The 72,089-nt window shown below is 35.9% G+C and overlaps 2 protein-coding genes and 1 non-coding gene across 4 annotated transcripts; 1 reads left to right on the top strand and 2 right to left on the bottom strand.

Annotated features, from left to right (window-relative positions):
- Window positions 1–27,621: 27,621 nt before the first annotated feature.
- Window positions 27,622–27,728, bottom strand: LOC141699526 (small nucleolar RNA R71). The gene has a single exon (XR_012565979.1). It is a non-coding gene; the product is annotated as a small nucleolar RNA R71 (small nucleolar RNA).
- A 29,091-nt stretch (window positions 27,729–56,819) lies between these two features.
- Window positions 56,820–61,058, top strand: LOC141697160 (calcium-dependent protein kinase 26). Its single transcript, XM_074501410.1, has 5 exons — window positions 56,820–56,976; window positions 57,439–58,140; window positions 58,360–58,656; window positions 58,988–59,398; window positions 60,536–61,058. The coding sequence occupies exons 2-5, from the start codon at window positions 57,552–57,554 to the stop codon at window positions 60,787–60,789; spliced, it is 1,551 nt and encodes a 516-aa protein (XP_074357511.1). The 5' UTR covers window positions 56,820–56,976; window positions 57,439–57,551; the 3' UTR covers window positions 60,790–61,058.
- Window positions 61,059–61,408: 350 nt separating this feature from the next.
- On the bottom strand, window positions 61,409–66,299 carry LOC141697159 (protein NPGR2-like). Of its 2 annotated transcripts, XM_074501409.1 has the most exons (7): window positions 65,949–66,299; window positions 65,293–65,561; window positions 64,827–65,079; window positions 63,395–64,608; window positions 62,547–62,700; window positions 62,328–62,447; window positions 61,788–61,926 (listed from the first exon to the last, which is right to left on the bottom strand). In XM_074501409.1, the coding sequence occupies exons 2-6, from the start codon at window positions 65,548–65,550 to the stop codon at window positions 62,365–62,367; spliced, it is 1,962 nt and encodes a 653-aa protein (XP_074357510.1). In that variant the 5' UTR covers window positions 65,551–65,561; window positions 65,949–66,299; the 3' UTR covers window positions 61,788–61,926; window positions 62,328–62,364. The 2 variants fall into 2 exon arrangements, with proteins under 2 accessions (XP_074357509.1, XP_074357510.1); XM_074501408.1 differs by lacking the exon at window positions 62,328–62,447 and having other exon boundaries at window positions 61,409–61,926; window positions 65,949–66,291.
- Between the last annotated feature and the right edge of the window lie 5,790 nt (window positions 66,300–72,089).

Genomic DNA, 72,089 nt, shown 5'->3' with positions numbered 1-72,089 from the left:
TCTCTTTCAGCTTATACTTAAGCTGTTTCTTTATCATTAAGCCAATGTTTACAAAAGCTGGTTTATCCTGTTTTAATTTGTTAAAAGTTGACTTTTCTTTGACTTCTGTTTTGGAGACTTTCATCTCTTCAAAATCAGACACAACAGTTTTTACAACAAATTTAACAGGATTTACCTTTGGCTTCTCAGTCTGTTTGATAGCAATTGGCTTAATTGGAAAAGTCCATTTCTCACTTTTACCATCTTTATAACCTAACCCCTTTTTCCAGTTTCCACTACTTAGAATATTCTGAGTTGTTCTGCCTGAGTTAGTCCAAGTCCTGATGATTTCTCTTTTTTTTTCTAATTCAGTTTTTAGATAATCATTCTGTTTAAGCAATTCATTCTTAACATACACAGCATTATATTTCTCTGTCTGAATAGTGTTCATCTTGACTAACTCTTCTTCAAGATAGCTATTTCTATTTTTGTACTTTAGATTTTCAGATTTTAATCTTTAATTCTCTAAAGTATGATCTCTATAGCTAATATAAATGTTTTTCAGAAATAATCTCAACTCATTAATATCTTCTGTATCAAAACCAAGAGTTGATAGAGGTACCTTAAGTTTAGCATCATCAGAACTGCTATCAGCATTTGCCATTAAGGCATAGTTCATCTATTCTTCAGATTCTGAAGTGTCTGCCCAGTTTTTCTTCTTTGTGATAAGTGCCCGGACTTTATCACCTTTTCCTTTCTTGCAATCAGGAGAGATGTGGCCTCTTTCACCATAATTGTAGCATTTGACATTTGACATTTGAGTTGTCTCCTCTGTCAGACTTTCCTCCTTTGCCTTCAGTCTTTCTGAACCCTTTCTTGTCAGAACTTCCACCTATCCTGGAAAACTTCTTACCCTTTCTGAATTTCTTGTAGGCTATCTTTGTGATACCCTTCACCATAAGAGCACACAGTTGCATCATCTCTGCATCAACATCCACTTCAGATAAATTTTCAGGTTCTGAATCATCATCATCAGAATCTCATGACTCTGAATCAGACTGTATGATGAGAGCCTTTCCTTTTGCCTTCCTAGAGACAATTGGCTTTTCTTTAGTCTTTAAAGCAACTTTCTTAGACTTCCCTCCATGCCTCTTCTTTCTTTTCTCCATCTCAAGTTCATGAGTCTTGAGCATCCCATAGATTTCATCAAGAGACATATCAGCAAGTTCATAGTTGGTTCTTATTGTGGTAGCTTTCAAATCCTACTTTTCAGGAAGAGCTAGTAGGAATTTCAGATTTGAATCTTCTGGATCATATTCCTTATCCACTAGTGACAGATCATTCAACAACTTTATGAATCTGTCATATGTATCATTTAGTGACTCATCAGATTTTGAGTCAAAGTGTTCATACTCCTGTGTGAGTATTGTCTTCATGTTCTTTTTGATGGCATTGGTTCCTTGACATCTCACTTCCAATGCATCCCAGATTTCTTTTATAGTCTTGCATCCAATCACCCTGTTTGACATGACATTGTCAAGTGCACTATGAAGCAAGTGTTTTACTTTTGCGTCCTTGCCTAGTGAAGAGAAGTCTTCAGCAGGGATGGCAAAATAATCTGATCTGACGGATATCCGATCAGAAACCCGAAATTTTGGATTTACCGAACCCGATTTTTTGGATATGGATTTAATTTTTAAACCCGAAATTTTTTGGATTTGGATATTAGGTATACCGATCCGAAACCCGATCCGAAATCCGAAATTCTATCCAAACCCGATCCGAACCCGAAATCCGAAAAAAACCCCAATTATTATATATATAATATTAGAATTTTATATATTGCACATTATAATATTATATATATATGTATAGATGTATAAATATTTTATATAATATACACTATACATATTATTATATAATTTTTAGAACATATATTTGTAATATCCGGGAAAATTATGTGAATATTATATGTTAAATAAATAAATATTGTGTGTTTTATAAATTTAAAGTGATTATTGCCATGATAGTAGATGTTATAGTTGTTATATGTGTTTCGTTCGGGCCAGAAAATTTTTCGATTGATTAACATACGTTTAAACTGCAATTATGTGACTTTATCTGTAATCGGGACGTGTATTTATTAGCATCTTTATTAAGATACCTGTTTTATTTGATTTTATGCGCGTTTGAATGTATTTTACGTGTTATCGGGATTTTCTGGTAATTTAAGGCTCGTTTCCGTTTTTAAAAAATCATCGGATCGGGACCCCACCGGGACGTCAAACCCCACAAAATCCGTGTTTTGATTTTTATAAAATTATTCGTAATTCAAATACCCTTTATTTTTGTATTTTTGTATTTTTGTATTTTTGAATTATTCGTAATTTTCGGGGAATTTTGACATTAATTTTATATTTTATCATTTTTAAAATTATTCCCGGTAATTATTATTTTGGGGCTTAATTATTGTAATTTAGGGATAAAAATACCTTTATTTGATTTTGGGGGTATTTATTTTCTGTTAATATAAATACCAGATTTTGTTTATTTTATTTTCAGAATTAACAGAAAAATAGTAAAAATTTCAGAAAATAGGAAAATCAGATTGGGAGTTAGGGTTTGAGTTCTTGAGATTGATTCGATCGTTGATCGCGATAGGAGTGGGTGATTTTGGAGTTCGGGTAACAAAAACGAAGCCTGAATCGTGTTCTTGCCATTTGTGCAATCAATTCCATCAAAGGGTAATCGAATTAAATTTCGATTTTTTTGTTCATAATCTTCCAAATTTGGGGTTTTGAATTCTGGATTGTGCTGGATGCTTTTGATGATTACAGTAGCTTTACCGTGATTAGAGTAATCGATTTATGTAAAAATCATACTCGTTTTATTGCTGGAACGTTCGAACTGTGTTCTTGAGTTTTCGTTTTTTGTTAATTCGATTTTCTGATTGATTCATGTGTTTGTTGTTGATTCTGAGTATATGGATGTTTTTAACGTAGTCCAGGCCTCGTTTTAGCATATGATTCGTTAATTTTGGTGTTGGTTCGACGAAGTTGGAAGTTCGCCGGTGTTCGTCCTTGAATTCATCGGAGTTTATTTCTGATGATTGTTTGGTGGTTATTGAGGTTGTATATGATGGTATAGATTCTGTTGAGTTGATCTGGACTGAGAAACGAGTGAAACCCGGACGATTTTGGCCGGGAAACGACTCACCGGAGTCGGTCAACCCCGCCGAAAACTGGGTAATTTACCAGAATCCGGTGGGTGTTCAACCCGACCCAGATTCGTTCATACCTGACCCGTTTTATTTCTGTCCCGACCCGGTTTTGATCTTTATTCCCCAAAACCCAGCCATAAAAACCTGTTTGTGGGATTTTCTGTTTTATTTATTTTCAAAATTCATTTTCTGTTTTTGAAAATCATTTATTTTAATATCAAAAATCATTTAATTTGTTTTCAAAAAACCATTTAATAATTATTTTAAATATCAAAAATTATTTTCTGAATTATTTTAAATTTCTAAAATGATTTCCTTTAATTATTTTCAAAAATACAATTTGATTTAATTATTTATAATTCATTTTACTTAATTATTTATGAATTTAATTAATTGATTAAAAATTAAATAATCGATTAATTTTATTTATAAATAGTTAAATAAATGTAAATTATTTATAATTAATTCAAATAATTTCTAAAAATTATTTTAAGGTTTTAAAAATCATATTTTGGTATTCAAAAATCAATTAATATTATTATTAATTGATTTAAATCTATTTATTTCTTATTTTATTCATAATAATTAAACCGTTCATCTGTTTAATACGAAACGAACGCGTACAGACTCAGAAAAATATTGCGCTTCCAATAAAAATACTTTTGAGTCCTAATTTCTTTTATATTACAATGTCATTTAATTTGTGTATCAGTTTGAGTCGGTATAGGATCGATAGATATTATTATTGACCTGATTTTCATTCTGAACGCACTGAAATATATCTTTTAATGATCTGACGTATGTATTACATGAAATATGTGATTACGTGTTATACGAATACCATGATTACGTGCTATATGATATACATGCTATCTGTTTACAGTTTAAAATGCCATGATAAATTATAAACGATCGGGTAGATGTCAAGACGTATAGTTACGTCGATTGAGTTTGGTTCTGTCAATTAAGATAGTCCTTTTGTTTATAGAATCGAGTAGCAAGGAGCGCAGTCCAGTGTTAGACGGAGATAGTAGCCAGCAGTTATAAGCAGAGTAATATTAAGAGGTTATCGAGCATACCAGGCAAGTACCCTAACTTCACTTATCTTTCAAGTGACGTTTATTTCGAATCATATTATGCAATTATTTATGTCATCCCTTATCATTCAAGTGATATTGACTATAAATTTATTCTTCCAATTTCTCTATTATTCTAAGTTCAGAATAGTTAAATATTTTTAAATTTCGCTATAAATTACTCTATACAGTGGAACATTGAATTGAGATTAGCGAATAACTAATTGTTCTAGTTATTTGGCCATCGATTGTTGAGATAACTCTGGACCATGAGAAACGGAGAGCTATATGGTTAAGGATGTCCTTTGATTCGGCTCCTTTGATCAAAATGTTTTATGGATTGGATGAATGCGTAAGTGACCGGGATGGAAGGTCCAGCGGATGGCTATTCTATGTGTATATGAAATATTATGACACCATTTTTGCCACAGGCAGGTATATTGCCTTTTTATTTGAGTACTCGTGTTTTGGGGACATGTTTCTATGAATCATGACCTCGTGCTATCACACGGGCTGATCAGCATGTGATAGTACGTCCGTCGGAGTTAGATTCCAATCTAAAAAAAAGTATCGTTTATTATTAATAGCTTGTGAAGCTTTTATTATTGATCAAATATTACTGATTTTATCCTGTTGTTCAATTATTATCAGAATGTGGTTTATCTTTTCAAGCACCTTTTATACTGCTTGCTGAGCATTTCTTTCGCTCATACTTGTTTATAAATCTAATCTTTCAGCTAAGCCAGAACAGGCTTGAGATCCAGGTTTGATCAGAAGTCGAGTGCTTGTAGATAGTTGGTGTGTTTTCCAGGTAAACTGTTTTGGGACGCTTGGGTAGTCTAGAGGTTTGTAATAAAATTTGAATAAATTGTAAAACTAATTAGACTTATGGTTTCTAATAACAGTTGGTTTGTATTAGTTCATGTTCTATACTATAACCTGTGATCGATCCAGTGCATGCAAGGGGTCATATTTATTATATTATTCCGCTGTGATTATTTTATGTTAATTTAGTAGCGAGTGGCCCCCAAATCTAGACCCCGGGTTTGGAGGGCGTCACAGGTTGGTATCAGAGCTACAAGTTATGGTCACTGAAACAGGCTTAGAATTTTCATAGGTAAGTCATAAGAAGATCACATAAGATAGGTGTGTGTAGTTTAGCTCTTATAGGGTTAATTTTAGATTATTGGGCTGAGTTATAGTTAAGTTGTTTAGGTTCCCTGTTTTGCGTTTAGCTTTAGGCCTTGTGTCACTGCCCTGCTATTTTGTTGGTTTAGTTGAGATTTCAGGTAAGGATTTAAAAGATTTGGATAATTCTGAGTAAATTTTCTTTGTGTTATTATTCTCGAGATGATAAGCAGGATATGTGATAATCATGTCGCTTGTGTTAATATGGTAACAAGTTTATGATATTTTGAGAAGGAATAATGCTTGAGAATTTTGATATGCTAAGGAATTGCTACATATTTGACACAATGCTTGACATATTATTATATATGTTGCTTGTTTCTTACCAGAATAATGGCACCAAAGAGAAGGAATAATTCAGGAGAGGATAGTACCGAGAGCCGTACAGATCCAGCGATTGTCCAGATGTTGGGACTAATGCAGCAACAGATGTTACATCTTACGCAGCAGCAACAACAACAATAGCAGCAAGCAGCAGCACCACCTGCAGTGACTTTTAAGCAGTTTCAAACAGTGAAGCCACCTGAGTTCAAGGGAACTGCTGATCCCGTGGAAGCCAATGCATGGCTCAAGGAAATGGAAAAGGCTTTTGAATTAGTCGGAGCAGGGACTCAACAGAAGACCAAGTTTGCAAGCTACTTTCTAAAGGGCGAAGCGAACTATTGGTGGGAATCCACGCGAGCATTGGAAGGAGGTGAGTTTATAACTTGGGAGAGATTCACAGAGCTGTTCCTGGAGAAGTATTTCCCGAGGTATATGAAGAATCAAATGGAGATTAAGTTCTTGAACCTGACCCAGGGTGGTCTTACCGTAGCTGAATACGAGGCTAAGTTTACTGAGTTAGCAAGGTTCGTGCCAGACCAGGTTGATACAGATGAAAAGAAAGCAAGAAGGTTTGAACAGGGATTGAAATTTTGGATTCAGAACAGAGTGGCCATGTTTGAGTTAACTTCATATGTGACAGTGGTTCAGAAAGCAATGGTGATCGAAAGTAAGAGTGACATGTCTCAGAAAGGAAAAGATGAGAAGAACAGGAAGATAGAAACCTCAGAAGGAGGTCAGCAGCAAGGTAATTTTCAGGGCCGTTTCAACAAAAGGCCAGAGTTTCAGGGTAACAAGAATGTGGGATTCAGAAGACCACAATCAGGAAATGGAGGACAAGGCAACCGTTTTCAAAATTCAAATCAGCAGAGGCCCAATCGTCCACCAGTACCAGATTGCTAGTTTTGTGGTAGAAAGCACTTTGGGAATTGTAATGCTAATGTGACGTGTTTCAAGTGTGGTAGGAAGGGACACTTTGCTAATGTGTCTCAGAATCCGAATCAAGGTCAGAATGTGGGAACTGGGTGTTATAAGTGCGGAAATCCAGGACATATCGCCAGGAATTGCCCAACACAAGGTGCGACGAGCAACACCCCAAGGCTTACAGGTGCTCCATCTCAGAATGTGCCAAGGATGGAAGGACCACCAGCAAAAGACCAGCCCAAGGCTAGGACATTCAACATGACTATGAAGGATGCTGTTCAGAGTTCAGACGTGGTTGTAGGTACGCTTCCAGTCAACTCGGTAGATGCTAAAGTTTTATTTGATTCTGGAGCTACAAGATCTTTTATTTCTCAAGATTTTGTCGATAAACTGCATTGCGAAGTTAAATGGTTAGAACAAGCATTAATGATAGAGTTAGCTAATAAGAATCAAGTTTCCGTCGACCGAGTGTGCCCGAGGTGTGATATTGAGATAGGAAGACATCATTTCTATGCCAACTTGATACCTTTTAAGTTGGGAGAATTTGATGTTATTTTAGGAATGGATTGGTTGTCAAAAAATAACGCTCAGATTGATTGTAAGAATAGGAAAGTAAGACTTCAGACTTTGGATAGTAAGAAGAAGGTGATATTCCGGGGGAAAAAGCAAGAGAAAAAGTTCTTAATGATCGCTCAAGTGAAAAAGTTATTGCGTCAGAATTGTGAAGCATATTTGGCCCATATGGTAGACACCAGCAAGGAAGTTCCAGCACTAGAAACGATTCCAGTTGTCAACGAATTTCCAGATGTCTTTCCAGACGATCTACCAGGATTACCTCCTGATAGAGAAATTGAATTTGCGATTGATCTAGCACCCGGAACAGAACCAGTTTCTAAAGCTCCGTACCGGATGGCACCATTGGAGATGAAAGAATTGGCAACTCAGCTGCAAGATCTTTTGGATAAAGGAGTTATAAGACCCAGTGTATCCCCATGGGGCACACCAGTACTGTTTATCAAGAAAAAGGACAGGAGTATGCGACTGTGTATTGACTGTCGAGAACTGAATAAGCTGACCATTAAGAACAAGTACCCGTTGCCGAGGATCGATGATTTATTTGACCAATTGAGAGGCGCTGTATGGTTTTCTAAGATAGATTTAAGGTCTGGATATCATCAACTGAAGATCAAGCCTGAGGACATTCCAAAGACCGCATTCAGAACCAGATATGGGTATTATGAGTTTTTAGTGATGGCATTTGGATTAACCAACACACCAGCAGCTTTCATGGATCTAATGAATCGAGTATTCAAGAAGTATTTGGATAAATTCGTGATCGTGTTCATAGACGACATCTTGATTTATTCTAAAACAGAAGAGGAGCACGCAGAGCATTTGAGAATAGTCCTTGAGATACTGCGACAGGAGAAATTGTACGCAAAGTTTTCCATGTGTGAATTTTGGTTAAAAGAAGTACGATTTCTTGGGCACGTGATTAGTAATAAAGGAGTGGAAGTGGATCCAGCAAAGATTGAAGCTATAATCAATTGGGAGAGGCCAAAGAGACCAACAAAAGTACGAAGTTTCATTGGATTGGCAGGTTACTACAGGAGATTCGTGCAAGATTTCGCAAAGATAGCTACGCCGTTGACAAAGCTCACCCGGAAGAACCAGAAATTTGAATGGGACGAGAAGTGCGAGGAAAGTTTCCAAGAATTAAAAGAATAGATTAGTATCTTCTCCAGTACTAGTCTTTCCAGATGAATAAGGAAATTTTGTGATCTACAGTGACGCGTCGTACAAAAAATTGGGATGTGTTTTGATGCAGCATGACTAGGTGATAACCTATGCTTCAAGACAGTTGAAACCACATGAAGAAAAGTATCCAACTCATGATCTGGAATTGGCAGCTATAGTGTTTGCATTGAAGATATGGAGGCATTATCTATACGGAGAAAAGTGTGAGATCTATACGGACCACAAGAGTTTAAACTATATCTTCACCCATAAGGAATTGAACATGAGACAGAGAAGATGGCTAGAACTAATCAAGGACTACAACTGTACTATCAACTATCATCCAGGCAAAGCAAATGTGGTGGCCAACGCTCTGAGCCGAAAAGAAAGGTTGAATATGATAACTTCATCCGAGCAATTGATCAAGGAATTCAAAAAGCTGGAAATAGAGGTCACTATCCCAAATATGTCTACAGAGGTATTGTGTGCAATGTCTTTTCAACCAGAACTATTAGAGAAAATAAGAAGATGTCAGGAAGAAGTAATGAGCCATGAACGAGACGGTTTGGCAGGAGAAGAGATAGGGAGTCAAAAGGATGATAAAGGAATATTAAGATTTTCTTCCAGAATATGGATACCCAACGTATCTGAGCTGAAAGATGAAATTCTTTGAGACGCTCACAACTCTAGATATTCAATTCATCCCGGGAGTACGAAGATGTACAACAGTATGGGTAAATAAGTGTTACACTTGCCAGCGAGTCAAAGCGGAACATCAAAGACCCAGAGACTGTAACAACCCAAATCCGGGGTCAAGATTTGGTGTCACTAAACAATCTTTACATATAATAAATGAATATTCAATTAACCCCTTGAATCCGGATCGTTTACAGGTTATGGTATGAAATAAGAATCTAATCTTCTACAACTTTCAACAACTAAAATACAAGTGTGAATACCTTTAAACTAATGCTCTTATCACATTCTTCTAACACCTTCGACCTCTCGCAGCGGAAATTTCTCTAACTTCGGCTGTCTATCAAAGCTATCCACTTTTATCCTTATCTGTTTCTGGCAGAAATAAGAATTTACAAAGCAAGAGTGAGCCAAAAATGCCCAGCAAGTATATAATTTGAGTTTCAACATTAATATCAAAGAAAACTTCCGGAAAAAATCTTAAAACAATTTTAAACCATTCTATTTATTTTGAGTGAGTGAGCGAATAAACGTTGGCTGTCACCAGCCTTTAACTAAAATCCAAAAATGATAAGCGATTCCCCGATTCATCTCCTGAATCAGGGTTTTGTCCGGTTTTGGAATCATAAAACCATTCTAGAGAGAATGCCGTTAATGGCGATCAACAACAAATTAGACTGGACACTAGTTCGCATCTATATTCTGCTGATCCGTCAGAATATAATGCAGATCTATATTTCAATATATATATCCAGTCGGGTCCCCAGGCACTACGGCCCCTCTCAAGGCACCAGTCATCCCGGTCCTCAGGATTAAGTAAAACTCAATCCCCAAAATATCACTATCCAGCCCGTAGAGTGTTTTGATGTCAAATCATTTTGAATTCAAAACATCCCAATTCAGGGTTCACAAATAACCCGAAAGAATGGGTATTTGCTCACGAGAGCAATCGAATTATAGGAACAATAATGAAAGGAACGTACATAATCAGAGTAATTGCAGCGAAATGTAAAACAGTTAACTATTCTGAACTTAGAATATGAGCGAATATATATTTGCAGTATTTAAAAGAAAAATCAAGAATACTTGCAGTATTTAAAAGAACGTTCTGGAATACTTGCCTCGATAAGCTTTAATCACTATTATCGGTCGACTTTTGGATTGCCTTGAGCGTTTGGCTTCATCGTCAAACCATTATTCTATTCTGGGTACAATCCCAACACTCAGGCCCTTCGATTTGAAACTTCGCCAATCTCAACATCTAATCGCTAGATCACTCCTAGTCCAATATCGATACTCGGGTTTTCCATCTAGGACCTACAGGGTTGAAATACCCTAGTTCAGATAATCGCTTAAGCTTAACATCAAATCACTATCATACTCTACCCATACGATTTCATAACCGAACTCATATTTATATGTATTATTGAAATACACATAGCAATTATGGTTCACCTCTTCGAAACTCGGTTCAATATTTATTTTCGGAAAATACATATATTCGTCATTTTGAAAAACAGGGCAATCGATTATTTGTAAATTATTTTTTCTCAATTGCACTTAAGTTCATATAATACAACTATATATGGTTATTCGACGTCTCCGATAATTATAGGGTACGTTCCCGTATTTTTCGGAATTAATTTCCCGAAAATCGGGCAGCGTCTCTTAGGGTTGACATTGCTATGGACTCATGTAGTCCGGGCATGTCTCTTGGACTCCAGACAAATACATCTTTGTACTCCCAGAGCAAGGACACTAGTCTTTCTCTGAAGGACTCTTCGAGTCCTGACCCAACTTTCACCTTATTGTTATGACTGCTTTCATCAACCTGGACTTCCTCTATTTCAACTGCAGCTTCGATTTTTGCTTGTTCCTTGGTTGAGATCATTTGATGAATTCGGGCTTCGGAATTCTTCTTCAAGTAGAAGTTTACTTGTTCCGATCCTTTATCTTTGGTTGCTTGCATGATAGGACTAGTTTGGTCTAGGACCTGATTTGTCTTGTCGACCATCATGACTTGGTTGCTTGTCGGTCCCTCTGGACTTGGTATGTTTGCTTCTGGGTCCGTACTTGATTCAATGAGTTGTACTTCTTTTGTTGTTTCTTCCCTTGGTCGGGATCAGTACTTCATTATACTTTGCTATTTACGAAGGACTATGGCCTTCCTTTTATTGTCCTAGTGGGTTTCTGCCATGACTAACCCCTGGCTGTAACATGTTTCAGCAACTCCATAATCTCCCTTTATTTCTTCAACTCCTGTCGGTGTTGGGAACTTGATCTTGAGATGGGAGATTGAAGTTATTTCATGCATCGTAGTTAGAGCTGACCTGCCAATGATTCCATTGTATGATGAATGAGTGTTGATGACATAGAACTTAATGACATTAGTTACTTGGTTAGGAGCAGTTCCAAAAATTACAGGCAGATACAAGGTCCCTTGGATCGGGACTAAGTTCTGTCCGAACCCATAGAGTGGATCCTCCCGGCAATCATTTGAGCGGACGCTCCCTAACTGCATTCGATCCACTGTGTGCTTGAAGAGAATATTTACCTCGAGATTTTTAAATTGCTTTTGTGAATCTTGGGTTACTTCTACCCGTAAATAACTCGTTTAAATATTAAACGCGATGTCAAAATTCAGGAATAACGCGATAAGATTTCCCAAGTTTATCCCCTTTTCTTCTTTTTTTTCCCTGTGTTACTTGGTAACTCGGCCGCCTCTCTCTCTAATCCTCTCTCAACTCTCTCCCTCTCTCATATCAATCTCTCTCCCCTCTGCATCTCTCTCTTTTGATTCTCTCCGTGATTTTTCTTTCTCAATCGGCTTTTCAGTCTTTCCCCATCTGTTCTTGGTAAGCTTGACGCTTCGACGCTTTTATTTTGTTCTCGCCGCCCTGTTGCCGCCGGCTCTCCGGCCAGGCGACGGCGGTGGTGCGTGTCATATGTTTTTGTGTGTATACAATCGTGTGTATACGTGTGGGTCTGTGAAGTTATTATTATTGTTGCTGTTTTCCTTGGCTGCCTGATTTCTGATGATTATCCGGTTGCCGACCGGGCCTTTTTCGGTGAGGTGACCGGAGCTCCGTCCTGCGCATACGCGCGTGTGCTCTGCGATTTGCTTCCTTGACTTAACTTTTCTGTGGAAATGTTATTTTATTAATTCAATTTATTAATTCTCTGCAGAAATTAAATTAACCATTTTGGTGTATTATTGAATATTGATTCGGGTTGTGAAATAAATTATTCAATGATGCGAGATTTAATTAACAATTATTGATGAAATTCGCGAAGGATGTTCGATATAATCGAAAACCCGTGAATTTTATCGCCATCGGCGATGAGCTTCGGCAAGCCGACGGTGGACCGTGATGATTTTAATATGAGTCCTACGTTTATAAATGAAATAAAATTAGTTGTAAAATAAATTTCGAAATGAAAATGAATAATAATAATTAATAAAGTAAATTCGTAAACCCGATCCGAACCCGAAATCCGAAAAAAACCCGAATTATTATATATATAATATTAGAATTTTATATATTACACATTATAATATTATATATATTTATAGATGTATAAATATTTTATATAATATACACTATACATATTATTATATAATTTTTAGAACATATATTTGTAATATCCGGCAAAATTATATGAATATTATATGTTAAATAAATAAATATTGTGTGTTTTATAAATTTAAAGTGATTATTGCCATAATATTAGATGTTATAATTGTTATATGTGTTTCGTGCGCGCCAGAAAATTTTTCGATTGATTAATATACGTTTAAACTGCAATTATGTGACTTTATCTGTAATCGGGATGCGTATTTATTAGCATCTTTATTAAGATACCTGTTTTATTTGATTTTATGCGCGTTTGAATGTATTTTACGTGTTATCGGGATTTTCTGGTAATTTAAGGATCGTTTCCGTTTTTCAAAAATTATCGGATCGGGACCCCACCGGGATGTCAAACCCCACAAAATCCGTGTTTTTATTTTTATAAAATTAGTCGTATTTCAAATACCCTTTATTTTTGTATTTTTGAATTATTCGTAATTTTCGGGGAATTTTGACATTAATTTTATATTTTATCGTTTTTAAAATTATTCCCCGTAATTATTATTTTGGGGCTTAATTATTGTAATTTAGGGATAAAAACACCCTAATTTGATTTTGGGGGTATTTATTTTCTGTTAATATAAATAACAGATTTTGTTTATTTTATTTTCAGAATTAACAGAAAAATAGTAAAAATTTCAGAAAATAGAAAAATCAGATTGGGGGTTAGGGTTTGAGTTCTTGAGATTGATTTGATCGTTGATCGCGATAGGAGTGGGTGATTTTGGAGTTCGGGTAACAAATACGAAGCCTGAATCGTGTTCTTGCCGTTTGTGCAATCAATTCCATCAAAGGGTAATCGAATTAAATTTCGATTTTTTTGTTCATAATCTTCCAAATTTGGGGTTTTGAATTCTGGATTGTGCTGGATGCTTTTGATGATTACAGTAGCTTTACCGTGATTCGAGTAATCGATTTATGTAAAAATCATACTCGTTTTATTGCTGGAGCGTTCGAACTGTGTTCTTGAGTTTTCGTTTTTTGTTAATTCGATTTTCTGATTGATTCATGTGTTTGTTGTTGATTCTGAGTATATGGATGTTTTTAACGTAGTCCAGGCCTCGTTTTAGCATATGATTCGTTAATTTTGGTGTTGGTTCGACGAAGTTGGAAGTTCGTCGGCGTAGTCGCCGGTGTTCGTCCTTGAATTCATCAGAGTTTGTTTCTGATGATTGTTTGGTGGTTATTGAGGTTGTATATGATGGTATAGATTCTGTTGAGTTGATCTGGACTGAGAAACGAGTGAAACCGGACGATTTTGGCCGGGAAACGACTCACCGGAGTCAGTCAACCCCGCCGGAAACTGGGTAATTTACCAGAATCCGGTGGGTGTTCAACCCGACCCAGATTCGTTCATACCTAACTCGTTTCATTTCTGTCGTGACCTGGTTTTGATCTTTATTCCCCAAAACCCAGCCTTAAAAACCTGTTTGTGGGATTTTCTGTTTTATTTATTTTCAAAATTCATTTTCTATTTTTGAAAATCATTTATTTTAATTTCAAAAATCATTTAATTTGTTTTCAAAAAAACCATTTAATAATTATTTTAAATACCAAAAATTATTTTCTGAATTATTTTAAATTTCTAAAATTATTTCCTTTAATTATTTTCAAAAATACAATTTGATTTAATTATTTATAATTTATTTTAGTTAATTATTTATGAATTTAATTAATTGATTAAAAATTAATTAATCGATTAATTTTATTTATAAATAGTTAAATAAATGTAAATTATTTATAATTAATTCAAATAATTTCTAAAAATTATTTTAAGGTTTTAAAAATCATATTTTGGTATTCAAAAATCAATTAATTTTATTATTAATTGATTTAAATCTATTAATTTCTTATTTTATTCATAATAATTAAACCGTTCGTCCGTTTAATACGAAACGAACACGTACAGACTCAGAAAAATATTGCGCTTCCAATAAAAATACTTTTGAGTCCTAATTTCTTTTGTATTGCAATGTCATTTGATTTGTGTATCACTTTGAGTCGGTATAGGATCGATAGATATTATTATTGACCTGATTTTCATTCTGAACGCACTGAGATATATCTTTTAATGATCTGACGTATGTATTACATAAAATATGTGATTACGTGTTATACGAATACCATGATTACATGCTATATGATATACATGCTATCTGTTTACAGTTTAAAATGTCATGATAAATTATAAACGATCGGGTAGATGTCAAGACATATAGTTACGTCGATTGAGTTTGGTTCTATCAATTAAGATAGTCCTTTTGTTTATAGAATCGAGTAGCAAGGAGCGCAGTCAAGTGTTAGACGGAGATAGTAGCCAGCAGTTATAAGAAGAGTAATATTAAGAGGTTATCGAACATACCAGGCAAGTACCCTAACTTCACTTATCTTTCAAGTGACGTTTATTTCGAATCATATTATGCAATTATTTATGTCATCCCTTATCATTCAAGTGATATTGACTCTAGGTTTATTCTTTTAATTTCTCTACTATTCTAAGTTCAGAATAGTTAAATATTTTTACATTTCGCTATAAATTACTCTATACAGTAGAACATTGAATTGAGATTAGCGAATAACTAATTATTCTAGTTATTTCGCCATTGATTGTTGAGATAACTCTGGACCATGAGAAACGGAGAGTTATATGGTTAAGGATGTCCTTTGATTCAGCTCCTTTGATCAAAATGTTTTATGGATTGGATGAATGCGTAAGTGACCGGGACGGACGATCCAGCGGAGGGCTATTCTTTGTGTTATATGAAATATTATGACACCATTTTTGCCACAGGCAGGTTTATTGCCTTTTTATTTGAGTATTCGTGTTTTGGGGACATGTTTCTATGAATCATGACCTTATGCTATCACACGGACTGATCAGCATGTGATAGTACGTCCGTCGGAGTTAGATTCCAATCTAAAAAAAAGTATCGTTTATTATTAATAGCTTGTGAAGCTTTTATTATTGATCAAATATTACTGATTTTATCCTGTTGTTCAATTATTATCAGAATGTGGTTTATCTTTTCAAGCACCTTTTATACTGCTTGCTGAGCATTTCTTTCGCTCATACTTGTTTATCAATCTAATCTTTCAACTAAGCCAGAACAGGCTTGAGATCCAGGTTTGATCAGAAGTCGAGTGCTTGTAGATAGTTGGTGTGTTTTCCAGGTAGACTGTTTTGGGACGCTTGGATAGTCTAGAGGTTTGTAATAAAATTTGAATAAATTGTAAAACTAATTAGACTTATGGTTTGTAATAACAGTTGGTTTGTATTAGTGCATGTTCCATACTATAACCTGTGATCGATCCAGTGCATGCAAGGGGTCATATTTATTATATTATTTTGCTGTGATTATTTTATATTAATTTAGTAGCGAGTGACCCCCAAATCTAGACACCGGGTTTGGAGGGCGTCACAATATTTTTATATTTATATTAAAAATTAACTAATTATAAATTTAATGAAATATAATTAATCAATCATTTAAACGGGTGATAAGGTTTATAAGGTTAACAAAATATCTTTTAGTGATAAATCTAAAAAATTGGATATCAATTGAGTTGATTTTTTTAAATATTAGCTATACATATAGTAACACAATTAATGATGTGGTTGAAAATGACACGTTAAAACTCTTTTTATGCAAGTCGCGTGTTCGATCCCAAGCACTTGCAATATTAATAATTATACAAATTTTCAGATTTCGGGTTCGGGTTTCGGGTTCGGGTATAAATATCCAATTCAAAAAAATTTCGGGTTTCGGGTATACCTGGATCCAATCCGAAATCCGATGGATCGGGTTCGGGTATTCATTTTCGGGTATTTTTCGAGTTCGGGTCGGGTTCGGGTATGGATAAAATTTTCGGGTTTGGATATGGATTCTGCAATACCCGATCTGATCCGACCCGATTGTCATCCCTAGTCTTCAATGGTGAGTTATCTCTTTTCTTTGGAAATTATCTTTTGTGGCTCATTCCCAACTGCAACAGAATGCTTTGTGGGCTTGTGTGGACCATCATAAATTCTTTCTAAATATTCCGGATCTGTAGCTTCCAAAAACATGGCCATCTTCACACTCCATACAGGGTACTCAGATACCCTGAGCATAGGAACCCTGATGGTTTCATATCTACTGGTGTTTTGAATGGGTTGAACCTTTGCAGGTTCTTGAGGGTCTTGTGTTTTTGATTGATCATACATGATTGATTGTTTGTTTGGATCTTAACTGTTTGTAAGCTTAACAGATTGGCTCTGATACCACTTATTAGGCCTCAATGATACTATACAAGGGGGTTGAATATAGTATCTACAATCAATTCGATTATAAACACAAGTATGTAACAGAAAACAAGTTCATTCAATATATCAAACTCTGTTACAGTAGGTTTAATCTACTCTCTCAATGATTTATGATATCACTAAGAGCTGCTAGGGTTACAATGAATAATATTCTCGTGAATGATAACACATATAGTGTAAACTCTAATCTGTGTTTATATACTACACAGTTACAAGATATCTCCTAATTGATATGATATGTTATGTTTCCTAAAATACATCAATCAGAGATTATCTACTTTCATCCCTGAAGTATATCCGCACTTAACTTCTGATAACTTCCTGTCTTCAGTAAGTTCTGATTTCCAGTTAAGTTCTGATAGTAAGTTCTAAAACTAAACAAAATAGATTAGACATGACATCACAAATATATCTAACAAATTATTTTCTTAAAATCACAAATGTGACGTACATACATACAAACACTTCACAGCATAGCGTACTCCTCTGAATCTTCTTGCATTCGAATAACCAACCGATGCTTATCTTAAATAATATAAGAATATATATATATAAAATTTATAATAACTCGAATTTTTGAGACTTTGTAAAAACACTTAATGAATAGTAACCTTGACAGACGGGGAATTTTTTTAGCCCACACTATGTTGTGCATGAGAAATTGAGTTTCAGAGTTGATAACGTGATTATACGTACCAAATGAGTGTATGTAAACGCTATTAGTTTTCGAAGAAAATGAACTTTGAAAAATGACCGTATTTACGAACCATCAAGGATTAGGGGAATCACAATATAATTACGAATTTAAAACCTTACGAATTTATATCCAAGAACGATACTTCAAAAACATAAAAAATGTATACATAACGATTTACACCGCGAACCGTTTACGAGAAATTATTACGAAAACAATTGAGCGACCGAACAAACACGTAAACGAATAAATAAATGTATCAAACTAAATTAAAGAAGTAATCATGACTAGGTTACCAAATAGTAACCTAAGCTAGGAAGGGATGACAACCTAAGCTAGTAAATAGTAACCATGAATAGTGCCAAGGGGTACTTAGCTAGTAACCTAGCTTTGAATTTGTGTAAGCTAGCAAAGATATGTATTATATATGCATAATTAGGATGATATACACACACAAACACATCACTTTTCCAAGAAGCATCCAAGAAGCAAAACATAAAACTCTCTCTCCCTCCCAAAACCCTTCCATTCGGCTTCTTAAAGAAAGAGCAAGAACTCAAAATCAAAACCCTAAGTTCTAGTCATGGAAAAAATCCCCTATTAATTCTCAAGCTTCATACATCCTAAAATAAGGTAAGATAAATTTTAAAGCTCATTTTATCAAGGTTTGATGGGTGAAATAAATTCAAGAAAGATGATAATAAATAGTTGAATAGTAACTTTTCTTTGGTTTCTTGATTTTAATGGTTGATTTAGGTTCTAAAAACCCTACCAAGCACTCCCAAGACTTCACCATCATCAAGAACACATCTCAAGCTTTAATAAAGTTATAAATCTTTGACCCATATTTATTTAAGGTTTAAGTTCAAGAATCTTTTGAAACCTAGTTATAAACTTAGTTTTAGTGGTTGATTTATTGTAATCTTGATGTTTAGTTAATTAGTTCTAAGGTTGATGATTGTTTCCTCAAAAACATGATGTTCTTGAGAGCATTTAGTTTGGTGATGATGATTTGATGATTGTTAGTGGTAGTATAGAGATTTAAGGCGTAAACGAAACTCGGATCGTAATCGTAATCTCGCTAAAATGAACAAAACACAACATTAAGTTTCTGAAGAAATTCCCGAAAGTGTACACTGTAGTTTCTTGAAAGGTAACATTTGATTATAATAGAAAATTTTATAAGGATCGTTTGGGCGCTGGAATCGCTTGATTCTGATTTACGGATCAAAAGTTATGATCGTTTTACTAAAAGTGATTTACGCAACAAAAACTGCTACGAATTACGAACTTTGGAAATAGAAATGATCAACTTAAAAATATTCATAAATCATGAAATTTTTACAGAGAGTAGTAAATAGAGCTCCTTAAATTATATAAAAATTCAAATAAAAATAATGACTTTTCCATTTTATAATAATATCGGAACCAAGACCGCGCGATTAAGAAACCGTTAGAGATCATAAGTGAAGCAGATGATGAAATTATAAACGGACATAAGGTACTTCAAAAAGGAAGCAAACGTGACATAAATAACTACTTAAAGGAATAATAAGGGTAAAATAAGTGGAGAGAATGAATAATAAGGAGTATATGCGTACGAGTCGCCGTAAATTAGAACGGGATCTAACGAACGGTTTATGTTTATGGTTATAGATTTTCGAGTGAACCCTAGAGCATCCTCCACCTCGAAATACCCAGGCAAGTTTATGAACCCAACTCCATATACTGTTGTGTTGTGAAAGGATTTTTTTATTATTGTTTGCATAAATTCCATGCTTGCCATGATACTAAGTATTTAAGTTTTCGCATATAATAGCGATAGTGTTACTATATGTATATGTCGTAGAATGTTTAACGACGCCATGAGCGTGACGTATAATTATAAGACCGAGAGTCGGTCGGGGTTTTAAAATGAAAACCAGGGAATCATTTCGGTGATATTTTAGGACGATTAAAGTTTGTAGTAGTTGTATTCCAAGGGACTCGACGTCCACTTGCGAAACATTAAAATACCTCGAACTTTTATTTAAACGATTTCCAAAAAAATCGTATTCCCTCAACTATATTTAACTAGCATAATAACCCGTGCCAGGCACGGGGCATTTTTTAGAGTTTTTTTATGCATCATGCAATTATAATGTTTGTAGAGCAACTCCAACAATATCCTTATATAGGCTCTTGAGTCAAATTTTGAAAAAATAGAGATACAATTTCTCTCCAACAAGCTCCATGTCCCCCTCTATAATATTGGGAGCTTCAAATGCTTCTTCAATTTCAGGAGTGAATGTCCCCTCAACTATTATTATATTAAATTTTTCTTACCCGTTATTTTATATTCAATAAATGAATATAAACAGGGTAGTAAGTGTACGTTTAAAACGAAAAGATTAAACTTAATCTGTAGAATGTCGTTAGTATGTTTACAAATAAAAAGCTACAAATTAACATATATGTTGAATACAGAGTTGACTAAAATCTTGAATTTTATTTAAATAAACTATATGTACTGCTTTATATTATTACTGAGTTCACTACTAACTTGCAATTAACTTACTCAATTTAAAAAGATAAAAAATACATAACTGAAGTCAGAATGACTTGCAATCATATACAATAATGTAAAATTTACATTATTGTTAATATTAAAGTTGATTTTAATGAAAAATATTAGTTTATGAAATTCAACGTATGTATGTATGGGAAATGTTAGTTTTTTATTAAATGTTAGTTTTTTATTTATACTACTGTTAACAAAGTAAGATTAAGTTATATGTATGTGTGTGTGTTAGCATGTACATTATTGTATGTTACATCTCTTAGTAAATTATGATGGTTTCAATTATTTATATGTTAAATATCTGATTTAGTATATGTATAATCATTATTAATATCTAGTGAGATAATTGATTACTTAAATAACATGCATTTATAATTATTCAAAAAGTAAAATTATGTAATAAATAAATATCTATAATTTATATAAGGTATTCACATCATCACTGACAAACAATCCATATCTATTTTTTACGCGACCGGGTATCAATCATGGTTGTAACATAAAAATGAATTATATGTTTTTAAGACTTATTATTGATATTCATGATTTTTTTTCAAAAATTCGAAAGAAAAATTGTATTTATATCGTTATTTAAACCATTTTTAAGTTTATTTCATTACGACTCTAATATTTCTTAATATAATAATTTGATAACATTTTATACTATTCTTCTAAAATTAAAAAATTTCAGTTCGATAAAGTTTTATAAATATCAGTTGAACTACTTAAAAGAACACATACCTACTTGAAAGAATACATCATGTTGTATTTCATGACAGATGGTAGGGTTTATCATATAAGACAAAATGCCATTCCTTTGAAGTATTTTGAAGAATTGGAGCATGTACTTTTCTTACTTCAAGTGGATGACAGAATAACAGAGACTGCTGCAAACTACTTAAAAGAACAGATTCAGAGACAGAAAAGGCTTTATTCTGTTAAGTCTGACAGCAGATATGTTCCAAAGTACAGAAATCACAATGGTGATATTGTTGATATGAAACCTAATACTGCACAGATCAGAACATATCTTGGTATTAAGGGGCTTGAATTCAATCTAGAGTCTAACAAAGCTTATGTCATAAGACTAGATCGGGAGTTGAGAAAAGCAAAGATTAATGATCTCAGAGCTGCAATATTTCAAACTGGTGAAGATACTGCAGAGTTTAAAGATGTCAAACGGAGAATGATTGATGAACTCAGATATGCTGAGAAATGTTTGTTGAAGAATTATCTCAGAACAACTCCTGACATCAGAGAGATCAGAAAATGATGAAGCCAAGTCAAAGATCTACAACTACTTAAATTCTGATGTGTATACAGACCAAAGTTGTTATCAGAAGTTGAATTGGTAAAAGCTTTAAGGACTGTAAGTTGTAGTTATCTTGTCTATTTCTCATGCATTTGTACTTAATGTTTTTGACATCATCAAATATCTGTTAAACTTGTATATTTTGCTAATTTACAAGTTGGGGGAGATTGTTAGATATATTTGATAATGTCATGGCTAATATGTTTTATGTTTAGATTTCAGATCTTATTTGAACAGAACAAATCAGTACTTAACTGATCAGTACTTATACTGGACGACAGAACTTAAGGGATATCAGTACTTATGTTATCAGGAGATAAGCATCAGGAGATAGATATCAGAACTTAAGTGCTGAAGGACGATCAGATAAGGACAGTAGCTGATTGAAGTTAAGAAGATCAAGATAAACATAAGAAGAGATATGCATAAAGAAGGAATTTCATGAAGAATGGAATACTTGGAATAGAAGATATCTGATTGATATATTTTAGGAAGCAGAATTATATTCCATATCAATTAGCCATTATCTTGTAACTGTGTAGTATATAAACACAGACATAGGGTTTACACTACAAGTGTTATCATTATCGAGAATATTATTTACTGTAACCCTAGCAGCTCTCGTGATATTTTGTTCATCACTGAGAGATAACAGTTCCAGATTGTAACAGAGTTTATTGTTTCAATAAAGTTTGTTTTCTGTTACATAAGTTCTTGAAGTTTGATTTGATTGTAATAAACACTGTATTCACCCCCTCTATAGTGAAAGTGTGACCTAACATCAACTAACTATCCTTTTTTTGCGGAATTCAAGTAATTATCTTTAAAGTTAAATAAAATATTCATTTAGCACACTTACATATTATGTGTATGATAAAAATCACATGTGACAATATGGTGTAGTGGTAAAAGGTTGTACAGTTGAATGAAATAACTTGAGTTCGATTCTCACAAACCACGTCTTTTATATAAATATTAAAAATATGTGTAATTTAGTCTTTTGAATGAGAATTTTTAATCTCATTATACCCTTGTTCTCCTATTATATATAGAAGAGATTACCCGAATGACGAATATTATTTCAGATATTCATTTAAATAGGAGAAGTATTCTCTAACAATTATTTATTTTAAATTTGATTAATTATATTATTAAAGATTACTTTAATTATTTAAACATAAAATAGTTGGGGAATAATATTTTAAATATTCTTTTAAAATATATAATTCTTCGAGGTTTAATTATTATCTAATTATTATCTAATTATTAAATATTTATTTAGTAATTTAAAAAGATAAAAAAATCATAAAAATCTGATTTAAAATACTTTCTGATTTTCAGAAAATCATTCGAATAATTTCAGATCGTCGGAGAATATTATCTCGACTTATTTTAAATATTTTGAATATAGTTTCAAAGAAATTCCCCCTTACTTAATTATCTGTTGACAACGGTCAACTCACATCCTTAGTACTTCCTCCGAAAATTCTCGGAAGTACATATATATATACACTGATAAGATAAGTTGTTTCTATCAACAAGCAAAACGCTTGGGGAACTTCAATATGGTTCGAGTTCTCGAGATATGATAGGATTCTCTTAAAGACTGGGAGGGGTAGACTCTAGTACTATGTGTACTAGGGAGACTACCAAAGGTACCGCAGGCGAAGGTACTCTATGTACTCAGGAACTTATGAAGTATGTGTATACCCAAAATGGGACACGTAGCCCGAATGCGGCAAGGGTGATAACTGGGATACGAAGGTGTCTTCTTTCTACTAGTAGAAAAGGTTACTATTTTCGTAGTACGAATGATCATCGTATGCGGTGGCTGTAGTGAATGTCCTAAATTCTTCCAATTGGAATTGTGATGCAATACCGTAACCCAAGCCTAGGTGTTGGGTTTACCATTAAGGTATTCGCAGGATAATAAATCCACTAAAGAATTGTTTTCAAAAGAAGGTGTGTATCACCAAGGAAAACTAATTTTGAATAAAACATATTTATCATATATGGTATCATACTTGAGTTTATCATACAGTCATTTCATACTGTACATTATTATGTTGGGTATTATAGCTCACACTTGTTTTCTTAAATTGACACAACACAACAGTGAATCAAGATGCCTATCATGAAACTCACAGCCAGGAAACGGGTAGGAAACAGCCAGCTGTTCTGTAGAATATTTGGTGTTGTACCTCAGGTAGATCGAATAAGCTGGATTGGTTTTTAGTTGTTTTTGGTCCGGCTTATTTACAAGTATGACTTATGTAAGATAATAAATAAGAAATGAATATTTGGCCGAAGGACTAACCTTACTTAGAGGTTATTTTTGCAGTAAGACTTAATTACTTTTGGGTTGTAATAATTATCACTTTGTGGATTGATTTACTCTAGTAATGAATGGTTCGTTTCCAAGACAATAACCTAAACTGTGTGTGTGATAAGTGTGGGGTTGTAAAAGTGTGAGTATTTATATGTTATAGTACAAGATAAGTATTATACATGATTCGAGATGGCGTGGCCTCCTATATCCCCGACCCCGGATTTTGGGGCGCCACAGAAATGTTATTAGAGCCTTAGGTTATCAAATCTCGGAAACGATAGGATATAAAATACGTAGACCTAAGAATAATAAATAATCAATTAGAGCTCAAGTCGAGTTCTCCATCGGGCTACCTAGGTAGTCTTGACAGTTTTAGCCTCAAGGGAATTCCGACACTAAGTTAGTAACACCTTGCCTATTGTGTCAGGTACCAGTGGAGCCTATGGGGGAAGTTGACCCTGTTGATGATGTTATGGCCCATGAACGTGACCCTACTCCCGAGCTAGAGGACCCACTCATTAATGACTCAGATGATGACCCTACTAAGGATCCCCCGAAGGAGGAGACTATTTTTCCTGCCCCATAGCTGATGATGTTGAGATGTCTCAGAGCGATGGCGTAGACTAGACAGACATTGAGATGCACCTTCTCCCGACTGTTCGCCCTCCTACACCACACTCAGGGATGCTGAGCTCGTTGCCCTACACTGATGAGGAAGAGGATCATGAGATGGATGCACAGACCTACGAGGCTCATGACATATCCTCTAGTGACCCAGACTCACCTCTACCACCCCAGCGACCGTACATGTAGCAGTGCATGAATGGATAGTGGCTCATCTTAATGCTGAGATCACCACGGCATATGCCCGCATTGTGGAGCTACGACATGCATTGACCGCCGAGAGAGACATCAGGTTGGGATACCCAGGGGACTTTATAGCTGCTTCCCCGGCCATAGCTTGCAGGGAGATTGATGGGATTGAGCTCTGTACCCGGATACAGATGAGGATGACAGCGATGGGAGGATACATTCCAGTAGTTGATGCAGAGCTGATGTGGCAGGAGTGATGAGGAGGGTTCGAGACCTCACGCGCAGTGACAGTGACTGAGAGGCGAGTGACTACTTATTGACCTTGTAAAGGGCTGGGTGACTTGTCACCAATTTTGTTAGGATAGCTAGTAGTAGATAGCATTCCTAGCCCTTCAGGGTACCCGGTATATGTATTTGTATTTCACTATTTAGGATAAGCGGTTGATGTATTATATTCAGGTCATGTATGAACTCGTATAGTTGATTTGTCCCCAAGATATAATCTGGGAGACCCTATGATATATATCTAGCAGTTATTAAGAAATTGATTTCCATATTTTTGCACTTGTTAAAAATATGCTAGATAATAAATGACATGCTTACCTATGAATAAATTAATCCAAATGTAAAAAATTTTGCAACTTTATTGACATATTTTCATTATCAGAACGATGTCACCCCGTAGAAGAGGAACCAGGGCACGACCCGCAGAATCTGTTAACCAACAACGAAATGGACCTGATGTTGAGTAACATTTATGACACTTTATAATGCTCTAATAAGCTTTGAATTGATGCATTTGTACCAAGTTGTTAAGTGTTTTAACGTGTTTTCTAGTGTTTTTGTATTTCAGGCATTAATCTGTGAATCAGGTGAATTAGCATTGTTTTGGTGCTAATTTGGTATCAAGGTGGTGTTGAAATAAAAGGTCGTGGAAAGCCAGCTCGAAGCAGCAAGGAAAAAGATGAAATTTGAGTTTTTCCCAGAAGGATGGCGCGCTCACCCTGTGATAGCGCACGGCCGCGCCAGGATTCTAAAAAGGCAGCGCGCCCGCGTCGGTGCGAAAAATATGAATCCTGATTCTAATTCGATTCTAAGTGGGGAGACTTCCAGATTGCAAAGGGCTGCTATATATATTTAATTAAGAATGTTTTTATGAGGGAGACATAACAGAGCGCAAGAAGAGCCGTAAGAAGACCGTTTTAGCACAATTCAACGAAGGCGAAGAAGATCTTGTTTTTACTTGTGAATCTTTGTTTTAAGTTGTATTTGGATGCTAGTTTTCTTATTTATGAACCTTTACTCTTGTTTTGTATTTGGTTTTATTTATTCATTATAAAGACTACGTTTGTTATACCATGCTTTCATCGGAACCCACGTTGATGATGCGTCCGATCATGGGCTAATCGTTATCATGGGGTTCTAGCGAATTTATTTATGAATTTATTTAGTTAAATTGTTTCGATACCTTAGTATGTGGTGATTGATTGATATCCTAGTATTAGTTGTGCGTATTCGTCTTATGAGCGCCATGAACTTATAAGATAGTGTGTTAATTCTTAATGAAGCGACAGTGAATTTAAGGATTTAGAACTTTCCATGCTAGCATAGGTTCATGTGTTATTGTTATGCATGATTCGTAGAAAATTTTAACCATCTTACTTGCCCTGTGTAATCAAGTTAGATAACTTGTGCTTAAACCGTTATATTGTCAAATTCTATAGACATATAGGGTCTCAATATAATTGGCGCCTATTCAGCTTCTATCTCTTTTTTGGATGTCTGGTAGTATGGTACTCGTGCAACAAAAGTTGGTGTTTATCAGTTTCGTGTTGTCTGATTAGTGTCATCACCATTGTATGCTAAGATTAAGAACAATAAGGCTATTGAATGAAGTATTTAATGAACTTAGAATCTCATGTTTGTCATATATATTAATTCAGTAAATCTTAATTTCATAGTTATAATTGTTAGCGTAATTCTTAGTTATAAACTTCCTCAATTTATTATCGTCTTAGCATTGAATAATAACCATACATTGTTGCTTAAGTGCATAAAAAATTAGTTAGACAATACAGTCTCTGTGGGAACGAACTAGAAAATATTCATACCACTTGCGAACTCGTATACTTGCGTATAATATTAGCGCGTATTTAGCGACTAACAAGTTTTTGGCGCCGTTGCCGGGGACTGCAGTGTTAATTTATAGTTTATGTGCTTTCCATCAGTGGTCGTTAAAGTTCATTGACTCGAACATTGTTACTTATTTGTTCCTTATTTTATTTCAGGTACTTTAGCGAGGGTGTATGCATATGCGTTTGCGTACTCGTAAGAGAACACTGGATAAAGCCGAGAAAGAACTTGTGGTAGTTTGTAAGGAAGTTTTTGAGGAAGAAAAGAAGGTAGAAGAAGAAGAAGAGAAAGTTGAAGAACCAACGTTAGTAGAGATGGGTGATCAAGAGGAAAATCCGAAGGCTTTGATGGACTATTCTCAGCCTAAGATTAATGACATTCAGTCAAGCATCATCAGACCAGCCATCAGGGCTAACACTTTTGAGATCAAGTCAAGCATGATTCCGATGATAAAAAACTCAGTTCAATTTGGGGGTTCTCCTACTGAAGACCCCAACATGCACATCAGGGATTTCATCGAGATCTGCGATACCTTCAAGTTTAATGATGTGACTGAAGATGCTATCAAGATATGCCTCTTCCCATTCTCTCTAAGGGACAAAGCTAAATGCTGGTTACACTCTCTACCAGCAGGGTCTATCACCACTTGGGAGGATCTTGCGTAAAAGTTTCTCACTAAATTCTTCCCTATGGCGAAGACTGCTGTAATCAGGAATGCTCTTACTCAGTTTGCTCAGCAAACTGGAGAATCTCTGTGTGAGGCTTGTAATCGATATAAGGAGATGCTAAGGAAGTGCCCATACCATGGCATGCCTGATTGGATGATTAGTAACTGTTTCTACAATGGATTGGGTGCTACTTCTAGACCCATGCTTGATGCAGCATCAGGAGGAGGCTTGTGGGCTAAAAGCTACGATGAAGCCTATGAACTTATTGAACTGATGGCTTCTAATGAGTACCAGAATCCTTCCCAGAGGCTAACTCAGGGAAAAGTTGCAGGAATTCTGGAGTTGGACGCAGTAACTGCTATCGCTGCCCAACTTAAGGCTTTGACGATGAAGGTGGACACTTTGGCTAATTATGGAGTTAATCAAATCGCTAGTATCTGTGAATTTTGTGCTGGTGCCCACGAGACTTATCAGTGCGCAATTTCTAGTGAATCAACGCAGTTTGTGAACAACTTCCAGTGATCGCAACAACCAGTGCCAGCCACCTATCATCCCAAAAACTACAATCATCCTAATTTCAGCTGGAGCAACACTCATCATGCGATTTCAACAGCCTTATCAGCAATATTCTACTAAGCAGTACAACCCCCTGGTTTTCAGCAACCGCAATATGCACCAAGACAACAACTCCAGCTGCAACAAGCCAATGAAAAATCTGAATTAGAGGAGTTGAAACTTATGTGCAAGAGTCAAGCCATTTCTATTAAGACCTTGGAAAATCAAATTGGGAAAATTGCCAATGCCTTGCTAAATCGTCATCCTGGTACACTACCTAGTGACACTGAAGTTCTAGGAAAGAGGGAAGCTAAGGAGCAGGTAAAAGCAATCACTTTAAGGTCTGGAAAGGTTGTGAATCCTGAACAAACTCAAGTGTTGACGGAAGAAGTTGAGGCTGAAAAAGAAGTAGAGCAGCAGGAAGTAGAAGTGGAACCAAGAAAGACTACTGTTGAGCACACTCCTCTTGAAGGTAATACAGGGGAGAAGCAGATCTATCCTCCAACCCCTTTTCCCAAGCGGCTGCAGAAGAAAAAGCTGGACAAGCAATTTGAGAAGTTTCTGGAGGTGTTCAAGAAACTTCATATCAACATACCTTTCACTGAGGCTCTTGAGCAGATGCCTAGTTATGCAAAATTTATGAAAGGTATTCTCTCTCAGAAGGTGAAGCTAGATGATTTAGAGACAGTCGCTCTCATGGAGGAATGCAGTGTTGTGCTGCAACAGAAGTTGCCTCCGAAGCTTAAAGATCCAGGAAGCTTCACTATTTCGTGTACTATTGGAAAAGTTTCTTTTGACAGATGCTTATGTGACTTGGGAGCTAGCATCAATCTAATGCCTTTGTCAATCTTCAAGTAGTTGGACTTGCCTGATCCAAAATCGACTTATATGACCTTGCAGTTGGCCGACCGTTCTATTACATATCCGTGAGGTATTGTGGAGGATGTCTTGGTCAAGGTTGATAAACTCATCTTCCCTGCTAATTTTATCATTCTTAATTTCGAGGAGGATAAGAAGATTCTCATAATCCTGGGAAGACCTTTCTTGGCAACTGGCCAAATCTTGATAGATGTGTAGAAGGGTGAACTCACAATGCGAGTTCTGGATCAGGATGTGGCTCTTAATGTGTTCAATGCTATGAAATTTCCTACTGATAATGAGGAGTGCTTAAAAGTGGAGTTGGTCGATTCGGTGGTCACATCGGAACTTGATCAATTGCTAAGGTCCGATGCCTTAGAAAAAGCCTTGCTGGGGAATTCGGATATGAAGATGTGGCACCCTCCAAACCCGGGTCAGAAGTTTGGGGTCCACACACACACCTTATTTATGACCTGCTTATAACAATAATAAAGATAATAATAATATATGCAGTGACCCTACTTACCAACCACCACAGACCGCAACAGGTTAAAGTATGCACACAAGCCAACCACACTAATATATTACAAACCGTTCAAATCCCAATCATTCAAACTCAAACTGAGTATTAATCTTTATTACAACTTTTACAAACTTAAATTATCCCAAAAGAAACCTAATAGCTCAGCTTCCTCAACCTGAACCCCTAGCTCTCGCGCTGGACTGGGGATCCTCATTACCAACTGGTTCCTTTTTAACTGAAAAGAATATACACAACATCGCACAAATGAGCTAACTAGCTCAGCAAGTCACAATGACAAAACTGAGAATAATGATCATCAGGTGAATATGATTATGATATCAAGTGAACAATGGATTATGATTTAGAATTGGATATTATACTTTTAATTTAAAAACCAAGGTTATGCTGCTGATCAGTCACGCACTAACCCCGAGCAAGGCACACAACATTGCTCTAACTACTGGATCAAAGGCACACATTGGCCTAACTTGACCATTATATGGTCTGACCACGAATCTGGTCCACAATTTTATAAAAACAATCCAATTCTAACATAATAACAGAATATGCAATGATAAACAATAACCAGAATTATTAACAATATTGAGTGTTTAACAATGAAAGGGTTTCAATCTTTGTAAGGATCAATAAGGTAATTTAAAAGCTTGGATGCTGGGTAATGAAAGAATTGGATAACAAAGGAATCAACATTTCAGGGTTTCAAAGATTTGGGCTTTCAAAGCATAGGATACAATGGTTGAGTATACAAGTAATTCAGTTCAGTGTTTGGGATTTTGTTTGCATGTATTTGTGGAGTGGTATCGTATACTTGAGGTTCGTGTTTGGGTATACAATAATTAATGGTCTAGAAAGAATAAGGTTCATGGCTCAAGAACGATAACTGGAATCAGGGTTTGGGTTACAGTGCTTCAAAGCACTTGCAATATCAACAAGACTATCAAGTACTACAATATCTCGAGAAAGTTCAGAACACTTGCCTGGTATTAGCTTACTACACTGCACTCGCTTCCAATCACAACCGTCTTACTCCTCAACTATCTGTTTCCCTTTCCTACGTCTTGCCTCTTCTGCTCACATATCATAAGCATCTATCAATAATCGACTCATAGAATTCTATTCAACACATACTTCTATCTACCCTTCGTTTTACCCAAATCCGATTAACGGATCGAAAGTTATGCAATAAACAGTAAACATCGAATATATAAACCGACAGTCAACCAACATATCACATATAACACATAATACGTCACATAATCAATGACATATCATTTATAAAGACAATTCGGGTCATAAATAGGCATTCTGGTATTTAAAATGATTTTTAAAACATTTTTCCTAATTAAAACGGGTCGTTGGATCAATTTCGGGTTAATAAACAGGGTTCGGTTGGCCAATTCTGGCTCCGAAATAATTTTAGAGTAATTATCGAGCCTTGGAAATAATTTAGAATAATATTTTAAAGCTCGAAACTATTTTTCGGAATTTTTAAATCATTTTTAAATAATTAAACCTAATTAAATAATTAATTAAAATCAATTAATAATTAATTAAATCAATTAATCAATTAATTTTCGAATTAATTGACCAATTAATCAATTAAAAATTAACTAAAATTAATTAACTAATTAATTCAGATTTATTTGTGAATTAAAAATAATTTTCAGAATTAAAATAATAATTTTTTAGAATTTTCAGAAATTAAAAATGAATTTTTATAATAAAAATAAATAGAAAATATGATTTTTAAACATTTTATAAACAGGAATCCTATTTTTGAAAACTTTGCAAACTACAGGAACTAAACTTCACCATTTTCGAAAATACAGGGACTAAACTGCAATTTTGCAGTTCCAGTCGCCGGAAAATCGGGTGTGGCCGGAGAAGACGATCCCGGCGTCCTCACCCCACCAACACCTCCAGATCAACACTACACAACACCAGGAACTTGTTCATGCACTCAAAACATTCTAATCATCCATGTTCTGGCCGAAAATTGGCCAAGAACATCGCCGGTTTCCGGCGAACATCGTAAATCTTTAAAACACAACTCACTTCGATTCAAGCATCCTCTGTTAATGAGCTATATATCAATCGATTGCAAATTTCATAAGGAACACAACCCACTATAAATCAACAGCTAATAACCCCTGAATCAAAAACCCCCAAATTTCAATTGAAAACATTCATACGGGTTATAAACCCTAATTTTAAAATTCGAAAATCAAACTCAAATTTGAACATGTTATTGAACTCCAAATCAGACGTTTAATATACAAAAATCATCAGAAAAATAAGCTCTACAACATGAAATCATCAAATCATACAAACAATCATCCGAACAAAAATTCATATTTTTCATAAAAATAATTCGAAAATAAATAAATTTTTAGAAATTAAACCTTTGATTCTGCAGGTGTATGGATTACAGATTCTAATAGAGCTTCTCAAGACCTTCAAATCCAGTACTCGAGCTTTTCAAACAAAGATCAATAACACCTTCAAAAGTTGGTTTGATTCTTGAAATAGGTTATGAATATAGGATTTTTTTTCTCTGTAAAATTATATATTTATCTGTCTGCAAATGATTTTGATACGAAATAAAATACGGTAAAAGGCTATTTATATTTACGGAAAATTAGTATCCTGTTGGATCCAAACGGTATCGGTTTTCGGGATAATTATCCAAATCAATACAATTTGTACTGCGGTCTTGGTCTCAGCACCTAATTACACGTACTACGAAGTGATAATTGTGATAGTTTAATAAAAAGCTCCCGTTTATCAAAAATACGGGTTTTATTGATTTACCAAAACGAATATTGTATCGAAAATGTTGCGCCGGGACCCGCGCAGGACAAAGCGTACGCCGGATCAAAAAGTCAAAACATTGAAAATGCTCGGAATATTACAGTTAGGTTAGGAAGGAGTTCTCGGAAGAGTTTCGGGTTCCAAAAACGTAACAACGGGTGACGTCGGTTGGTTCCCGTTTTTATAAAATAGATTTTAATTACCCGGAATTTTTTTTTAGAAATTTCATATGATTCTTATAAATCCATAAATCAACATAAAAATAATTACGAAGATATGACAATTATTTATATTTTATTTTGGACATATAAAAATTAAAATACTCAATTAATATTATTTTTGAATATCCAAGTACAGATAACACTTAACAATTAACTCACAGAATAGATACTGAACACACATAGTAATAATTATTTAATATCAAAAATAATTACACGATATATCCCGGATATTACATCCTTCCCCCCTTAAAAGGATTCTGTCCTCAGAATCTCCTAAGAAAACAAATGATGGTACTTTTCTCTCATATGACTTTCTAATTCCCAGGTTGATTCTTCAACCTTTGGGTTTCTCCACAATACTCTTACTAACTTTACCACTTTATTTCTCAATACTTTCTCTCTTTCCTCTAGAATCTCTATCGGACTCTCTACATATGATAAATCTGCCTGAAGCTCTATTGGCTCATATTCTATTACATGCCTGGAGTCTGGATTATACTTCTTGAGCATAGATACGTGAAAAACATTGTGAATGTGCTCCATGTGCGGAGGTAACGCCAATTCGTAAGCTACTTTGCCAACGCGCTTTAGGATTTCAAAAGGTCCGACATATCTTGGGCTTAGCTTCCCTTTCTTTCCAAACCTCGTTAGTCCTTTCCATGGTGATACTTTCAATAATACCAAGCTTCCTTCTTCAAATTCCATGTCTTTCCTTGACTGGTCTGCATATTACCTCTATCGATCTTGTGCGGCTATTAATCTTTTCTGGATAAGTTCAACAACTTCCTTTGTCTGCTGTACCAGTTCAGGTCCAAGTATCTTGCGTTCTCCTACTTCGTCCCAATATACTGGAGATCTACATTTACGTCCATAAAGGGCTTCATAGGGTGGCATTCCAATGCTGGCATGATAACTGTTGTTGTAAGCAAACTCTACCAGAGGTAAATGTTCGTCCTAACTTCCTTTGAAATCAATAGCACAAACACGTAACATGTCCTCGATTGTCTGGATCATTCTTTCACTTTGGCCATCCGTCTGGGGGTGATAAGCTGTACTCATATTCAGTCTTGTTCCCAAACATTCTTGAAAACTCTTCCAAAATCTTGAATTAAATCCTGGATCTCGATCAGATACAATAGACACGGGAACTCCATGACGAACTACGATCTCTTTCAAGTACATATGGATTAACTTGTCGAGCGAAAATCTTTTATTTATAGGCAGAAAATGAGTTGACTTGGTAAGTCTATCCACTATAACCCAAATGGCATCATGATTAGCCTTTGTCCTTGGTAATCCAACTATAAAATCCATGGTAATATGTTCCCACTTCCACTCTGGAATCTCCAATAGCTGTAGCAATCCGCTTGGTCTCTGATGCTCTGCTTTAACTCTCTGACAAGCATAACATTTGCTAACCCATTCCCCAATTTCCCTCTTCATATCTGGCCACCAATAATTCTTCTTTAAATCTCTGTATATTTTGGTACTCCTTGGATGGATGGAGTATCTTGAACTATGTGCTTCTTGTAAAATTTCATTATTCAACTCCGTCACCGGTGGAATCCAGATTCTAGATGAAAATCTCAAAATACCTTGATCATCCTTCTGCGTGCATAATTCTTCACCTACCAAACGATTTATATCTTGATCCATTACATCTTCCTGACATTTTTTTTATTTTCTCCAACAACTCCGGCTGGAAAGTCATACTGTACACTTTCGCTTCCTCAGGTTTGCAAACTCTAATTTCCAATTCCAATTTCTGAAATTCCTTATATATATCTTCAGGTACTGATAACTTATTTAACCTTTCCTTCTGACTTAACGCGTCTGCCACCACGTTCGCCTTACCGGGATGATAATTAATTGAGCAATCATAGTCTTTGATCAACTCTAACCATCTCCTTTGCCTCATATTAAGTTCCTTTTGTGTGAATATGTACTTTAAGCTTTTGTGATCCGTGAAAATCTCACACTTTTCTCCATACAAATAATGTCTCCAAATCTTCAAAGCGAAAACTATAGCTGCTAGCTTCAAGTCATGAGTAGGATACTTTTGTTCGTGTGGTTTCAATTGCCTTGACGCATACGCAATCACCTTTTCGTGCTGCATTAAAACACATCTTAGTCCTTTGTGAGAAGCATCACTATAAATTACGAAATTCCCTTGATCATCTGGAAGTGACAAAACAGGTGCCGTGATTAATCTCCGCTTCAATTCCTGAAAACTTTCTTCACACTTGTCATTCCATATAAACTTTTCATTCTTTCGTGTAAGCTTTGTCAATGGTGTTGCAATCCTTGAGAAATTCTGAACGAATCGTCGATAATATCCTGCCAATCCCAAGAAACTTCTTGCCTCAGTGGGTGTTCTCGGTCTCTCCCAATTCGTAATTGCCTCGATCTTTGCCGGGTCCACTTTGATCCCTTCGTTACTGACTATGTGTCCTAAGAACTGAACTTCCTGTAGCCAAAACTCACACTTCGAGAATTTAGCATATAACTTCTTTTTCCTTAAAATCTCCAAAGCCGTTCTCACATGTTCCGCATGATCCTCTTCCGTCTTTGAATAGATTAAAATATCGTCTATAAACACAATAACAAACTTATCCAAATACTCCTTGAAAATTCTGTTCATCAGGTCCATAAACGCTGCCGGGGCATTGGTCAATCCAAAAGACATCACTAAAAACTCGTAATGTCCATACCTTGTTCTGAAAGCTGTCTTTGGTATATCTTCTGGCTTGATCTTTAGTTGATGATATCCCGATCTTAAATCAATTTTGGAGAAGTACTTGGCTCCCTTCAACTGGTCAAACAGATCATCGATTCTGGGTAACGGATACTTGTTCTTGATTGTCAGCTTGTTGAGCTCCCTATAGTCGATGCACAGTCTCATGCTTCCATCTTTCTTCTTGACAAATAATACTGGGGCTCCCCACGGGGATACGCTGGGTCTGATCACTCCTTTCTCTAACAATTCTCGCAATTGCTTTGCTAGCTCTTTCATCTCAACAGGCGCCATTCTGTACGGGTCCTTGGATACTGGTTCTGTTCCAGGTGCTAAGTCGATCGCAAATTCAATTTCTCTATCTGGAGGAAGTCCTGGTAACTCGTCGGAAAACACGTCTGGAAATTCATTCACAACTGGAATATCTTCAAGTTTTGCTGGCTCCTGACTTCTGTCGATCACATATGCTACGAAATGCTCACATCCTTGTCGTAGTAACTGCTTGGCTTGAATCATCGTTAAGAACTTCTTTACTTGTTTCTGACCTTTGAACGTTACTATTCTTTCATCAGGCATTTTCACCATTACTTTCTTATTTCGACAATCTATCTGAGCATCATGCTTAGATAACCAATCTATCCCTAATATAACGTCAAATTCTCCTAACTTAAATGGTATCAAATCTACACAAAACTTACTACCAGAAATCTCAACCTCACAATTCTCACAAACTTGATTCACAGTTACACGTTCTTGATTTGCTAACTCCACAGTCATTATTTCATTTAAATACCCAACTGGACTACTTAATTTACTAACAAAATCTTGTGAAACAAACGATCGAGTTGCTCCCGAATCTATTAACACTTTGGCACATAAAGAATTCACATTAAGCGTACCTGCCACGACATCCGTATCCTGGATCGCATCCTTCACCGACATGTCAAAAACTCTAGCCCTTGGAGTCTCATTCACTGTTGGGGTAGATCCCATAATCCTCAATGCATTACTGACTGGGGCTGGTGTCTTGCAATCCCTGGCCATATGTCCTGGCTTCCCATATTTAAAGCATGTAAATCCAATGGCTGGAACCTTCACTGCTGGATTCCGGATAGGCTGATCCTTATTTGCTGGCTCTCTTGCTGGCTGATTTCGGCACTCCCTCGAATAGTGCCCTTTCTGGTTGCATTTAAAACATACCACATTCAACTTGTTACAAACTCCTCCATGCTTCTTTCCACATACTTGACAATCTGGAAAATTTAGTCTCAACTGATTTGGCTGATTTGTATTAACTGGACGGTTGCCCTGGCCTCCGTCTCCTGCATTTTGTTTTCTGAAATTAAAATTTCTCCCTGGATGAAACTTGCCCTTCTTAAAATTTGGAAACTTCCCTGTTTGTGACTGACCCTCACTTCCCTCAACTTTCCTTTTCTTGCTTTCCTTTTCCTTCTGGAATATCTCACTCTCTGTCTCTGCGATCATAGCCTTCTGTACCACTCCTGCATAGGTATCCAATTCAAAAATGGCTACCTTCCCTCTGATCCATGGTTTCAAACCCTGCTGGAATCTTTTAGCTTTCTTCCTGTCAGTATCCACATACAACGGTACATACCTTGACAATTCCTCAAACTTACCCTCATAATCTGTTACTGACATGCTTCCTTGCTTTAATTCTAAAAACTTCAGCTCCATTTGATCCTGAACAAACTGAGGAAAATACTTTTCTAAAAACAATTCCTTAAACCTTTCCCAAGTAATAGCATATGTGCCTTCCAATGTCTTCACCATTTCCCACCAATAGGTGGCCTCATTCTTCAGATAATAACTTGCAAACTCAACCTTCTGTTCTTCCTTTACTTTCACTAAGGCAAATGCCTTCTCTATTTCCTTTAACCAAACATTTGCTTTAATTGGCTCTAAGGAACCCTTGAATTCTGGTGGGTTTACTGCCTGAAAAGTTTTAAAAGTTACCTGGGGGTTGGTCTGTCTTTGTTGTTGTTGTGCCATGTGAACTATTTGTTGGGCCAAGATTTGAAGAATCTGGGCTATTGCTGGGTCCATGGGTCCTGGGTTCACATTCGGGTTTGTATCATCTTGGTTGTTATTGTTGTTGGTTTCTTCATTCTGGGTGTTGGTGCGGGTATTTCTTCGAGGAGGCATTTTCTGTAAAGAATCAATCAACTTATTTAGCTTTTAAATCAATCTTTTACATAAAAGAATAGTTTTGTAAAACAGAAATATTTCTTTTTGAAAACAGTTGTAACTAAATAAATTGCATGCTTCTTTACAGAATATAAACAGTTATGGGAAACAGGGTACATGGTATCACAGGGTATAACTGGTGCAATAAATAAGGTAAGGTAAAACAGGTGCAATAAAGTAAATGACAGTGCTGGAAAGGAAAAAGGTGTTGATATATATAGATCAAAAGTTTTAGGTAGTACAAGCGTAAAGACGCTTCAGAAGTAAAAGCAAAAAGGGTACAACAACCTACTCACTAGTCAGCATAGCTAGTCTATAAATATAACTCAAAAGTCTACTAATACACACTACACACTACTGTACATACTACATAATCATAACAACACTGCTCAGCATTTCCATCTCTAAACCTCTGGCTTATGGCAAATCTGGACCTCCTATAGAACCCACTTAGCCCACTCCACTAGGAAATCAGGGGTGATGTCCTCATGTGTAGCCTCAGCAATCCTCACAGCAGCTGCTCTACGAAATGCCTGGAGCCTCTCTCTAAGTCGCCTCTCACCACTTCCCACCTCTCTGGTACGCATAATATGTAGTAACTCCTGAATCTGACACTGAAGGAATCGCTGCTCCATAAGGCAAGCCTCAAACTGATGATATGGGACATGATAGGAAGAGAACTGGAAAGGTACTCATGTGACTGAATGACCGGTAAAACCTGAATCAGCAGGTGGGGGTCCTCTGACAGGTGGCCTCATGCCTGGAGGTGGAATAGCCTGCAATGGTACGGGCTGCAACACAGGTGGAGGTAGTATAGCCAACACTGATGGAACAACAGGACGTGGATTCGAAGACGGCACTCCAACTAAAGGCTCTGAGTGATCAGCTGATACGGGAATAAAAGAGTCGGCCATCTCTGCTATCTGAAATCATATTGCAATATAAGAATCTCGTACCATAACGCAAATTACACTAATACCTGATATACCGAAGCACTCAACCTCTCGACGTTCTATCTTTCTATTCCTTACTTCTAATCCTAACCCTCTACCCATTCCCGTTAACCTAGGCTTGTGTCAGTGACTTATAACCTGTAGCTCTGATACCAAACATGTGGCGCCCTCCAAACCCGGGTCAGAAGTTTGGGGTCCACACACACACCTTATTTATAACCTGCTTATAACAATAATAAAGATAATAATAATATATGCAGTGACCCTACTTACCAACCACCACGGACTGTAACAGGTTAAAGTATGCACACAAGCCAACCACACTAATATATTACAAACCGTTCAAATCCCAATCATTCAAACTCAACTGAGTATTAACCTTTATTACAACTTTTACAAACTTAAATTATCCCAAAAGAAACCTACTAGCTCAGCTTCCTCAACCTGAACCCCTAGCTCTCGCGCTGGACTGGGGATCCTCATTACCAACTGGTTCCTTTTTAACTGAAAAGAATATACACAACATCGCACAAATGAGCTAACTAGCTCAGCAAGTCATAATGACAAAACTGAGAATAATGATCATCAGGTGAATATGATTATGATATCAAGTGAACAATGGATTATGATTTAGAATTCGATATTATACTTTTAATTTAAAAACCAAGGTTAGGCTGCTGATCAGTCACGCACTAACCCAGAGCAAGGCACACAACATTGCTCTAACTACTAGATCCAAGGCACACATTGGCCTAACTTGACCATTATATGGTCTGACCACGAATCTGGTCCACAATTTTATAAAAACAATCCAATTCTAACATAATAACAGAATATGCAATGATAAATAATAACCAGAATCATTAACAACAATGAGTGTTTAACAATGAAAGGGTTTCAATCTTTGTAAGGATCAATAAGGTAATTTAAAAGCTTGGATGCTGGGTAATGAAAGAATTGGATAACAAAGGAATCAACATTTCAGGGTTTCAAAGATTTGGGCTTTCAAAGCATAGGATACAATGGTTGAGTATACAAGTAATTCAGTTCAGTGTTTGGGATTTTGTTTGCATGTATTTGTGGAGTGGTATCGTATACTTGAGGTTCGTGTTTGGGTATACAATAATCAATGGTCTAGAAAGAATAAGGTTCATGGCTCAAGAACGATAACTGGAATCAGGGTTTGGGTTTCAGTGCTTCAAAGCACTTACAATATCAACAAGACTATCAAGTACTACAATATCTCGAGAAAGTTCAGAACACTTGCTTGGTATTAGCTTACTACACTGCACTCGCTTCCAATCATAACCGTCTTACTCCTCAACTATCTGTTTCCCTTTCCTACGTCTTGCCTCTTCTGCTCACATATCATAAGCATCTATCAATAATCGACTCATAGAATTCTATTCAACACATACTTCTATCTACCCTTCGTTTTACCCAAATCCGATTAACGGATCGAAAGTTACGCAATAAACAGTAAATATCGAATATATAAACCGACAGTCAACCAACATATCACATATAACACATAATACGTCACATAATCAATGACATATCATTTATAAAGACAATTTGGGTCATAAATAGGCTTTCTGGTATTTAAAATAATTTTTAAAACATTTTTCGTAAATAAAACGGGTCGTTGGATCAATTTCGAGTTAATAAACAGGGTTCGGTTGGCCAATTCTGGCTCTGAAATAATTTTAAAGTAATTATCGAGCCTTGGAAATAATTTAGAATAATATTTTAAAGCTCGAAACTATTTTTCGGAATTTTTAAATCATTTTTAAATAATTAAATCTAATTAAATAATTAATTAAAATCATTTAATAATTAATTAAATCAATTAATCAATTAATTTTCGAATTAATTGACCAATTAATCAATTAAAAATTAACTAAAATTAATTAACTAATTAATTCAGATTTATTTGTGAATTAAAAATAATTTTCGGAATTAAAATAATAATTTTTTAGAATTTTCAGAAATTAAAAATGAATTTTTATAATAAAAATAAATAGGAAATATGATTTTTAAACATTTTATAATCAGGAATCCTATTTTTGAAAAATTTGCAAACTACAGGGACTAAACTTCACCATCTTCAAAAATACAAGGACTAAACTGCAATTTTGCAGTTCCAGTCGCCGGAAAGTCAGGGGTGGCCGGAGAAGACGATCCCGGCGTCCTCACCCCACCAACACCTCCAGATCAACACTACACAACACCGGGAACTTTTTCATGCACTCAAAACATTCTAATCATCCCTGTTCTGGCCGGATCAAAAAGTCGAAACATTGAAAATGCTCGAAATATTACAGTTAGGTTAGGAAGGAGTTCTCGGAAGAGTTTCGGGTTCCAAAAACGTAACAACGGGTGACGTCGGTTGGTTCCCGTTTTTATAAAATAGATTTTAATTACCCAGAAAAAAATTTTAGAAATTACATATGATTCTTATAAATCCATAAATCAACATAAAAATAATTAGGAAGATATGACAATTATTTATATTTTATTTTGGACATATAAAAATTAAAATACTCAATTAATATTATTTTTGAATATCCAAGTACAGATAACACTTAACAATTAAGTCACAGAATAGATACTGAACACACATAGTAATAATTATTTAATATCAAAAATAATTACACGATATATCCCGGATATTACAGAAGATGACGAAGGTGAATAACAATTACAGTATTTGAATGCGTCTCCCTGGAAGAGGAAGACAGATATGCCTTTTGAATCTCTTGGAATGGAGGAATTGAACAAAGCTCCTAAACGCCTCAAGCCATCTATTGAGGAAGCTCCCACTCTTGAGCTTAAGCCTTTACCTGAGCATTTGAGGTATGCGTTTTTAGGTGATGCATCTACTCTTCCTGTTATTATTGCATCTGACCTTTCAGGTAGTGATGAGGAAAAGCTTTTGAGGATTCTGAGAGAGTTCAAATCGGCAATTGGATGGACTGTAGCAGATATCAAGGGAATCAACCCTTCCTACTGCATGCATAAAATTCTGCTAGAGGAAGGTAGCAAGCCTACGGTCGAGCAGCAAAGAAGACTCAATCCAATCATGAAGGAGGTAGTGAAGAAGAAAATTCTTAAATGGCTAGATGCAGGGATCATCTACCCTATTTTTGACAATTCATGGGTAAGCCCGGTTCAATGTGTGCCAAAGAAAGGTGGTATTACTGTGGTAGAAAATGAGAAGAATGAGCTTATTCCCACTAGAACAGTCACGAGGTGGAGAGTTTGCATGGACTACAGGAAGCTGAACAAAGCCACTAGAAAGGATCAGTTCCCTTTTCCCTTCATTGATCAGATGCTTGACAGGTTGGCCGACCATGAGTACTATTGTCATCTGGATGGTTATTCAGGTTACAATCAGATTTGTATCGCTCCAGAAGATCAGGAGAAAACTACCTTCACTTGTCCATTTGGTACTTTCGCTTTCAAACGAGTTTTTTTTGGTCTGTGTGATGCACCAGCCACATTTCAGAGATGTATGATGGCCATCTTTTCTGACATGATTGGCCAAAATGTGGAAGTGTTCATGGACGACTTCTTAGTCTTTGGCGATTCTTTTGATGAATGCTTGCAAAATCTGGGACACGTTCTCAAGAGGTACGTTGAGACCAATCTGGTTCTTAATTGGGAGAAATGTCACTTTATGGTGCGTCAGGGCATATTCTCGGGCACAAGGTTTTAGTAAAGGTCTAGAGGTGGACAAGGCCAAGGTGGAGGTCATTGAGAATCTTCCTCCACCCATTTCTTTTAAGGGAATTCACAGTTTTCTTGGCCATGCGGGTTTCTACAGGCGTTTCATCAATGTCTTCTCAAAAATTTCAAAGCCATTGTGCAGTTTGCTAGAGAAAGTTGTTCCTTTCAAGTTTGATGATGAGTGCCTTGCAGCTTTTGAGACATTAAAGAAGAGTTTGATCACGGCACCGGTCATAACTGCACCTGATTGAATGAACCTTTTGAGATGATGTGCGATGCAAGTGACTATGCAGTTGGAGCAGTTCTTAGGAAGAGGAATAACAACATATTTCATGTGGTCTACTATGCTAGTAAGACCCTATATGGTGCTCAACTAAATTATACTACTACGGAGAAAGAACGTTTGGCTATTGTCTATGGTTTTGAGAAATTTTGATCTTATCTACTTAGGACTAAGGTGATAGTTTTCACTGATCATGCTGTAATTCGATATCTAGTCTCAAGAAAGGACTCGAAGCCTAGATTGATTAGATGGGTTCTTTTGCTTCAAGAATTTGAACTAGAGATCAAGGACAAAAAGGGGACTGAAAATCAAGTCGCTGATCATCTCTCGCGTTTAGAGAATCCTAATGCTACTTCATTGGATAAGACATTGATAAATGAATCTTTTCCCGACGAGCAGATGTTTGGAGTGCAAGAAGAAGAACCTTGGTTCGCAGCTCGTGTTCTTCAAACAGGTTTCTTTTGGCCAACATTGTTTAAAGATGCTCACCGGTTTGTTTTGAAATGTGATCGATGTCAATGTGTGGGTAATATGTCTAAGAGGGATGAGATGCCTCTTAATATGCTTCTCGAGGTCGAGGTCTTCAATGTTTGGGGAATTGACTTCATGGGGCCATTTATCTCATCTTGTAACAATCAGTATATCTTGTTGGCAATTGATTACATTTTGAAATGGGTTGAAGTTAAGGTGTTGCCAACGAACGATGCGAAATTGGTGCTTAATTTTCTTCACAAGCAGATATTCAAAAGGTTTGGAACTCCAAGAGTCATAATCAGTGATGAGGGGTCGCATTTTTGCAATCGTAAGTTCACTACTATGATGAAAAGGTATAATGTGAATCATCGCATTGCTACGGCTTATCATCCTCATACAAATGTTCAAGCTGAGGTGTCTAACAGAGAGATCAAGCGCATTTTAGAGAAGGTTGTGTGTCCATCAAGGAAAGATTGGTCTTTGAAGCTATATGAAGCTGTATGGGCTTATAGAACAGCATATAAGACTCCATTGGGAATGTCACCATTTCAGTTGGTTTATGGTAATGGGTGTCATTTGCCTGTGGAGCTCGAGCATAAGGCATATTGGGCTTTGAAGAAGTTGAATCTGGACTTGGATGCGACTGGAAAGAATAGGATGCTTCAATTGAATGAACTTGACGAGTTTCAACTTCAAGCTTATGAGAAAAACAAAATGTATAAGGAGAAAGTTAAGAGGTGGCACGATCGGGGTTCGGTTCTCAAATCATTTGTGTCGGGGCAACAAGTTCTTTTGTTCAACTCTCGTCTCCGTCTTTTTCCCGGAAAGTTGAAGTCAAGATGGTCAGGGCCGTTTATTGTCAACACTGTGTTTCCACATGGAGCGGTGGAAATTTTTTAGAATGATTCGGGCCAAGCATTCAAGGTAAATGGTCAGAGGTTAAAGCATTACTATGGTGACACGGCAAGCCGCGAGGTGGTTAGCGTCGTTGTATTTTCTGTTTGATCTCGAGATTCAACGTCGAGCTAGCGATGTAAAAGAAGCGTTTCTTGGGAGGCAACCCAAGTTTGTTGTACATTAGTAAGTAGAGAAAGCAAGAAGAAAGGAGAAAATCAGAAAAAATCAGAAAAAGAAAAAAAATTCAGGGCTCACTTCAAAAGCTTGGCGCGCCCGCGCTGTTACAGCGCGCGCCCGCGCCAATTTGGCAGAAGTAGCACCTGCGCTGTGATAGCGCGCGGCAGCACCGGTGTGAAAAATATGAATTCTGATTCTAATTCGATTCTAAGTGAGGAGACTTCCAGATTGTAAAGGGTTGCTATATATATTGAATTAATAACGTTTTTATGAGGGAGACATACCAGAGCGCAAGGAGAGCCGTAAGAAGACCGTTTTAGCACAATTCAACGAAGGCGAAGAAGATCTTGTTTTTACTTGTGAATCCTTGTTTTAAGTTGGATTTGGATGCTAGTTTTCTTACTTGTGAACCTTTACTCTTGTTTTGTATTTGGTTTTATTTATTCGTTATAAAGACTACATTTGTTATACCATACTTTCATCGGAGCCCACGTTGATGATGAGTCCGATCATGGGATAATCGTTATCGTGGGGTTCTAGCGGATTTATTTATCGATTTCTTTAGTTAAATTGTTTCAATACCTTAGTGTGTGGTGATTGATTGATATCCTAGTATTGGTTGTGCGTATTCGTCTTATGAGCGTCGCGAACTTATAAGATAGTGTGTTAATTCTTAATGAAGTGACAGTGAATTTAAGGATTTAGAACTTGTCATGCTAGCATAGGTTCATGTGTTATTGTTATACATGATTCGTAGGTAATTTTAATCATCTTACTTGCCTTGTGTAATCAAGATAGATAACTTGTGCTTAAACCGTTATGTTGTCAAATTCTATAGACATATAGGGTCTCAATATAATTGGTGCCTATTCAGCTTCTATCTCTTTTGTGGATGTCTGGTAGTATGGTACTCGTGCAACGAAAGTTGGCGTTTATCAGTTTCGTGTTGTCTAATTAGTGTCATCACCATTGCATGCTAAGGTTAAGAATAATAAGGCTATTGAATGAAGTATTTAATGAAGTTAGAATCGCATGTTTGTCATATATATTAATTCAGTCAATCTTGATTTCATAGTTATAATTGTTAGCGTAATTATTAGTTATAAACAACCTCAATTTGTTCTCGTCTTAGCATTGAATAATAACCATACATTGTTGCTTAAGTGCGTGAATTAATTAGTTAACCAATACAGTCTCTGTGGTAACGAACTAGAAAAGATTCTATACTACTTGCGAACTCGTATACTTGCGTGTAATATTAGCGCGTCTTTAGCGACTAACACCTGACCACATAGTAAATGAGGAAAGTGAAGAAGACCTGGACTATAATGAGTATGATGAGGAAGAGTATGTCGAAGAAGAGGTTGAGGATACCCATTAGGGAGGGAACCCCATGAATGAGTTTATGGAACTTTTAAGGGCAAATTTGAACCAACAGCCCATTCCACCACAACCGCATATTGCCCAACAGACTGCGGCCACTGCCTTCAGGGCATTCAAATCCCTCAAACCCCCAGAGTTTCTAGGATCTGCCGACCCCGTTGAGGCACGAGCCTGGCTCAAGGAAATAGAAAAGTCCTTCAAAATACTAGGTGTGGAAGAACGACACAAGACCATTTTCGCCTCTTACATGCTGAAAGGGGAAGTTAACTACTGGTGGGAGTCCAAACAAAACCTCGAGATTGATGTTGTGATTCCATGGGATAGATTTACCCGATTGTTCTTAGACAAGTATTTCCCTAGGTTCATGGAGACTCAAATGGAGATTAGGTTTCTAGAGCTGAAATAAGATAAGATGACTTTGGCGGAGTATGAGGCCAAGTTTACTGAGTTATCATGATTTGTACCTGAGTTTGTGAATACCGAGGATAAGAAAGCACGAAGGTTTCAGCTTGGTCTGAAACAATGGATCCAGAACCGAGTGGCAGTACTAGAGTTGACAGATTAAGACACCTTAGTACAGAAAGCCTCGATTGTTGTAGCTGGTAGTGAACAAAATTTGAAGGAAAAGGAAAATAGGAAAAGGAAGATAGGGAGTCAAGGCGGAGGAGGAGGAACCGGGAACGGGAGCCTTCCAAGCAGATTTGTCAGGGGAGTGGTGTCTCAACCTGTGAGAGGCCCCGGATTTAGAAAGGCCCCAAGTGAGAGCGTTGGCCAGGGTGGCGGACAATCTAGGGCAACATTTCATAGCCAACCCCACGCCCCAATATCGGAATGTCAAATATGTGGAAAAAGACACCTTGAAGTGTGCAACCAGGCGAGAGCCCCTCTGAAATGCTATAGGTGTGACCAAACCGGATACCTTGCCAACAACTGCACCCGACCCAACGTGACGTGTTTCCAATGTGGGAAGGTAGGTCACATGAGGAAGGATTGCCCAAAATTAAGGCCCCCGGCCTCAGGGATGAGCAGAGCCACATCCAACCGACCCCCAGCTGCTGCTAGGACTTTCAATATGACCGTTGAGGATGTTGTCCGAAATACTGACGTGATAGCAGCTACCCTTCTATTAAATTTCGAACTTGCAAATGTCCTATTTGATTCTGGAGCGACCAAGTCTTTTATATCTCAAAATTTTTCTAGGAAGTTACAACTTAACGCCATACCCTTACGTGAGGTATTACAAGTGGAAATAGCAAACAAAGAAATAATTCATGTAAATCAAGTACACCCTAAATGTAAGTTAAAATTAGAAGGGAAAGTCTTTGAGGTTGACTTAATCTCATTCGCGTTAGGAAAATTCAATATAATCTTAGGAATGGATTGGTTATCTAGTAATGGAGCACCCATATATTATGAGCGAAAGAGAGTAAAGATAAGAATGCAAAATGGAAAGGAGGTAGTGTTCAAAGGTCAATGACAGACCCATAAATTTCTGACCATGCTACAGGCGAAGAGATTGTTAAATAAAGGTAACAAGGCCTATTTGGCTTATGTGATGGATACTAAGATGGAAGTTTCCAACATACAGGACATACCCATAGTGAATGAATTCGAGGATGTGTTTCCAGAGAACTTTCCAGGATTACCACCCGACAGAGAAATAGAATTTGCTATATAACTAGCACCAGGGATGACACCAGTGTCCAAGGCCCCTTATAGGCTAGCCCCAGTGGAGATGAAGGAACTAGCTTCTCAACGCAAGAGTTATTAGATAACGGGATGATAAGACCCAGTGTGTCACCATGGGGAGCGCTAGTACTGTTCGTAAAGAAAAAGGATGACAGTATGAGATTATGCATAGACTACCGGGAGTTGAATAAGCTGACTATCAAGAATAGGTACCCTTTCCCTAGGATTGATGACCTATTCGCCCAACTCAAGGGTTCTGTACACTTTTCCAAAATAGATTTGAGGACTGGATATCACCAGTTGTAAGTCAAACCTGAGGATATAACCACGACTGCTTTTCGCACTAGGTATGGACACTATGAGTTCTTAGTCATGTCGTTTGGGCTAAACAATGCACCCGCAACCTTTATGGATTTGATGAACAGAATGTTCAAAAAGTACCTAGATATATGTTTGATAGTTTTTATAAATGATATTCTAATCTACTCAAAGTCAGAGCAAGAACATGCAGAACATTTGAGGATAGTCTTAGAAATCTTGAGGAAAGAGAAATTATATGTCAAGTTCTCGAAATGCGAGTTTTGGTTAAAGGAAGTTCAGTTCTTAGGACATGTGGTGAGTAGCAAAGGAGTTTTAGTCAACCCCGCTAAGATAGAAGCGGTATCCAATTGAGAAAGACCGACTACCACAACAGAGGTTAGGAGTTTTGTGGGTTTAGCAGGATATTACCGGAGATTCATGCAAGACTTTCCCAAGATAGCTAACCCATTGACTAGACTTACCCGCAAAACAGAAAAGTTCATATGGACAGAGAAATGTGAGGAAAGCTTTCAGGAACTGAAAAGGAGACTGGTGTCAGCACTAGTGCTCACTCTTCCCGATGGAAAAAGAGAGTTTGTGATATACAGAGTCGCCTCGCACAAGGGACTAGGATGTGTGCTTATGCAGCACAGAAAGATTATCGCATATGCCTCTCGGCAGTTGAAGGGATACGAGATCAAATACCCAACACACGATCTAGAATTAGCAGTCATAGTGTTTGCCCTAAAAATTTGGAGGCACTACCTGTACGGTGAGAAATATGAGATTTAAACAGACCATAAGAGCCCCAAGTATATTTTTACTCAGAAAGAACTAAACATGAGACATAGGAGGTGGTTAGAATTGATTAAGGACTACGACTGTGAAATTTTGTATCACCCAGGTAAAGCCAATGTGGTGTCTGACGCCCTCAGTAGAAAAGAGAGACTCAAAATGATGATGATATCTGAGGAGTTAGTTAAGGAATTTGAAAAGATGGAAATTGACGTGAAAATAACCGATAAAGGAACGGAGGGATTATTTGAGATTAAGCTAGTGCCAGAACTAACTGAAAAGATACGAGTGTGTCAGGAAAAGAAGATGAACGAAGAAAGAGAAACATTGACCGGTGAGGAAGTCAGATGCGGGAAGGATGAGAATGGGATCATGAGGTAGGCATCCCGAATTTGGATTCCAAATGAGCAAGAATTAAAGGATAAGCTGCTGCCCGAAGGGCACAGCTCCAGATATTCGATCTACCCGGGAAGTACAAAAATGTACCGTGACCTTAAAGAATATTATTGGTGACCTAACATGAAAAGAGAAGTAGAAGAGTGGGTCAGCAAATGCTTGACATGCCAGAGAGTGAAGGCTGAACATCAGCGACCAAGTGGACTATTACGGCCCCGGGAGATTCCGGAATGGAAATGGGAGCATATAGCCATGGATTTTGTGACTGGCCTACCAAGAATGAAAACCAATCACGATGCCATATGGGTTATCATAGATAGACTGGCCAAGTCCGCGCACTTCCTGCCAATCAACGAAAGGTACACTGTAGACAAGCTAGTGGAGATTTACTTGAAGGAAATTGTAGTAAGACACGGTGTTCCTGTTGCTATAGTGCCAGATAGAGACCCAGGGTTTAACTCCCAAATTTGGAGAATCTTCCACGAGTGTGTAGGCACCAGACTAAATATGAGTACCGCTTACCACCCCCAAACTGATGGGCAAAGTGAAAGGACTATTCAGACCCTAGAAGATATGCTGCGAGTATGTGCCATCGGCTTTAAAGGGAATTGGAATGACCACTTACCCCTGATCGAATTTACATACAACAATAGCTATCATGCTAGCATAGGAATGCCTCCGTATGAAGCTCTTTATGGAAGGAGATGCCGCTCTCCCCTATGTTGGGATGAGGTTGGAGAACACAAGATAATAGGACCTAAGTTAGTCCAGCAAACCAGGGAGATGGTGGGACTCATTAGGAAGAGACTGGTAGCAGCTCAAGACAGACAAAAGAAGTACGCCGACCAGACCAGAAAAGATAGAGAATATGAAGTAGGTGATTCAGTGTTATTGAAGGTATCTCCATGGAAAGGAGTATGAGGTTTGGAAAGAAAGGGAAGCTGAGTCCCAGATTCATAGGACCCTTTGAAATTTTGAGGAGAATAGGACCTCTAGCTTATGAGCTCGCCTTGCCTCCTAATCTGCAGCAGGTGCACAACGTGTTCCACGTGTCAATGCTAAGGAAATACCATGCCGATGTGCGACATGTGATAGAGTATGAGCATGTAGATTTATAACCAGACCTGACCTATGTTGAGCAACCGGTAAGGGTAATGGACCAGAAAGAACAAGTGCTGAGGAACAAGACTGTGAAGCTGGTTAGAATCATGTGGAGAAATCAAAATGTTGAAGAGTCAACTTGGGAACTAAAAGACGCAATGAGGAATATATATCCCCACCTATTTTCTAATTAATTCCGGGACGGAATCCTTGTTAGAGGGGAAGACTGTAATAACTCAAATTTTTGAGACTTTGTAAGAACACTTAATGAATAGTAACCTTGACAGACGGGGAAAACTTTTTAGCCCACACTATGTTGAGCATGAGAAATTGAGTTTCGGAGTTGATAACATGATTATACGTACCAATGAGTGTATGTAAATGCTATTAGTATTTGAAAAAAACAAACTTTGAAAAATGACCGTATTTATGAACCATCAAGGATTACGAGAATCACAATATAATTATGAATTTAAAACCCTACGGATTTATATCCAAGAACGATATTTCAAAAACATAAAGAATATATACGAAAGGATTTACACCGCAGACCGTTTACGAGAAATTATTACGAAAATGATTAAGCGACCGAACAAACGCGTAAACGAATAAATAAACGCATCGAACTAAATCAAATAAGTAATCATGGCTAGTTTACCATATAGTAACCTAAGCTAGGAAGGGATGAAAACCTAAGCTAGTAAATAGTAACCATAAATAGTACCAAGGGAACTTAGCTAGTAACCTAGCTTTGAATTTGTGCAAGTTAGCAAAAATATGTATTAGATATGCATAATTAGGATGATATACACACACAAACACATCACTTGTCCAAGAAGCATCCAAGAAGCAAAACACAAAACTCTCTCTCCCTCCCAAAACCCTTCCATTCAGCTTCTTCAAGAAATAGCAAGAAATCAAAATTAAAACCCTAAGTTCTAGTCATGAAAAAATCCCCCATTAATTCTCAAGCTTCATACATCCTAAACTAAGGTAAGATAAATTTTTAAGCTTATTTTATCAAGGTTTGATGGGTGAAATAAATTCAAGAAAGGTGATAATTAATAGTATGAATAATAACTTTTCTTTGATTTCTTGATTTTAATGGTTGATCTAGGTTCCAAAAACCCATACCAAACACTCTCAAGACTTCACCATCATCAAGAACACATCTCAAGATTTCAATAAAGTTATAAATCTTTGACCCATCTTGATTTAAGGCTTAAGTTCAAGAATCTTTTAAAACCTAGTTATAAACTTAGTTTTACTAGTTGATTAATTGTAATCTTGATGTTTAGTTAATTAGTTCTAAGTTTGATGATTGTTGCCTTAAGAACATGATGTTCTTGAGAGGAGTTAGTGTGGTGATGATGATTTGATGATTTTTGGTGGTAGTTTGAGATTTAAGGCGTAAACGAAACTCGGATCGTAATCGTAATCTCGCTAAAACGAACAAAACACAATATTAAGTTTCTGCAGAAAGTCCCGAATGTTTAAACTATAGTTTCTTGAAAAGTAACATTTGATTATGATATAAAATGTTATAGGGATCGTTTGGGCGCTGGAATCGCTTGATTCCGATTTACGGATCAAAAGTTATGACCGTTTTACTAAAAGTGATTTATGCGACAAAAACTGCTACGAATTACGAATTTTGGAAATAGAAATGATCGATTTAAAAATATTCATAAAACATGAAATTTTTACAGAAAGTATTAAATAGAATTCTTTAACTTCTATAAAAATTTCAAATGAAAATAATGATTTTTCCATTTTATAAAAATATCGGAACCAAGACCGCGCGATTAAGAAACCGTTAGAGATCATAAGTGGAGCCGACGATGAAAATATAAACAACCGTGACATGAATAAGTACTTAAAGGAATAATAAGGGTAAAATAAGTGGAGAGACCGAATAATAAGGAGTATATGAGTACGAGTCGCCGTAAATTAGAATGGGATCTGACAAACGGTTTATGTTTATGGTTATAGATTTCCGAGCGGACCCTAAAGCATCCTCCACCTCGAAATACCTAGGCAAGTTTACGAACCCAACTCCATATACTGTTGTGTTGTGAAAGGATTGTTTTATTATCGTTTTCATAAATTTCATGCTTTCCATGATACTAAGTATTTGAGTTTTCGCATATAATAGCGATTATGTTATGATATATATATGTCGTAGAATGTTTAACGTCGCCACGAGCGTGACGTATAATTATAAGACCGAGAATCGGTCGGAGTTTTAAAATAAAAATCCGGGAATCATTCCGGTGATGTTTTAGGACGATTAAAGTCCGTAGTAGTTGTATTCCAAGGGACTCGACATCCACTTGTTAAACATTAAAATACCTCGAACTTTTATTAAAACGATTTCCAAAAAAATCGTATTCACTCAACTATATTTAATTACCCGAATGACGAATATTATTTCGAATATTCATTTAAATAGGAGAAGTATTCTCTAATAATGATTTATTTTAAATTTGATTAATTATATTATTAAAGATTACTTTAATTAATTAAACGTAAAATAGTTGGGGAATAATATTTCAAATATTCTTTTAAAATATATAATTCTTCGAGGTTTAATTATTTAATAATTATTATCTAATTATTAAATATTTATTTAGTAATTTAAAATTCTAAAAAAAATTATAAAAACCTGATTTAAAATACTTTCTGATTTTCTGAAAATCATTCGAATAATTTCAGATCGTCGGAGAATATTATCTCGACTTATTTTAAATATTTTGAATATAGTTTCAAAAGAAACTCCCCCTTAATTAATTATCTGTTGACAACGGTCAACTCACATCCTTGGTACTTCCTCCGAAAATTCTCAGAAGTACATATATATATATATATATATACTGATAAGATAAGTTGTTTCTATCAACAAACAAAACGCTTGGGGAAATTCGATATGGTTCGAGTTCTCGAGATATGATAGGATTCTTCTAAGGACTGGGAGGGGTAGACTCTAGTACTATGTGTACTAGGGACACTACCAAAGGTACCGCATACGAAAGTACTCTGTGTACTCAGGAACTTCTGAAGTATGTGTATACCCAAAATGGGACACGTAGCCCGAATGCGGCAAGGGTGATAACCAGGATACGAATGTGTCGTCCTTCTACTAGTAGAAAAGATTACTATTTTCGTAGTACGACTGATCATCGTATGCGGTGGCTCCAGTGAATGTCCTAAACTCTTCCAATTGGAATTGTGATGCAATACCGTAACCTAAGCCTAGGTGTTGGGTTTACCATTAAGGTATTTGCAGGATAATAAATCCACTAAAGAATTGTTTTCAAAAGAAGGTGTGTATCACCAAGGAAAACTAATTTTGAATAAAACATATTTATCATATATGGTATCATACTTGAGTTTATCATACAGTCATTTCATACTGTACATTACTATGCCGGACATTATATCCCACACTTATTTTCTTAAATTGACACAACACAACAGTGAATCAAGATGTCAATCATGAAACTCACAGCCAGAAAATGGGTAGGAAACAGCCAGCTGTTCCGTAGGATGTTTGGTGTTGTACCTCAGGTAGATCGAATAAGCTGGATTGGTTTTCAGTTATTTTTGGTCCGACTTATTTACAAGTATGACTTATGTAAGATAATAAATAAGAAACAAATATTTGGCCGAATGACTAACCTTACTTAGAGGTTATTTCCGCGGTAAGACTTAATTACTTTTGGGTTGTAATAATTATCACTTTGTGGATTGATTTACTCTAGTAATGAATGGTTCGTTTACAACACAATAACCTATAAGTGTGTGTGATAAGTGCGGGGTTGTAAAAGTGTGAGTATTTATATGTTGTAGTACGAGATAAGTGTTATACAGGATTCGAGATGACGTGGCCTCCTAAATCCCCGACCCCGGATTTTGGGGCGCCACACAATTTACATATTACTAATTATTTTTATATTTTTAAATATTTTTATTATTAAACTATACTATTACAAGCAAAATATAATATAATTTAGTTGATTGGTTAACACCTTCCAAAAAAATATTAACATCTTCTAAAAACACAAATTAAGATTTAACATAATTTTACTTAACATAAAATACTCTCATTAATAAATTAATATTCACAATATTATTGTGTCAGTATCAACATAATAAAATAAATAAATATTCACAATATAATTATGTCAATATAAATATAATTAAAATAAATTTATATTCATAATATAACACTATTGATTCAAGATAGTTTTTTGATAGTCTAGCCTGATCACCTTATTTTTCTCAAACTCTCATTTTATAAATTTTTTTACAAAAAAACACTCTCATTAACATATTAATATTCACAATATAATAATGTAAATATAATTAAAATTAAATTTCTATAATGGCCTCACATCAAAATAAAATAATACTAACCCGACAAAAAATGTAATGTTGAACCGCTCTAAAATAAAACTTAGATCAAAAGATAATTTGTTGGTAGTCATATTAGCCAAGAAAATAATATACACTATTCATTAAGATTTCAAAAAATATACCATTGCTCCGAGTTCAAATAAAAAATAAAAAATTTATTTGTACGTCAGGCTAAAACAAAAATGAAATACTACATATTATTAAAAATGTATACAAATGAATCGGGCTAAAAAAATTAAAATTAAAAGATAATTCGTTGGTCGATATAATGATATCAGGTTAAAACAAAATAACATATAGTACTCATAGTGGCTATAACAAAATAATAATCAATCCAGACTCAAATCTACACTATACTATAAAACACGAAATATTAAAAATTTGGCAGCTGATCAATACTTGATAAAATTACTTAATTTCTTTTAATTAATGTATAACATATTATAATATAAAAAAACTAAGTATATTTGTTAAAGTATATACGAAATATCAAAAGTTTTTTTGGTAGTCTGGCCTAATCACCTTATCTTTTCTCAAACTCTAATTTTATAATTATATTTAACAAAAAATACTCTTATTAAAAGATTAATATTCATATTATAATTATATAAATAAAAATAGAATTAAATTTGTTTAATGGTCTCACGTCAAAATAAAATAATATTATTATTCACCTGGCAAAAGAATCTAATATTGAACTGGTCTAAAACAAAATTTAGATCAAAAGATAATTTGTTGGTAGACATATTAGCCACTGAATAAGAGAAAATAATATACACTATTAATTCAGATTTTAAAATATATACTATTGATCCGGTTTCAAATAAAAAAAATAATAAATAAATAAATTTGTTAGTTCGATTTTGTAGGTCGGGCTAAAACAAAAATAAATATTAAGTAGTATAAAAAATTTATACAATTAAATCGGGCTAAAATAAATTAAAATTGAAAAGTAATTCATTCATCGATATAATGACATTAGGTTAAAATAAAATAACATATAGTACTCATTTAGGCTATAACACAATTAATAATCAATTTAAACTAAAATCTACAATGTATTGTGATCAGTGTTCTAAAAATCGGTCTAGGCGGCCGCCTAGGCGGCGCTTAAGCGCTAGGCGGTGGTAAAACGCCCCGACTCGGATCTAGGCAGTGATTTAGGCGTTTTTTCAAAAAATCGGGTTGAAATCGGGATTAGGCGGGCTAGGCGGTCCAAAATCGGTCCTAGGCGGTCTAGGCGGAAAATTATTAATTTTTTTTTTTACCTTTTAATAATTTAATTCATTAATTTCATAATTTCACACAATATCATGTCAATTTCTAATATAAAGTATTGGTAATAAGTAACAAGTAATAAAATATATTTACTTTCTCACTTAAAATATAAAATTAACATATTATAATTAATTTAAAAGTGTGAATTAAAATATAGTTAATATTGTAAACTCAATAATTAGTACATAACGCATGTCAAATGTGTAGATATTATTTAATATCATTATAATTTCTTTTTTCAAACAAATATTTGACATATTGATTATTATATAATTATAAAAATTAAAAATAATATTTATATTCTTCCGATTAATGTTCCTATTAATCGGTCCGATTAATCTCCGACTTGCCGATTAATCTCTCGAAGGTACCCTCACCATCTTGGCACGCCTAGCGATTTGTGTAAGACTGATTGTGATAGACGAACTAGAATATTCTAAATTAAACTATAGTAAGGTCGTTAAAGAAGTTTATTACAAACCCGCATCCAACCTCAAGTCCCTTTGACCTAATCCCAAATCAAATTCGATCCGGGAAGCCAAAGCCTATATACATTAAAATAACCTAAAATATTAAAATTGGCAATCAACATAGAATTAAGGGTTTTCTTACTATTGAGAATTTTTTTTTTCTACAGCTAACATCCCAGTTATTTTATTAAAACAAAATTGTAACTCACTAACATATGTTAACATACTTGGATCACGCCTAACTCATTAAAGTTATATTTATATTTAAACCAAAGTAAATTTAAAAAAAAAAAAGCAAAAGCATGTTAACAAATGACAATAACAAAATAAATATCATTATTTGTATTTATTTTTATAGAATTTACAAAATAATAAAATAATAATTAACTATCTGATGGTCTTTTGTTAAAAATAATAAAAATTAAGGATAAAATTAAGCCATGATTAATTTAGAATAAACTACAAATTATATATAATTTACATATAAATTAATTTTTAAATATTCAATAAAAAATATAAACACTAAAGGCTCCCTTTGGTATTGCTCTGGCAGACATCTACGACATTTTTTTGTTTTTTAGTGAAAAACTGTCAGAAAGATGTTTAATAAATTCTAAAAACTGCTATTTGGAAAAGCGTTTTTGATCTAAAGCTGGTAAGTATGGTCCTGTACTTTTGAAAAAAATTTGTTTTCAGTTTTTGCATGAAATAGCTATCAGTTTCACTATCAAACATTCTCAAAAATATTATTTCGTTATTAAATTTTCCTTCCAGTAATTTTTTCAGTAGCAATTTTTGTCACGAAGCACTCCCAGATAAAGTCTAAAACGTATGGCAAGGTAGGCCAGTAAAATTTAATTACAATTTTGAAAAGTCGGCCCGTTAAAAAAATCGAGGGTGCACATGTGTAGAAAGATAAAAATCAGCGGAAGCATAGTTGTTAGTGAGAAGAAAACCGGTAGTCCCAGTTGCCAGTTCAGGAGCTTTTTTTGAACATTGTGGTTTCTCTTTCTCATTCTCATTCTAACGACAACTGTACAAAGTACAACACCAACACATTACAACACCACTTTAAACTCAACCCCCTCCACTGCATTGACGGAGGGCTTCTTTCTTTAACTGGTATGTTCCATCTCCTCCACAACTACAACCCCTTTTCATCTCTATACATACATGTCTGTATCTTTATGTCTTTTTTCACTAGATTCTTGAATTCTTCTGCCAAGTGCCTTCTTTTCTTGTGCTCCTTTGTTTTCCACTCTTAATTGGGTCTTTCTATTTTTGTCTTCTTTCTTCTTCTTTTTTGAATTTTCTGTTTTTCTGTTCTTTTTTGGTCAAGATTTTGTTTGATTTTGAGTTGTTTGTTTAACTAAATATATTGATTCTTGTAACTGGATCTGTATGAGAATTTAGCACATGGGTTCTTTTTATTTTCAATTATTAGTCATGGGTTTATAGCAAATTGTATGAATTTCAAGTTGTGTGGTCTTGTTTCTAGCACATGGGTTCTTTTTATTTTATGTTATATGATATGGGTTTAAGCAGATTATATGAATTTTAAACTTTATGATGTTGCTTTTACAGGCTTTCACAGTAGAAATTATAAAGATTGAAGCTTTCAAGTCTAAATTGCAGTGCGTGTTTATGCAATTTAGGTCTAGGGGTTTGGGTTACTAGGTGTGTTGTGATTCTTTGGTATGGACTTGGCCAAGAGTGGTCTTATTTCGGAATTTATAGGTGTACCTTGTAATTGTTTCAAAGTTGCGGGTTTGACTGAGACGATCTTAGAGTCGACTAGAGTGTCTAACTTTAAGGACCGGTATGTTCTTGGAGAGCATTTGGGGTTGGGGCAATTTGGAATCATTAGGGCTTGTTCAGATAAGTTGACCAGTGAGGTTTTGGCTTGCAAGTCTATATCTAAAGAAAGGTTGGTAACTGTAGATGACCTGCGTAGCGTTAAGCTTGAGATCCAAATTATGACCAAGTTATCTGGTCACCCTAATGTTGTGGAGCTTAAAGCAGTTTACGAGGAAGAAGATTTTGTGCATCTTGTTATGGAGCTTTGTGCGGGAGGGGAGCTTTTTCACCGGCTTGAGAAACAAACGAAGTTTAGTGAGTCTGAGGCTAGAATTCTGTTTAGGCATCTGCTTCAAGTGGTTATGTATTGTCACGATAACGGTATTGTTCATAGAGATTTGAAGCCGGAGAATATCTTGTTGGCGACGAAGTCTTCTTCCTCACCAATCAAATTAGCAGACTTCGGCCTTGCAACCTATATCAGACCTGGTTAGCTTTTGATCTGGTTTAATTCAGTAATACTGTCGTAAATTTTACTTGCTGCTTAATTGATATCATGTCAAATGCGAAGATTTATAGCAATATTTAATAGTAAGCAGTTATCTCTTTCAAATGTAAAAGTCAATCATTTGTACGAGTCCTTTTGCTGCTTATACGTTGTTGGCTTGTTGCAGTCCAAATTTAAGAAAAAAATGTTTATGTCAACAGGGCAATCTCTGTATGGGACTGTCGGTAGCCCATTTTATATAGCTCCGGAGGTACTGGCCGGAGGATATAACCAAGCTGCTGATGTGTGGAGTGCAGGCGTCATACTCTACATTCTTTTAAGTGGTGTACCTCCTTTTTGGGGAAAGACGAAGTCTAAAATCTTTGATTCTGTAAGGGCAGCAGATCTACGGTTTTCTTCTGATCTTTGGGATCACATATCAGTATCTGCCAAGGACTTGATATCAGGAATGCTCTGTGTTGATCCATCCAAGAGGCTTACAGCAAAACAGGTTCTAGGTAAGATTAACTGAGTGTATGTTCAACATCTGCACGTTATATATCTCTTATTTGCAAAGTTTGGAAGTTGGTTTAAAAGGATTGTATCCTAGAAGTTCTCAGGCATGCTAGATATTAGGCTTTAAACCACCACATTTGTTTTTTTCCCAAGTGTATCCTTTATAGTGGTCGTGATGATGCTTTATTTCCAAAATTGACTATGTACAATTTTTCATCACCCTAATTAAATGGAAAATATATTTAAGTTAGTATGTATATCAAGTAGTTCATTCATGAATTTTTCCTAACCAAACAAATATGATTCGTAATAAATGGCCAACGTGTTTTGCAGATCATTCTTGGTTAAGAGATTCATTACATTCTAGCGAGGAGCAGTTGAAGCAATTGAATCTAAATTTTGGTCAAGTGGAGGCAATGACTGGTTGTCTCTCAAACCCACAGGTGGCAATGAATCAGGACTACTGCTGCAGGGACGCATCCCCTGTAGTAGTTGATAACAACTTGGAGAATTCACCTGTATTTACGTGTAAATCATCATTTTCTTCTTTCTTGATTGACCAAAAAACTCCTTGCTCGATATCTGGAGGTTTTTCTTTTAGTAGCAGCTATGAACCTAATGTACCAGACTTTTCATCCCCGATCCCGACAATGCCAAGTTTTACCTTCTTCAGTCCATGTTCTACTTTTCAGCAAAGAAATAACTCATTGGCTTGTGAAAGAAAATTGCTAACATCGGATAAAGGTATTTACTTCAGATAACTGTTCTACAGAGTTATGAAATTTCTTTCCGCTTCTACAGGGAATTAATTTGTTTTCTTCTGTTTTAGTTGATAAATGATGAACATATAATTGTCAGTCTTCTGATTCTTATAGCTCTTGTCCATGTTGAGGTGCCTAGTGCATAAGTCAAGGGCCCCAAATCTATATGTATTTATTTTTCTAATCTACATATCCTATAAATACATGATAAAAATTTTGTATTGTATTTAAATAATTCTAGTTGTACATGAGAAGTTGGGGGGGGGGGGGGGGTATATGTCACTACAAATTCCTTTTAAGAATTTGGAGCATTCAGGTCACTCTATTTTTTGTTATTCGACGAGGTCATGATTAATTTCACCCAGGTGAGTGCCGAGGTGCTTAATGAAATTATGGCTGTAGAGTAACAGGGTGCAGTCTGTAAAGGAGCGTGAAATGCCAAAGAACTATAAAAATATGTGAAGCGCCACAATAAAAAGATTGAACAATTTTAGGAGTGTTATACATTCATTAAATATTCAAGAAATAGTCATGGCCAAGCATCAATAGAACCTCTGGTTTGGGACTACAGATTAAGATATAGAAGGAAATCAAGATATGCCTATGGGAATGTTAGATCAAAAGTTTAAAAGGCCTTGCTATTAATAGCCTTTGCCGGGATTAGCTGCCAGTGTCACGGAACCTTGCTGTTTAGTTTTGCAGTCACAGACTTTTTTCCGTGCCTAGCGTTCTCTAGCCTCCTCTTCTTGGCTGTCTGAATTTGTGACTAGCACCATTTATTCTAAAAGGCTGACCCTTTTGGTTATTAGAAATATATATACTAAATTCGAGAAAACTCGCCTGCTTTACTTAGGAAAGATAACGAGAACGGGTTAATTCAGAAAGGAAAAGGCGGGGTCCACTGGCGACTAGGCCTTAATGTTGGTCTGATTGTGACCCTGCTGCCTACAATCTGTTCTTATTTTTGTCCTTAAGATAATTTTTTCTAAAATTTGTACCGGCCAAACAAAGTAGCTACATATGCATATCAACTTTTGTCTAATTAACTTTGATACAGCAATAAATATATATTGGATAAAAGTGTCTGCAAATTAAACTGTTTTCTTGTCTTATCTTGCAGATGCAGGTGTACTAAAATTCATGCTGCCTGATTTTGAGGACGAGTTTGGAGATATGGAGCATCGGATAGAACGACAAAGAGGGGAATGGAAAAGCGAACCTATGCCTACAAGCAGCCGTAGCAAAAGGAATCATACAATTGGACTTGGCGAACTGGATCCTATAGATTTAATAGTCACCGAATCTGTTATTCGTTGGGCATCGTGCACACATATTGTAGGCTCATCATCTCTAAGGTCATCCCTGGTGTGCTAGAAAGGCGAAGAGGTAATAGTTTATATGGATCTAAACACAGCATTGGATCTGAGGAGCTGAACTCGGGGAGTGTAAAAGCGTGCATCCCTTTGTTTTTGAAATTTTTATGAGTGGTGATGCTTTTCTGGTTGGGCAGGGATTTGTTGGTCATAATTCTATCGAAAATCATCTCTTTTAGTTGGGATTGCAGCTTGTTAGTTTCACTTTAGACAATTTTAAATATAAGTTTGAAGATATGGTACAAAAAAAATTGAATTGGGCTGTTGTGAGCGTGAATTGTTTGGTTCTACCTTTTGATAATATCGTTTGTTTCAATAGAAATGAGTATTTTTTTACTAATATGGTTCATAGCCTCACAATTGAGTATCTATTCTAAGATATTCTCGGGGTAAGTTAAAATCGAAACCAGGATCTAGAACAATAAAGTATAAACTCTTAATCACTAGAACTATGCAATCGTGCATAATAACCAACAAATTTTCTACATTTCTTGTATGTGTTGTTCTGCAAATTTTGGGAAGTGTAGAACATTATCTTGCATAAGAGTTCTCGTATGTGCGTGATCCCCTGTATGGGAAATGCCAACTAAAACAGTATTATTATCTGATACGACTGAAAGTTGTAAAAGGAAAAGTTTATATGTACTGGTTATCATCTTACTTGAATCATGATCCAGCAATAGTATTACAAGTTCTATGTTTATTGCTTCTTTTTTTTCTCATTGTAATTAGTGTGATTATGCTCTATTGAGGTCTACATCTCGTTCATAGTACTTGTTCAATGAAATTTGAAAAATCTTTAAAATAATATAAATTGTATATCATCGGAATGGCTCGATTGGTGCAGTCTCCTCTAGAAGTGTAGCAGCTTCAAAGCATTCAGCAGCTTCAAGTGCCATTGTGCTGCCCTTGTCTTTATAGAGCATGCCAAGATTATACCACGCAGACAAATTCATCCGGTCGAGTCGTAAGGCTTCTGTCAGAAAGCTTCTAACAACTGCCAGAGACGGCCCATTAACCTTTTTGAGGACCCCCGCCATGGAGACAAGACTCGGGACGTGCTTTGGGTCTTCATCTAAAGCAATCTCAAAAGCTCTTAGAGCTTCTTTGTGAAGCCCCTTCGCTTCATAAAGCACACCTGAAATCATCGTCAAGAGACAAGAGTACATTATCTTGATAGCATGTACTAGCAAAGTTTTGACTCAAACATGAGAATTCTTGGTCATTTTTATGCTAAATTATATAAATATACATAGAGCGTGTCCCGGTTGTTTTAAAAAAAGTATAAAGCATGTCCTTGGTTCTATTTATCAAATGACTACGGATCTGGTTCTTTTAGATGATCGAATTAGGATGACCTATTGGTTTAAGTTTAATGGAAGGTAAAAGAAGAAACAGTTGGCAATAGATAAGCACTTGGATGGCAAAAATATGGATAAAACGAGAACTCAACACAGACAGGCATGTGGATGGTAAATGTATAAATAAAACAAAAACTAATTTTCATACAGATTCAGAATGTTTTCATATTATTCTTACCATACAACGCGAATATATGACTTCATTTGATTCGTTTTTAAATCAAGTTACTAATGTTCATAAAGACCTGCACTGCATAAAATTGGCCACATATGAAGGTTTTCGTTTCTTCATGCTTTCCTGCATTTTAGAGATCTACTTACCGAATGTTGATGATGGCATGTTGATGGTTCATTAAAGATTGAAAACATATTACACAAAATCGTAACAAGGGTGTACCTGTAACATGCCATCTAGATGCAGAATGCTGCCTAATGGCCTTGGATTTTGAAAGGCAAATCTCAGCGTCTCGCCACTGCAACAAACTTATGTATACAAACGCCAGATCATGCCATGCATCCATTTCCAAGTTTTTATTCCAATTAACAGCATCCTGTGGCATTTACACAAAAAAAAAAATTTGAAGGCAAAATTTACCAAGTATTGAACAGAAGCTGCAGCGAGTCTAGACCACAGAAAGATCTACTATAAACATAATGCTAAACGGCGGTATATATTCAAAAATTCCTTGGAGTCTTCCAGGTATTAAGAAAGTTAATCTTCAAATGAAAAAGTGCATCACTCATGCAGTTAACAAAAGTGCCCCATATCTTATTGGTGACATGCAAATGTCTTGCTTAATTTACCTTGAATATAAGGTTAGAGTTCATTTCATACAGATCTAACTAATGGTAGCATGTTTTTCCTGAGCTCTTGACATGACTGTTATATGGAACTGGACAGACACATCATATTATACATGGATATCAAAAATATATAGATACACCATACAAATTGCAAATATATTACAACTTTCTAATTTTCCAAACATAAAAAGAAAATGTTATGTTGCAGGCTCCACTTCTTGGGTAGACTTTACACGACCACCAGGTGATGGAGGTTGCTTACCTAGCTCATGGGCCTTCTTGATGACTTCAGTACATCGTACAGGTAACTAATTGGGTAAAGCGACATAAAAGTTAATGGAAGTACAAGGGATGTAACATTTAAGAAAAGTTCAACAATTCTCTCTAAAATATAGAAGCATTTTTGCAGTACGATAACTAATAGTCGATAACATGATGTACCTCAAGAAGGCTATCCTCAAATCCAAAGCTTTTCCTTCGGACCTGCAGAACAGCAAGAAGTTCCGTATATGTCTTAATTGTATTCTTTAATTGACCTTGTGCAAATTGCAGTTTAGCTTTAGTTCGAAGCAGTTCTCCCTGATCCCATTTTCCAGTTTGATCCAGAGCAGCATTTATAATTGTTTCGGCATCATCAAATCGTTTCTGTGCAGACAAAATACGAGCCACCAATATCCACGTTGCAATTTTAGAACCACCTTCTAATTTTAGAAGCAATTTTGCATAGTATAGTGCAGCATCCAACTTCCTTTGCTCTGCATTCTCTAAACTGAGATGATAAACAATTCTTGGATCATTCAATTTGGTCATTGTCCCAGCTATTTCAAGGGACAGAAGTGACTCAGATTGTAATTTAGCCCTCTCAGAATCTTTTACATTTGATTTTGAGTGTGCCGAAAGTGAAACACCTAATAAAGAATTGGAAACACCAGCCCTCACATCACATGTTCCCTTCACATTCTCTAGAGCTCTGAGAGCATAATTAGTACCCTCTACATAATTAGAATTCTCACCACATATTTTTGAAGCCATCAATAATGCTTGAATGTTAGCTGCATCATCTCCACTTTTCAGCAATTTCCTCCACAAATTTAAAGCATCAGAATCATCACCTTCTCCATAGTGACAAAGAGCTAGGGTGTGGTACCTATCATTCCGTTTAATAATCCCAGGAAGCAGTTGCACTAATTCCGTAGCCAAAGCACTTAGGCCCCCACAGATGGACAAAGCATATGAAAGGTGATCCAAAATTGTTGGGTCCCATTTAATCTTTTTAAGCGAAACTTTTCTTAGTAAAATCATTAGCAATAAGATAGCCTCCTCCATGTTGTTTTTAGGTACATATGATCTATCCATTTGAAACCGAAGGTTTGGTGGAATAGCATCTCCACCACTATATAACAGGTAAATAGCAAATTCTTTCTGAATTTTTGCTGTTGTTTCTGTGTCCAGATTCCATTTATGAAGGAGAGCCCTCCGATATGAAAATATTGCTTCACGTGGAGAGTCCACAAGCTTCCACAATTCTGGAAGCAACTCAACCGCACTATGAAGAGTCTCATGCAATTTACAGTCGGCAGCAAAATCTTCAGGCAAGCCTGCAGGTAACGAAGATTCAACAATATCCAGAATAACTGCGCATGATTGAGCTGCTTCTGCAAAAAGAAGGAAACACATTAGCTATACAACTGAAAAAGAGGATTCCGACACCATAGAGATGTGCCTAATCTTTTCGGTTAAGCTTTGCATTCCTTTATACTTAATTTAAGTCAGTCAAAAAGAGGATTCCGACCCAAAAAATGCAGTGTGACCTGTCAAAATTGCGGTTTAGTAGAAAAACCGTATCTCAATTATAACTAACACATGTACCGACCTTTAAATCTTCCTAGAACTTGTAATGATTTTGCTTTCAGAAATATTGCTTCTAGGATCAAACTAACAGTTCGAACAGACATTGGCAAGTTAGCAAAACTATGTGAGCGTTGTTTACGAGTATCTCCTTTTAAACCAAGAGTGATTCTAACTTTCGGAGTAATGGTAGCAATATCGATCCCTTCAAACACATGCAATGCGGCTTCAATGTTTCCCTTTTGATACTCATATCTTCCTAACAATGCCCTTGCTTCCTGCAATGTATAATAGGATAATAATAAAAAAAATTCTTTTTATCTCAATGCAGAAAACGCTCTTTTAGATCAAAGTCGATTTTGAATTAAGGAAACAGAAATCTAGAACTGGAACTGGTTAACCTAAAAAAAATTGAAAAAACAATTAAAGCACAACAATAGTAAACATTAAACAAGAGCTTGCAATAAGCAGATCTAATAAATAGATAAAACCTCATAATTAAGAGAACCACTCTCACGCAGAGATGATTCGGCCTCCTCAATATTGCCAACATCCAGTTTATGTTCAATCTCATCCGTTCGAGAAGAATGACCACTTCTTGAATAATCCTTAGCAGGTGATTTGGACGAAGAAGTTACATCATCCAATTTAATTTTTTGCTCCGGTGATCGGAGGCACGCCATTAGTTTTCTCAACCTCTTGTTTCCTTTTTGTCTCCCCTGATCCTTGATCAGATGCTTACTCTTCATACTTTTCCACCCTTTGAGAACATTCAAACAACCGAGAAATATTGTTATTGTCTAACAAGAAACTAAAAAACAAATTGGAAACATCAAACCGACAAATATAACAACTGTTTCAATTAGTACAAATCAGTTTGCAGTTTATATATCTATGTAAAGAACTTCAACCAAGTACAACAGATTGAAAATGTCAACACCAAACAAGAATTGTCAAACTCTAACTCAGGTCAAACTTAATAGAAAAAACTATAAACATTACCTACATGACATCATCCCCAATCCATAACCCAAACCCAAGTCAAAAAAATTAAACAATTTTTACTAAAAACAACCCATATCATCAAAAAACACCAATTAACTAAAATTTGCTACAAATTCTACCAAAAAATGTAAACAATATTTACCTGTTTTTGTTGTTGCAAAAAGAGGCTGCTAAAGCCTCAAGTAAACCAATCCAAAACCCCATAAATTCTCCAATCAAATCACCATTTACAAATCAAGAAAATCCAAGAAAAAGTACCAAGAATCTTTCTTTACCAACTTTTCTTTTTTCCTTTGTATCTCTTTTCAGCTGAGTTATAAATACCAGACAAACACTAATTCGAACTTTGGGAAAGCATGTATATAATGGGATTCTTGTGATTTTCAGGTCATGAAATAAATGAGAATAAAAAAAACACAGAGAATTAAATCGTGAAAGAGAAGTTAAAGCAGCTGTAATAAAAAAGTGGGATTCAAGAAAACAGAACTGAAACAGTTATATATTTTAGTACCCTTGTTTGGAAATTACTATGTGGTTGTCTGAGGCTACATATATGCCACGTGGAAATGGAATACATTGACCATTCTTTTTATGCCAGGCCTAAACAGCAGCTTCTTTTGTCAGACCTGACTAATAATTTTGTCTTCGGTCTCCTCTTGCTCCGACTTCAAATTCCAAAATAACACCGAGTCAATTAATGAGAACTTTTTTTAGAAAAATTTATGGATTACTTTTTTTTCTAATTTTAAAATATTATAGTCCCATGTTCAAAACTATTATATATAATCCATCAAGAAAATATTATTATATAATTTTAAATAATTTTTAAAATTAATTTTTTTAGTTATATTATATATGTTAAAATGAGAATTTCGTTTAACCGTGTTTTGGAGATTAATGGCCGAAATAAAGATCAATGGGGTGTTTTTAGGGCGAAGGAAGGTTGTGTATGGTGGTGGTTGAACTTGTATGATGACTTCTCAAGAAAGAAAAATAGGATTTTCTTTATTCTTTGTCAAGTGTCAACTCATGTCTCATACAAGTGCATACGTACCCTATTTATAGGGATCAAGCCTCACCAGCCCAGGGTTAGTGTAACACCCCCAAATTCAAGGTCGGGAATTCGGGTCGTTACAATCACTTAATATTGACTAATAAATAATTAATCCTCTTTTCACATCATTACTCGACCTTTTAACCAAACTCACACACACACAGGTTATATGCTCAGAAACATTACTAAATTAACGTTAAAGTATTTAAGTTATTACAGACTAAAGGAAATTACCTGAAAAGAGTGAATGTCGAGAACAACTCTACATGAGACTGACCCGGGTCACAAATAGTCTTGGTTCAAGTACTCAAAAGGAAACTATCTCTATTCGTCTACCTGAGGTGGCTGGCAGACGAACAGTCTACGGTACTCACGGGCGTCCCCTACCCGTTTGCGGGCAGTCATCCTGGTTCGGGCCATGCTGGTAATCTGTTGTGATATGATATTTATAAAAGCAAGAGTGAGCACTAATGCTCAGCAAGATATAGATATCCATTATCTCAATATAATCATTTAGGGAAAAACAACCATTAGGCATTGTATATCCAAGGTTTCTAAAAGTTTATATGCTTGTCAATTTTATGAAAAACTCAACTTTAACTGTATCAGTTTAATCGGCTTATACTCGTACTCATTTTATCTCAAAATCTCAATATGATGCTTGAACCAAGATTCTCATATGGATGTGATATATGTACATCAACATCCTTATTTAAAACTCAACCTTATCGACCTTCTATTGTAGGTTTCACAACAATTTATCCAAAGTGGAGGAAGGGACTATACTGGAATAAACCACGTACCGGTGATCAGCCGAATACGAAATTTTCTCTACTAGTAGAAGGAATACAAACCTAGCCGCCTTTGGGCTTATCAAGACATTACACGATGGTTGCCCATTTCCGTGCAAGTCCGAAAGTCAATGGTCACAGAGACCACATAACTGTATATTGCGCCACTCCGCGCTTGGTCACTACCCGATACCTCTCCGTGCCGGGTAAGCCACATTCCAATCCCAAAACAATTATATCATTTACATAAAATCCTTTATCGAAGGAATAGATCGTTCTCAGTTGACCTTTAAACAAGGTAATTTATCGGTCACTTTTATTACAATTGATTCTTGGGAGTTGTCGGAGTTTTGAATTTAAAATCGTTTTCTACCCTTAACCGTAGTAGAGTTTTACATATATTGTTCACTTATTTTTCATTGAGCGAGGAAGCAAAACCTTCATGCTTCTAGACTAAGTTCCCTAAGGTTTTGATAAGTTTCAGATGATTGATCTCTTCCGAGAAATTTTGAATAATTTAGAAAGTATCCTTGGGAACTATGTCTATTTTTAAATGATTTTTTTTGAGGTACGTAATATTAAATATTTACGGTCTCATAATATTTTTAAGAAGGGTCCAATGAATTGATAAAAATCTTAATTAAATACTTAAGACGGGATTCGACATCTTATAATTATCCTTCGAATGGTTACATACGTTTTAGATAGAGTGTATTGATTTAAAAACTTTTCAATATCACTTTAAATATTTTCCGGATATTTTAGTAACTCTTTAGGTATTACTTATAAATAAATAGTCAAGTAGGATATCCCTTGAGTGAGTATTCGATTTCCTCTTTTAGTTATAAATCAAATCTCAATCGCTCGTTTGATATGTATGTTACGCGAAAGTACTTTGTTTATTGAAATCGAAATTTTCCGCGTCCGGCTCGTTCCGGGATTAAATTGATTTAAAACTATCTCCGACTCCCACTATCTTGTATTATATTAAAATTACGTTTCAATTTCTCATACTCGTATAAAACGAAGTTCGTCTCCGTAAATAATCGCATAATTGGAATGTATTGATATCACAGACAAGCATATATTTTCGAATTGTAAATCATGGCATCAATATCACAAAAGTATATATAGCATGGATAATTTGTGTTAAGGTTTCGTAAACTTGCCTCGAGTGCTAGGAGTGGTATGGTCTCGGGGCTTTTGTTGGCGATCTAAAATCAATAACCAACGATCTTAGTTAGTACGCGATTATCGATTCATTTTACTAAAACATTTTTATAAAATCGAAAAATTAATATTTTCTTCAAATTCTTTTTGGAAAGTCTTCCTTGCTGCATTATTTAATTATCATGATTTTTCCAAATTTTCAAAATCATTTTTAGCCTTTCAAAATTATCAAGCAAGTGGCATATGCGCAGTTGGCTTTTCGTATGAACGCTCTACACTAAAACGGTCATAACTTTTAAACCGTAAATCCCCTCGTGACGATCCACACATGTACCGAAACTAAAAATCAAGATATACCGAGTCTTGTCCAGTGACTCACAAATTTCAAACATTTACATGGCCGAATACACTGCAGAAGGCAGACCAAGTGCAATAGGCTCCATATTCCATTTCTACTACTTGTTCTTGACACAATCACTACTTATGACCAACACAACACTTCTTACTTCTCAAGATCCACCCACATACACCTTATATACTTTATCTATAATCAAATACAAGCATCACAACTCAAAAAATCAAGTACTTAGCAAGAATATGAGTAAAACAACCTTACACATACACAAACTCTTGGATCTTGACACTACATCATAAATAACTCTTAAACCCACCCTTAAAACTTTAAAGAGTTGGAAGTTATACCTTATTGAGCACTAGGAGGGTTAGTACTAAGGTGATTAGGGCTTGGTTTGCTTGAAAAACACTTAGAAGGGCTAGATCCTTAAGAAACAAAACCAAGAAACAAGTTAGAATTTTGGAGTTACTTTTCAGCACCTCATTCAAACATTTTTATAAAATTGAAAAAAACTAATTTGAGGCTGAAATTTGGTACGAATCTTACCCAAGATATATAGAAGATATGGTAAAAATTTCATGACATTTGAATGCGTACTTTTTGAGTTATGAATTTTTCTTTCTCCCTTGCTCAGAAAATCCGAACTGCTGGAATGTAAAATGGGAGAGCTTTAAGTGAGGGAAAAGAGGGTTGTTTTCTTTTGTGGATGAAGTTTGGGAGTGTATAATGAATATATGGGATGTATGCAGCAGATTTGACAATAATTTGGCAAAGGTATAGGTTGGTTTGATTGTGTGATGAAGTGAGAAAAGGGAGAAGTATGGCTTGTGTACTTGTTTGTCTCGCATCACTATTCAACACTATTCCACTAACTATTCTAGTTAACTTCTAATCATCTAGTTACACTCCTAACTACTAGTTAGGACTTGGTTATGCATGGCAAACTTGCATGGGATTTAATTTCTCATTCCTTTATTTATCGTAAACGCAATCGTCGTTCCATTCCGATAGTTTCCACGTATAACGACTTGTTTCGTAGCGATTTCTTTTATCGCTTATAATACTATAACCAATTCCATTCCTTCTCTTGATCATAGAAACACCTTGATATATTATTTATTTCACGTAGTATTCCCGGTTCTATGCCATTCTTTACGGATACAAAAAATGTAGTATAATCGTAAATCTTCGAATTCCGTCGGCTTTTACATTCACTTATTTTCCTCGATAAACAAGAATATGATCTCGGATTCTCAAAATTCCACTATTCATTTTATGATGATCCCCATACGTATTACTTAATTAGCTCAAGTTACTATTCATAGAAGTTTTAAAATATTACAAAAATCAGGGTTCTTACAGTCTCCCCACCTTAAAAGGATTCCGTCCCGGAATCAATCCACAAATAGATGGGGGTACTTTTCTTGCATGTGACTCTCTAATTCCCAAGTCGACTCCTCGACGTTGTGATGCCTCCATAAGACTCTGGCTAGATTGATACTCTTGTTCCGGAGTACTTGCTCTTTTCGGTCAATGATTTCGACTGGCTGCTCAATATAGGACATATCTGGTTGAAGGTCTACTTGCTCATGCTCCACTATATGTTTGGCATCCGCATTATACTTCCTCAATATTGATACATGAAAAACATTATGGACCTGCTGAAGATTTGGAGGTAAAGCTAACTCGTATGCCACGGGTCCTATCCGTCTTAGAATCTCGAAAGGTCCAATATAACGGGGGCTCAGCTTCCCCTTCTTCCCAAATCTCATCAATCCTTTCCATGGTGACACTTTCAGAAACACCTGGTCACCCACTTCATACTCTCTGTCCTTCCGTACCAGATCGGCGTATTTACGCTGTCGGTCTTGGGCTGCTGCTATGCGTCCTCTGACTAATTGAACTATGTCCCTTGTCCTTTGCACCAAGTCAGGACCTAGTAACTTTCTCTCACCTACTTCATCCCAATACAAGGGTGAACGGCACCTTCGGCCATATAACGCCTCGTATGGGGGCATTCCGATACTCGCATGATGACTATTGTTGTAAGCAAACTCTATCAAAGACAGGTGTTCATCCCAAGAACCCTTAAAATCAATTACACACATTCTCAACATGTCCTCCAATGTCTGGATGGTTCACTCACTTTGTCCATCTGTTTGTGGATGGTAAGCAGTGCTCATGTTTAGTTTGGTTCCTAGGCATTCCTGAAAGCTCCTCTAAAATCTGGAGTTGAATCGAGGATCTCGGTCAGATACGATAGCTACTGGCACTCCATGCCTTACCACAATTTCTTTAATGTATAGCTCCGCTAAACTATCCACCGTGTAGGTTTCATTGATTGGGAGAAAGTGCGCTGACTTGGTTAGTCGGTCTACAATTACCCATATTGCATCATGGTTAGTCTTAGTTCGGGGTAATCCTACCACAAAATCCATAGCTATCTGTTCCCATTTCCACATTGGAATTTCTAAGGGTTGCAAGAGTTTGCTTGGTCGCTGGTGTTCTGCCTTTACTCTCTGACAGGTCATACACTTACTGACCCACTCCGCTACATCCTTCTTCATGTTAGGCCACCAGTAGTACTCTTTCAAATCTTGGTACATTTTAGTGCTTCCTGGGTGGACCGTATATCTAGAGCTGTGTCCTTCCCGTAAAATTTCATCCTTTAGTTCTTGGACGTTAGGGACCCATATCCTGTAGGCATGCCTCCTGATTCCTTTCTCGTCTGGGTCACACTTGGCCTCCTCTCCGCTTACCAGTTTCTTGTTCTTCCTCAACACTATTTCTTGGCATCGCCTAATCTTTTCCAGTAGCTCCGGTCGCATAACCATCTCATACAAACCTTCGGTCCCTGGCTCAGCGACCTTGACCTCAATCTCTAACTTGTCAAATTCTCTAATCAAATCCTCT

Source organism: Apium graveolens, chromosome 11 (assembly GCF_009905375.1).
Source record: "Apium graveolens cultivar Ventura chromosome 11, ASM990537v1, whole genome shotgun sequence".
In the NCBI taxonomy this organism is placed as follows: domain Eukaryota; kingdom Viridiplantae; phylum Streptophyta; class Magnoliopsida; order Apiales; family Apiaceae; genus Apium; species Apium graveolens.
This window is presented reverse-complemented; position numbering and strand designations above follow the sequence as displayed.

Excerpts from the sequence above, each read along its gene's own strand:
- LOC141697160 (XM_074501410.1), top strand. The coding sequence starts at position 57,552 with ATGGACTTGGCCAAGAGTGGTCTTATTTCGGAATTTATAGGTGTACCT. Across the intron at positions 58,657-58,987 it reads TACAGCAAAACAGGTTCTAG|ATCATTCTTGGTTAAGAGAT; the intron begins GTAAGATTAACT and ends CGTGTTTTGCAG. Across the intron at positions 59,399-60,535 it reads ATTGCTAACATCGGATAAAG|ATGCAGGTGTACTAAAATTC; the intron begins GTATTTACTTCA and ends CTTATCTTGCAG.
- LOC141697159 (XM_074501408.1), bottom strand. The coding sequence starts at position 65,550 with ATGAAGAGTAAGCATCTGATCAAGGATCAGGGGAGACAAAAAGGAAAC. Across the intron at positions 64,609-64,826 it reads AGTTCTAGGAAGATTTAAAG|AAGCAGCTCAATCATGCGCA; the intron begins GTCGGTACATGT and ends TTCTTTTTGCAG. Across the intron at positions 61,927-62,546 it reads ATCTAGATGGCATGTTACAG|GTGTGCTTTATGAAGCGAAG; the intron begins GTACACCCTTGT and ends CGATGATTTCAG.